Here is a 55,345-nt window from a genome sequence, read left to right on the forward strand (position 1 = left end):
GTTTCCTCCTACGTGCCGAACCCTGATGCTTGAAATTGTCCAAACATCTTAATGCAGCACGGAGCTAATAATGAGTCTCGAGACTCAATGTGGCTCTCCTGGGTACATAAAGGATATTTCTAGATTTGATTATATTTATTCATATGATTCAGCCTAGCAGCTGCACTGCGATGTGCCAGCCTTGCCACTGTGTCATGATGGTAGTGGTGGTAAAACCGATTCGGAATAATATGTTCAGTACGCGTCGTGATTTTTGTATTTTAAAAGTGTTAATCAAACGAGTTGCAGTGACGTCATGGCCGAGTAAGCAGCAATGACCGCTCCAACCCCTACATTAGAACATTACCTTTTTCGACCCAACATAACCACTCGCTTTCCTGTTTGATAGTTTTCTTATTTTTCTACCTGGCCTCAGGCACTTTATAGGGGGCCTTGGAAAGCTGGTTTTCTACTTTGGAGCTTCCTAGGGCGATCCACAGCCTCCTTAGGTGTAGGGTCCTCAGTAAGCAACTCGAGCCTGACCTCATGGCTAGGCCAAGGGGACCTTCCGTCTGTATCTTTGTGCTCCATGGAAGACAGATCCCCTGGGAAAAAAGCCATAGCTTTGTCTCCCCCCCCCTCACCCCCGTTCAAGTTGACACCAGAGATCCCGGTGGGAGGAACGAGAGCTCTTACAAGCCCTTTTGTAAAAAAACAAGGAGAATACTGCCCTTCTTCGGGTCCTCAACGAGATGTCGAGTAAGGTTTGCAGGAGGGTGAAGATTCAGGAGGCAGCCACATATGACCCTTCAGACTATGCTAGACGAGCAGAGCGGTGCAATGAAGACCTACGAAGCCAGGCTGCTGGAACCTGAGGAGGCTTACATCAGACTGGACTCTAAGGGACGGGAGTGCCAAGTAAACCATACGGCCTCCCGGAGGGGGTCGAGGGCAACGCTCCTCAAGATGCTCTATCCTACATTCGGCTACATCTGCTCGAAGCTCCGGCATTCCTCTCTACAACTGGGCCATCACCACCTACACGAGTCGGCGCTGCGCTGTGACCACGGCGTGCCTCCACGCGTGCCTGTCGACGGTCGTCCTCAAGACTGCCCGCATCGAACGCGAGCTCATCTCATTCGTATGGCAATGCTTGCTTCCCACAGAGCAGACTCCTGTCCACAACCTCTCTCGCATAGATGTAGCGTAATAAATGCGCATCCTTTACCGTCAGTTTACTTACCTGCAGTTGCGGGCACAAGCCCATAGGGGGTGCCACCCTGAGCTGGGGAAGGACAGAGAGAGCCAGGCCCCAGGTGAGGGGTTGGGGGGTCCTTCCAGAGCCCCCTGGAAGGTTCTAGAGAGGGGGCGGTACCGGGGGCGGAGAGCCCCCGAGAGGTGTATTAAAGGGGCACCTCTGGGACAGCTCGGGGCAGTGCACCGAAGACGAAGAACAAAAGACCAGCCTAGCTAGGACCCTGGGACCCGACATCCTTATAAGGGTCGGGGCCAAGCGCGGACCAGTGGTCAGGACCCGCACCTTGGCTGGGTCGGGTCAGAGTAGCCTCCCTAGCTAGGACCCTGAGACCTCGAGCCCGACGTCCTTGTAAGGGCCGGGCCGAGCTCGGACCAGTGGTCAGGACCCGCACCTTGGCTGGTTCGGGTCAGCTAGCCTCCCCTAGGGCACAGATAGCCAGAGGGCTGAGAGCCAGGTTTGATCAGTGCGAGGGCACGCTAGCCCAGAGGCTGTACCTCCCTAGATAGTGGGATTTAAGGGGAGTTCTGTTCATAGTTACAAATAAACCGTGTTGTGTCTAAAGACGTCTCCAGTCTCCGTGGAACCCACTACATATATATGTATTTTTATATTTTGACCACTGTGTGATAAACACGTTGCCTGCGTGCGGCGACGCTGGATGCTTTTCCCTCTTCCTTTTCCTCATCCCTTCACCACAGAATGAACACGGTAACGCGGTCATGCATCTCGGGGGGGGGGGGGTCAGACATTTGTGACGATGTGTGACGAGGGGGGGGTTTGAGAAATGTGACGTCACATCAAAATGCGCAACTTCAAGTATAGAATTGTTATAACACTCCTACAACATCAGTGCAGCGCCACGCACTACAATGACAATAGTTGAAGCATGTTTTATTTTCAAAATGGAAATATGGTTTTGGGGGGTTGCAGAGCTTTGTGACGTCTTAATTTGAGGGGGGGGGGGTCTGACTTTTTGTGACGCCGAGTGACGAGAGGTCAAAAATTGCGTGACGTCATTCATGGACGGCCCCTCAAGTGAATGGCAAAATTGGTTTCGATTTACGTTGTTTCACTTACCGTCGTGTTTTTCAATGTACTAAATCGAGAACTTCAGTGCTTGGGGATTTTGAAGCTGGCTCACCGCCTGGGCTGCTGCTGCCTTCCCACTCGGCTGTGGTTGCTCGAACCTCCGAGTCGTTCATAGCTCGTGGCTTCTAATATCGGAAGGAAGCGGTGATCGTCTTTGTTCGATGGCCAAGAGCTGCTGCTGCGAGGATGACCGGAGTTTGCGTGATGATCGTTTATGCTCCTGGACACGAGATCAGCAAGGTGTGATGTTTCATTTGTGGGAGTTGCACCGCCTGTACGCGATCAACCGTCGACGCGCCCACCCGGGCCCCACGTTTGCCGTGAGGCACCATGAGGGCCTCCCCGACGGCCAGGGCCTCCGCACGGTCGGAGTGGGCAGAGGCCGGCGTTCGACTGGTGGTTTGAAAAGAACACGGACAAACATTCCAGCTCACGCTTTTGCTTTGGCAACAATTTTCGTTAATTGGGCTCCGAGCGGCTCAACAAGCCTGGAAGCCGGCGTATTTAATCACCTCCGAGATCGAAATGTGGCAAATCGCATGCTAATCAGGAGCAAGTTGGCCCAGGGATTGAGAATCAAATTTGCATGTGAAACGGCGGTGCAGGACTCGATTCGAAGGCGAGTGAATACTGCGCGGTGGTGCATTGCAAGTGGACATTATTATCATCCAACAGTGACCAGCATGGTGAAGTATGGTCAAACTAAACCTGACATCCAACATCACGTAGCGAGATCTTCATCCAGCAGTGGAAAACGTAACTTAAAGTAACCAAAATGACAGAAGATGCATGGAAAATAAATCGGTTTAATTTTGTATATAAACGTGAATAACTCATGTGTACATGCTTGTAAATATACGATTCAGCTAAAAAATGTAAAAAAACATTTACACAAAGTCGCAAAGACATCAACTCGCTTAAATCTTTACCACTACTCCAGGAGCTCAGAATTATTGCCCAAGTACTGTATATACGTGAGCAAAGTTATAACCATTTACGAAACAATTTGAAAACGTGTCAATATTTTGTCAGAAATTATCTTTGCACGTCTAAAGGACAAGAGAAGCTGTAACGAAATGCGCATTTATAAACGATTAAACCTTAAAATTTTCTGACACCGACATATTTTCCAAAAAAATTCCTTGTGTGATTGCACAGAGTTCGATGAGGGGTGGGGCAGCTGTGTAAAAAAAACCTGAGGTGAAATTCTCCGTTAAACCGACGATTTAAACAGCAACAGCTCGGGGAATTTTATACTCTGTTCTATGCAGCTGACCGCTGCCCCTTCATACAGTAAATGGCATCCTCACAAGAATAAGTAACCTAACATCCCTTGCAGGGAATCCTCTCGCGATAAAAAAATCTTCCATTTGCCATCCATCACGAGACCCCTGCGGGTATCACCGTGCACAATCATACTTCGAAGCTCTTGCTCGGATTCCCCAGAGCTTTGCCCTCCGAGTGGCCACCCTAATGGCCCACTCCGACAGGCCAAACCTGGCACAATTGTAGGTTTTCAACTATAATACACGTTTTATGGGTTAGATCGGGTTTACCGACACATTTAAATATTTATTACGCGATCTAACCCAAAAAACCTGTGTTATGGATATTGGTCACGAAAGCCTACGTGTTAAACTGGTTTTCAACTGTTAGATCAGTGGTAGCCGATATGTGAATCGCGATCCATGGGTGGATTATCGCAAAAGATTTTTTATTGTGGATCTCGGGACAAATAGGATTAAACACCTCTAATATAAAGCAATTCAAGTTATAGCAGATGGCAAAACAAAATCCTCGACTAAGAATTAATGGATTAATAATATATATTTTAAACCAATAGATCGCACTAGCACTTGGCATGTCTACAGTGTTCTATTAGTCGGTTAAATCCATCCGGGTAACTGTTGGTCATATATTGCTGGTAGATCACGGAACATGTTGAGATATACCAGAATGGATCACAGTGCTTTGTGGGTTGGACACTGCTGCGTTAGTCAATAAACACCACCGATTCAGTAACCAATATTTTTGTGAAATCACCTTCATCATAAGGGGGTCAGTGTCTTGGCTGGCAAAGAACTGGGGCATAAGATATCCTAAACCTTTCATACATCTTGACGCGTATACACCTTAATTGGCTGATTGTATTGGTTGGCAAGGTAAAAATTCTATAAAAAAATTGCGCTACCATTTGAACCGCTGCGACAGGAGAACGAAGAACCGGTGACCTCTGGATTGCAAGTTCAGAGTGCAAACCGTCTGTTACTTCAGGGTAGCATTTCTCATAACCGCCACTGATTTTTTTCCAATTGTTCACCTCTGCTTGTGAGCACAATGTACACTTAATTAACTCTGCAGATGTAAAACCCAGAGTGTGTGCCCACTCATGCACCTCCTCCGACATCTTGTTGACACCGCATCCACGATACACTAGTGCTGTCTGGGTTTCTTAGGCCGGGGAGAAGGCAAGCCCCATGGGGTGGACTCTGCAGGGTTGTAGCCTGGAATCTGTGACAGCGGACACACAAATGGCACAAACGTACAACAAAGATAGTCACCCAAATAAGCCTTTAACAGACTGTGCTGCTGTTAGGCGGCATGGCCCACGAGGGGGTAAGTGGCCAACACCTCTCCCCAGTGCTGATGTTTACACACTGCACCAGGTACTCATTTAAGAAAGAGTTGACCTTGGGTAGGCAAAACAGCAGTTCAGATAATCCTCATTGGTGTTGGCGGTGAGTGGGAATTGGGTTGCCGGGTTCATAGCGCAGCGTGCTAACCACTACACCAATGCTCTCACACACACACATGCGAGTATTTCCAACACAAGTGATACGTTATTATTACACTTATTAACGCTGAATAACTTCGCCAAGTCTGAAGACTTTTGAGGGAGAGAAGATGACAACTCCACACAGTAACACACTCTAGTTGGGAATCAAACCCAGTTTTCTTGCTGCAAGACGCAAGGGTTTATCAATGTGCCACCCTGCCGCCCATGGCGATATGTAAACTACCTTAATACCAGTTTCAACGCATGCTTATTTTTAGATATGGGAGGAAACCAGAGAACCCGGAGGAAACCCATGCAGAACAGACTCATGGAGTTTTGTTAAGAAATCTGATATCTACCAAGGGTCCCACACCCTGACTTAGCTTGGTATCTTGAGAACTCGCATTCATCAACAACAACCCCAAACGATCATTTAAATAGGTCACGTTTCAGATAATGGCCCTTCTTGTGCAATGAACTAGGGCCATAATAAAAATATATTTTATATAGCACCTTGCATATCGAAATATCTCAAAAAAGCACTGGACAATAAAAACTACTCAAGTATAGATACAAGCCAATAGAAATGAAGTAAAAGCCGATAATAACAATGATGACAGTGATACTGACACTTTACACAGCATGCAAAATGCAATAAAAGCTAATCATGATGATTCCTCTCACAGTAATAACCAATCAGAATCCAGGAAAAGCCAATTAATAACGATGTTTGCAAGCTGGATTTAAACACACGGACAGTCACAACTGAAATAGGTAGGGATAGTATCCCATAGTCTTTGGATATACAGTCTGTTCTATAATACGGTAGTTGCGTACCTCAAGAACACCGCGTTTTGGAAAAATCGTGTTATAATAAATAATATATATTATATGGGGTAAAGCGCAGTCCGCAATAACGCGTGAGATGCGTAACACAGGCTGAACAAAGACTAAGGAACGTGGGTAGCATCTAGAAGCATCCAGCAGCATCCCGCCTTGTGTGATGCTACGCCGAGGCAGCCGTTACAACCGCTTATTCCTACTCGCACGACGTAGTTCCATTCATTCAACAGAGTTATATCCAGTTCGGATCCGCGTTACACAAAAAATGCGTTCCTTCATACATTCATCATCGCGTTATATCCAATTTGTCAGTTATAGGAGGTATAGGACAACAGACTGCAGCTCAAAATGCTAGCTATAGATATATTTTTTCCATCCAAGACCAGAGTTTATATTTTATTCCTGTGTTATAAGGGTATTACGTTCAGGGGCTAAATGCCAATGGATGGGTCTGATAGCCACGGGAGAGCCTCAGGAGAGAGTTTGTGTCATCTTGCCACCCCCTCCATTGAAGGAGCGCAGACTACAGTGGTGTAAAATGTGGTCCATAGTATGGGTTGCATGGCCACAATCGTACAGTAGCTTGTTTTTAATGCACTGCTATGTATCTGTATGTGTCTCTATGAATCTCCAGGAATCATAATGGGTCTCTCTGTATCTCCTATGTATCTCTGTGTCTCTATGGGTTTACTATACGGTCCCACAGTTTGAGTTGCATGGCAACAAGCGCTATGCTGTGGCTTGTGTCATTAATTTTCGGCCCGCTGACGTTCCGATGTGGCGAGCGTTTGTTTTTTGTGCACTACTGCTGGCGCAGCAAGCAGCAACAGCAGCATGGTCACAATACAAATCGGTGGTATTCCGAGGTTGCGCGTCGCGCCGCACGGTGAGTACCTCCGGGCGGACGAGGTGCATGCGGATCCGCTGGTGCTGCAGGTTGGACGAATCCAGCGACACGCGCACGCACACGCGGTCGAACATGTTCAGCGCGATGCCTCCACGCACAGCGTGGGGCCCTACACAAAACACAAAGACATATCTCCAATGTAGCCTTAACAGACTGTTGGGGCAAGTGCTGTTGGCGAGGAGCACAGATGAAGGCCGGCACGGCACACAAGGGGGTGCGTCGCCGGCGCCATGCCCGGCCGCCTTTGTGTCCCCAGTGGCGATGTTTACACACCGCACCAGGCATTCAATTGAGTTCCGAGTCAACATAGGGGAGGCCCAGGACCGGTTCAGATAATCATCACTGGTGTTGACCGTGCGAAGGAATCGAACCCAAGTCGCCGGGATCGTAGCGCAGAGCGCTAACCGCTACACTACCGCTGACTGCTCTCTGCCAAGTGCCCTGCACACAAGTGTAGTGGGTTCGAATTAGGTGCACACATGACTCCTTGGGAGGCAACGCTGATTTATTAGAACGGTAAGTAATATAACACTGCACATAAGGTGGTGACCACCAACCTACTCTAGCTAACACATACTTATCAAATACTCTAGCGTGACCCAGCCAGGTGGCTACTGCCAGGTCCGCTGACTGGAGGCTTGACTCTTGTTGGCGTCTTCACGAAGCATCGTCGTTCTTGATACGGGCAGCCTCGAACCTCGTGAGGAGGCTGCTTATATGGGCCTCGGCGTGCCCGGGCCCCACCCCGGCCACGCCTCCCTTCGAGAACCCTCTCGAAGCCCCCCTGCTGTCCACGTGCCCTCCGAGGTGCCCCCTAGGCCCCCAGTCACGTGTCCAGCCGGGGTCACAGAGAGTGCCACGGCCTCACACCACCCTCGTGGCCTCCCGGAGCCCAGAACCGGCCCTGACGTCATTCCCGCCTCCAGCCGGGATGACGTCATGCGTGTGTGTAGACCCGCGTGGTCATGACGCTCCCCCGCATAGTGACGTCACGCTTGTGCGTGTGTACACAGTAGTGATTCTACAATCACTACATCACCCTCCCCCATGTAAAAAAAAACAGCCGTCTCGGCTGTGACAATACAGAAAAAAACAGTGTGCCTCCAACAACAACGTCAACAAACAACCGGCGACCGACAATAATCACCCCGAGAAACATATGTACACACACCGAGAGGAGGGGAAGGGAAGAATGTATGGAATGAGGGGAACCAACAACAACATGTACACCAAAAGAACTGGTCAACCCACTTATCCCTTAGCACAGCCCATCCGTGTGAATTTGTACGCATGCACCGACATATGAATGTGGCTGCTTGACAACGGTGTAGGCAATCAACAAGGTGTGAGAGTCATGGACAGCGGCCAGTCTTCAAACGAATTCGCGTGGCCGAGCCTCCAGGGGAGGCGAGCACGCTCTCCCTGGAGGTCCTGGGGGAACTTGAAAAAGGCCCAAAAAGGGCACGGCCCCTCCCCAGGAGTTGGGCAACAGGATGAGCAGGAGTGACGTACGGGCGCTCCACTCTCCCCTTCAAGTCCACATCCGGTCAGCATAACCGGCGACTCCAAGGGCGGCAGGTGCAGGAATCCTGTGACAAGAAGAAACCACCTCCTGAGGCACAGCACCACAAGCCCACGCCTCAGCTCGTCGGACACGACAGCCACCCGGCCCAGGGAAGTGGAGATGATCGTATTCCGCCCGGCGGAAGAAATAAAAACAAAAATACATAGATTCCGACGCGTTGGATGCACAACCAACACCGGTAAATCAAACCAAAACCACACAACCACCCCATAGATGGCAGGGTCTCACACCGCCCTGTTACCGTTCCACCCCACAGGTGGCAATAGGGCGAAGACTGAAAGTCTAACACCCACCTACAAACACCACTTAACATTCCGGACGTCTCCCTACGTCCCAGGTCACGAAGTCGCACTTCAGGGTCGACCCATGTACTGGCTCAAGGAAGTCACTCTTCAAGGTCGAGCCAGTATGCTGCAACCAAAGGTACAACCGTTGGATGTTGTACAACATCCCGGGTCAAGGAAGTCATGCTTCCAGGTTGACCCATGTACTGGGCAAAGAAGTCGCACTTCAGCGTTGCCTCAGTATCTACATTTTTTGTAAAAAAAATGTTAAATCGACGTGACAAAAAAAATGCCTGCTCTTGCCCAGAAATGGTTCACACAAATACCCATGCACGTACAAAATGGCGGCCGCATCCCCTGCGGTTTACCGCGCTTGCACAAAATGGCGGCCCCACGCGCGTTTTCCGCGCTCGCACAACTCGAAAGCCCTCCCTTGAAGGCCAACCCAGACATCTCATGCCACTCGGTAGCACCCCCCGCCTTTCCGACGCGCACGTGTCGGCCGTATCGGGGGAATTATAACCCAGTCTCTCTCCAAGACTCGCATCGCAGCATGTAGCTGTTCCGACCGAGCTGAGAAGACACAAGAACACCTCTCTCCAGGACTCGCATTGCAGCAATCAGCTGTCCCAACCGGGTTGAGAGGACACACCAACCCCTCTCTCCAAGCCTCGCATTGCAGCATTTAGCTGTACCAACCGAGCTGAGCGAGCAACTCACCACAAGCTCCCTGAGCCTCTGGCTCACTGTCTCAGACGCGCCTCAGAGTGTCTCGATCTCCGGGCCGCCAGGTCAAGCCATCAGCCACAGCATGACGGGACCACACTCTCCGAGCCATGTGAGCGAACTGCCCACTAGGATAGACACGCCACGGAGTGTCTCAATCTCCGGGCTGTCAGGTCAAGCCGTCAGCCACACCATGACGGGACCACACTCATGTCAACACACAACAATGACAGGGGGGCATTCTGGTCAGGATCTTTGGCCCAGATTAGCCACAGCCAGCAGCACAATCCAAATCACTGGCACCATGTCACCATCACAATTTAACGATCCGCAACAAGGATCACAACAATGTACGTCACAACCCGTATCAGTGCAGAGAGACAGTCTATGCAGTACACACAGTCCACACCTCGCGATCTCGAGAAAAATTCCATACAATCAACACTTCGTTAACAAATGTGGCACAAGCTATATATTAACAATCACGAACAAAGCTCCATACAAAGCATACATTTTTAACACTCACAAGCAAAGTTTCGCAGTCACACATTGACAACATTCACGAGCGAAGCGCCATACTGTATACGCAAAAACAATCGCGACTCCGCAACGGCAATCAAACAAAGTGTCAACAAATCATTAACCCGGCAATTCACTGGATCGTAACGGAGCCCGAGACCCCCCACATAGCCGAATTAATAATTAACTGGCTCCTTAAGATAACAATCCCGACGCCGTACTTAACACTGTTACAAAGCAGACACACGCACGGGCGCCGCGTCAATCTACCACGCACCCAACCCAACTAACACGCTTCGCAACCCAGCGAGTAAAAGAAAACACCTAATCGCAACCCGGCGCACGCAAGATGGGTGAAGTGTGTTTTTAGGGCCGGGTGCATTGTGTCACGACTCGCCTGAGAGGCCGTGAGGAACGGAGGCTGCACTGTGGAACTTGAAGACTCTTGGATGGTGAGCACAGGATGCCACCAAGACGGCCCAAGATCTCCCTCCACAGGCGTTGAGAATGGCGGGAGCGGCGTTTTGGCGGGAACCGCGTCCCGACCGCCCGCCAAGATGGCGGCCGCGCGTGCACCATGCGAGCGCGAATTTCCCGCCCAGGCACCCGCAGCAGCAGCAGCGGCGGCGGCGTCGGCGGCGTCCTCTCTCCTCCAGCTCCGTCGCTCTCTCTCTCGATGGCGGCGAAGCAGCGACGTGATGTGCGTGCTGCTGCCCCGCCTGCAGCGCCATCTCCCTCCTTCACCGAGGCTGCAGAACCCCGGGGCTGCCCCGAAGATGATCGTCTCGCCTCCTCGTCGTGTGAAAGTGAGCAGGTAAGTTGTAGTAATCGTGCACATATTATACTGACTAGGATAACACCTAACGTTATTTATTTTTCCGCATCTTCTGACACCAAATGTAGTGGGTTCGAATTAGGTGCACACACGACTCCTTGGGAGGCAACGCTGATTTATTAGAACGGTAAGTAATATAACACTGCACATAAGGTGGTGACCACCAACCTACTCTAGCTAACACATACTTATCAAATACTCTAGCGTGACCCAGCCAGGTGGCTACTGCCAGGTCCGCTGACTGGAGGCTTGACTCTTGTTGGCGTCTTCACGATGCATCGTCGTTCTTGATACGGGCAGCCTCGAACCTCGTGAGGAGGCTGCTTATATGGGCCTCGGCGTGCCCGGGCCCCACCCCGGCCACGCCTCCCTTCGAGAACCCTCTCGAAGCCCCCCTGCTGTCCACGTGCCCTCCGAGGTGCCCCCTAGGCCCCCAGTCACGTGTCCAGCCGGGGTCACAGAGAGTGCCACGGCCTCACACCACCCTCGTGGCCTCCCGGAGCCCAGAACCGGCCCTGACGTCATTCCCGCCTCCAGCCGGGATGACGTCATGCGTGTGTGTAGACCCGCGTGGTCATGACGCTCCCCCGCATAGTGACGTCACGCTTGTGCGTGTGTACACAGTAGTGATTCTACAATCACTACACAAGCATGGATTGACGTAAACCCAACGTTCTTATTCATACTATTACATGGGTCACTCAGAAAAGCCTCACTGATTCTCAAAACGTTTGCATTCAAGGTCACTGCTACGTCTTTGTAAAAGGAGGCGAATGATTGATATGTGCTTCCCAAATAAGTAATTTGCATGTAATTTGCTAACCTTGGACCATGATGCTGGCACACGAATAACGTAACACGATCTTTTAACGTCCACTGTTAAAGCGGATAGCCTGTAAATATTTTACGCTTAAAACACGCCACAGTATTAACCGGAGTGGCCACCGAGTTTGAAACGCAAACCTCCACAACACACAGCGAATGCAATACCGCTTGGGCCACCTCACCGCAAGCTGAAAACCAGGCATGAGAAGCCGATGGCTGCAATGACCAAACCAACCGAGGGATCGTGATGTGCGGGCCAGCCAAGGAATTTTAAAGTCTTATTTGGCCATCATTAAGGAGTAGATGCAACCCCCCTTAGGTTATATGGAGTGTACAATTGCAGTTAAGAACATACCTAAAATATGGCTGCAAATGTTGACCCTTTTGAGCTTCTGGTCCAAATTAGGCTGTGTGCATTATCCACGCAGAATGACAATGTAATGCGGCATGCAAGGCATGCTGAAAAGGACCGGATGCACTGGTCACAAATGTGCTTTTTGCCATCTAGAGATCACTTTTTGCATCAACTACTATTTCCCTCATTTGTTTTTATTCTACAAGTACTTTTCTGCCCTTTGAGTTTCTCATTGTTTACAGAAAGCATGAGATTTTCTCTATAATTCTTCCGGATCTGAGGGATTTTACTGTATTTTTAATGTGATGTCCTCTCCGTGACAATACGGGCTCCGACATGGCAGTTATTTCCAAAGCATATTTAATTGTGACCGTTTTATATTTGAAACGCATTTACATCATTTAATTAAGTTTCCGTTTATTTTGGTATAGCCCTGTGAGCCATCCGGCTCTAATGTATCCACCGGTGTAACTTCCTCTGTAATAGTCCACACTGCCAAATGGCAAAAAAACCGGAGCTTCGTATCTCACTGCGTTCTTCCACCTTAAACCAAGTGTCTGTGTGTCTGATAGAAACCTAATCGTAGAGAGATGGTCAGGGGGCTTGGGTCCCAGTGCATTAAGCCAGTCCTGGGTTTAAATGCAGAATTCAGCAGTTCAGGAAATGCCAATGCCTCCCGGTTAAGTGAACACATGCCCTACCTCCTCGTCGAAGGTAACGTTGAGCTTGAGATCTTTGGAGTCAAAGAAAACCGTCCCCTCCAAGCCGTACTTGGGAATGAGCACCACCACGGCGTTCTTGCGCACAAACAGCACGAAGCCCTCTTCGCTCACCACTCCCTTGCTCTTGAAGAACAACTGAGACCACAACAACAACAGCCGTTAATCACCGCTACGTGGCCAAGAGCAGACACACGCGCATCACTTACCAAGCCCATAATTAATTAACAAAACTTAAGGTATTTTTCTGCATCCCCCCGCTAATTTATTCCAGTTGTGCTATTGGCATCATGTCATGGGGATTATTTTGAGTTCAATCGTGAAGGTACAATGTAAATTGTATTGACTATAATCCTCCATCACCTGACAGAGCCAATCAAATAAAGTTGTCACATCATGGGCAAATGTGACTAGGTTTTTCAGCAAACACAGAAGAATGCTGAAAAGCAATGTCAAGTGTAGCCAACCAGTACAGCCACGGCACCACCACACGTAAGCGTGTGAATAGAAAACAATTTATTCTTACTACACGCACAATACGATGCCTGCTTTCGTGACCTTAAAAATGGTTTTCAAGAGACGAATGGACGCATTATCAGGTGCCTAAGCACACGCCGTGCAAGCTCCACGTGGCCCACACTTCCGCCTCCCACCTGCGTGTGGAAAGCTACAGACGAGCGTTGGGCGTACTGCGCCATCTTGTGGCGGTAGTTGAGGTTGTTGCAGAGCTGCAGCTGCTTCTGCTTGTCGGTGAGCGCCGGGTACGTGGGGTCGGCGCCCACGCACACGGCCAGCAGCCGCTGCACAATCACATCCGAGTATCTGTAACGGTACAGGGAGACAACAACAACAATATTCACATTTGTTGTAGCCTCTATTTAATATGAAGATTAAATTTACAGTAGATACAGGCTGCGGTATGGCCACGAGATGCCAACGGAGCAGCGGTATTAATCAACCAAACACCGCGATTCATTCTGGTGGATCTCAGCGGGTTTCACGATCCACCAGAAAGCTACTCAAACAATGACTCAGATGGATTTAACGCTGTGAAAGAATACTGTACTCTGGACATACCACGTTCTAGCACCATCTGCTGGTGGAAATTATCTTTGTTAATATATGAATTTAATTCTTTGTTGAGGATTTTTTATTTGTCATCAGATGTAACGCAAATTGCTGCCTGCTCATATCTGTGTTCTTATTTAAGATCCACAACAAAATCGTTAGCGATCCATGGCAGAATTGTAATTCACTTTTGGCCGCCGCTGCAACACGGCAATGGATTCTTGATTCTGCACGTGGAACACTGTCACCCTCCTTGTAGGCGTTGGTGTTCTCCAGATCCTCTAGTTTTTCTCCAACACAAGCCAAACAACCATTTAAGGAATTGGCCAAACTTCCCGTTTATAGGACCTTTTAGAAAAATAAGTCAAAATCTGAATCTTTATCCTGGAGAAATCCGATTCGCGATGAAAGCTCTTTTTGACAGACGTCCAGTAGGTAGATGATAGGAGTGCTAAGAATAGGAAAGGTAAACAAATCACTAAAAGTAAATAATAGAATAAAGATATACAAATTATATGTTGAACTTCATTCGTACCGTACGTAGCCAATCGTGCTAATCAGAGGTGTGCCATAATGACAACTTAACATTGCATAAGTACATCAATTAATAAATAAATTCTTAAACTTGGGAAAGGCAGCACAATCCCAGACCACACCAAGACAACAACATAGTCTCCTCAATAATCGCGAAGGTCGATTTCACGCGTGTGCCTGACGCCAGAGCACGTCACCGTCGAATGGGCGACGTGAAGTGGGTGTAGATGGCGGTGGCGAGCCCGTAGTGGTGGGTGTCGGGCTCCATGCCGGAGCAGAAGTAGATGGCCTGCATCATGCAGCGCGTGGCCAGGATGCGCAGCAGAGTGTTGAGGTATGGTGGCGCTCCCGGCACCGCCGCCCGGTCCAGGGACTCGGCCAACGCCTTAGCCGAGTCCACCTGGATCTCGATGTTCTGCGCAAAAAAATCAGGCACACCGGCGTTTGTGAGGTGACTATCCCGCACGTGGCTTGTAGTTCAGTGCTGGGGAAGCAGCAAGGGTTGTGGTGTATTGGAAAGAAAACGTTATTCAGCACACTTCCTGTAGGCATTCAGGTTTCCATAACCTGGCTTGCCAGGAGAAGGCAGTACAGCAAGTGGATTAATCTACATCTGGCACAGTGCCTGGCTGCCTTCCAGCGTTGTCTGTGGTTCGTCACAGCTTTTGAGTTGTTCTGCCTCTAAGGGCGAGTGGACACTATACGGCTACATCTCAAGATAAAGGTAAAAGGTGCAGCCCTGCAACTGCTCGCTCAGGCCAATACTGACATCGTTTCAAGACACCTCTGCTTCACAGTAGGGGGTAGCACATTCCCACCCATTTTGAGCATAATGTTCATCACAATAAGTCGACCTGATATTTCAACATTTCAGTGCTGGAATTTATCTAAAATAAATACAGTACTACATTTATCGTGATGGTTTTTTGTTGCTTATTTCTGTGGAGTAGCTGGGAAACAAGCCAAGTCCTTCAACTCCCTACACTTGATAACACAGTATGTTCAATGCGGCTGCTGGATTTTGAAGCCAGGGTCCCAGCTGTAATCTCTGCGTCATAGGGTGACCCAGGTGACCCTTGCAAATGAGACTATTATGGTCTCTTGACTTCTCACCCGGTTAAACCAAAAGACCTCAAACAAAAATTTGAGCCACCCGGCGACCTCTGAATTCCTTGCGAGGAGGATGATATTGAAGTTAGGTTAACAGCAATCTAGAGACAGTAGAACCCCTCTTAAAGACGGTAATTGGTTACACGAACCCGAGCATTAAAGGATTTGGTCATTAAGCAAGTATAGGAAATACGTGTTAAAAGCTTAATTCGGTCCGATAGCATCGAAAGTTTCCCTTGTTCACCCAAAAAACGTACTTTATAATATTTAAACAATGGATATTAATACATAAAGATACTAACATTATAAACACATCATATTAAAATAAACACTGTGAATAAATGCATTAATTCATTTTGATTTAAAGCTTTCGTGACTGCAGGGATTCATATTCTTGGTTCTTTCGATAAATTCACGTAGAAGGGAAACAATAAAATAATAAAATATAAAACAATAAAATTCTCACGACGTTTCGACTGCAACACAAGCAATCATCATCAGGTGTGAAAACCACAACAAGAAAATGTGAAAAAAGTGGCGGTTATTTTAACGTTAGCACCACGGAGAGAGATTTGATAAACCATTTCGGGTCTTAATTGATTGATCATGCTTAAGGTGGCTGTCAGAACGCATCCATTATTTTTTGTCTCCCCCCTCCTCTTTTCCGAACATAGTTGGACTCGTCCATCTGAAAAAACTGTCAAATCGCTCTCCGTGGTGCTAACGTTAAAAATAACTGCCACTTTTTTAAAATTTTCTTGTTGTGGTTTTCACACCTGATGATGATTGCTTGTGTTGCAGTCGAAACGTGGTGAGAATTTTATTGTTTTATATATTTTTTATTTTATTGTTTTCCTTCTACGTGGCATTAATTCATATTTATTGTACCTACAACAGCCCGTCGTTAACAGGGAAATGGTCGGTTAAGCCTACACATTGAGCTCTATGGAGGCCCGTTGTTAAGCGATTAGTTAACACGGGTGGTCGTTAAAAGGGGTTCTAACTCTACCTTTGATTTCGCCGCCTTCACCAAGATGGCGTAGTTGGAAGGCGGAGGCGCCGGATGGCGTCGGAGCAGCGCACACTCGGGGAATTCGCCTACGATGCGCTCCGCCACGGAGATGTTGGCGAGCAACATGAACTCCTCCACCATCGAGTTGGTCTCCCTGTGTACACGCACCAGTTTCCGCCACCACAACACATCAACCACAAGGGTCAAGAATCTTTATCTTAGATTATTTTGGCGATAATACATTTCCTACGTGATAAGCCACTTTGTTCAGCTATCGTTTGTGGTCAGGGTTTTACTTGGTAAGATAAAAATAGTTTAGTTGTATTTGTATATTTGTTTAAGTTATTTGTTTACCTTTCCAATACTTTGCAATCCTAATGTGTGCTTGTATTGTTTGTTGTTGTAACGTTGTGACCTGCCCCAACTGGACATCTGTGAAAAAAGAGCTTTATAGCTCATCGGATTCTTCCAGTAGAAATATATATTTTGATTCTGATAGAGAGATCTGCACAACAGTCGGATTGCAGTCATGGGAGGTGTCTTGTTGACGAGACTCACTTGAGTTCCTTGGTCTGCAGGTCGATCGGGTCGTGGGTTTCGCTGTCCATGTGGAATCGGACCTCAGGGGATGCCAGAGTCAATGCCCTACGGGTGGAGAAGGGACATGAGCGATTATCATGTCCAGCCAAAACAACACAGAATCTTAATATAAGACACTTCACAAACTCAGATATTTGAGTTGAACATGCACAGCTTGTTAAGTCAATCCACTGCTGGATGAGGGCCGCCCCAATTCATGCGGGTCGTGGGGTGGTTTTACCGTACTTAACCGTGGTGGTCAGTACGCGTTGGCAAAGGTGGGGGAGCACAGACATGGGAGCATTAAGTAGAGTAAAACAATTTATGTCACTGCATTGTCCTCTATTGCCCACAATGTAGCCCCGCAGCAGCCTGTAACACTCCAATCTAGAAGGATGTTATTAACCAGGTAAAACCTTAACTTCTTTATTGTTGCCTTCATTTCCACATCTCCAGCTTCTTCAGCCTCCCACTCCCAGACCCGCTCACTTCCCCCCCCCCCCCCGGCATTTTGCCGTGCTCGCCCCTTTACTCCCTCTAGCAGCACCCCACTTCCCCTACCCCACACCCCCCCTCTCTATCTCTCCCCCCTTGCTCCCCCCCACTCTCTTACCTATATAGCCTCTTGTTACAACAGCCCTTTTTTGCCCACTTCAGCAATTGTTTCCGGCTGTGGTTGTCCCACCTGAAGAAGGACGCTTGTGTTGCGCCCGAAACGTCGTGATTTAATTTAGTTGTTATTTTATTTTATAGTTTTACCTACGTGACTTTACTGAAAAAAAAACAAAGAGTATGAATCCTGTAACACTTGTTTGTGCATGGTATTCACCCAAGCCTCATGCATCATGGGGTCAAAAAAAGCTACAGGTGCAGCCTTGCAATTGCTTGCTCAAGCCACTGCTGGAAGAAGGGGGCTCCCATAAGAGGGGGCCCCTCTAGAGATACACCCTTTTACAGTCCCTCTCAATGTATTTTAGCCTACTCTTCCACGCTGGCCGGATGTCTTAGAAGACACGGGAGTAACCACACTTTACCGCGCCACAGGCGACCTGCCGATCGACTAAATGTGGTGCACCCATTAATACTGCTCAGCGCTCCAGAGGCGGTGGAGGGGATGAGGATCTTGACAATGAGTTACCCGTTTTGAATGCGCCTCTGCTTGAGGATCTTGGCCAGGGAGTTGAGGCCACGCAAGCTGCTGGTGACCGGGTCCTTCCGCCCGGCGTCGTCAATCATTAGCTGAGCCTCTGCGTACGTCAGAGACGCCTGCGGGGATACGATGAACACACCACGGGTGAACCATGGGGTCCTCGCAATTACACAATCCCCACGCCTGATCCAAGCCCAAGCCAGAACTCAACAGATGTCTACGTGGCTCCCGATGACCACTGAGGGTTACGCTCACCCAAAGACAGCAAAATTGATATTTTTTTAATTCTCAAAGCTGGAATTTAACCAAATTTTGTGCAATGTAATTTGGTGGTATTTTGTGCAGTGAGTTTAACACGTAGGCTTTCGTGACCAATATCATCCATAATACAGGTTTTTTGGGTTAGATTGTGTAAATACGTAAATGTGTCGTTAAACCCGCCACCACCCGACACAGCCAACTAGTAAGGGTTGTCACATAAACAGAACGTGGCCAATTCGTCACTGGTACAACACACCGGTGTGCTGTACTCGTGACGAATTGGCATGTTCTGTGTTTTGTGCAGTGATTGTTGACTGGACAGAGACCATCAACTCACTACTTTCATGTCCTACCTCGCACCTCCGATTAGCACAGTTGGCTACGTACGGTGCAAAAGAAGTTCAACATACATACTACCACTTGTGAACCCGGTTCATTTCGCTCCACTTGTGAACCCAGAGGTGCAAGCTCAATGCTCTGACCTCTCAGCCATCCGGAAACCTCAACTGCACTAACACAGCAAGGCACCGATACAATACACGTGAAAGCAAACGAGAGTTTTACAAAAACTGAACGTCTGTGGGGGGGGGGGGGGGAAATCACCTTGGAATTGATGATGCTCTTGGTAAAACGTGTGCTCACGATCTCAGCCTTTGGAGTCATCTCCCATATGCACGAGAACGCCAGCCTGCACGTGCACAGCACATGCACCATCGCCATTCACCGTCGAGTGGCGGAGTCGTCGCCATTGGAGTGGTGCAGGGTGTTCACTCAGAAAAGCCTCGCAAAGACTCGAGACTCTTTTTCAGGAGGATCTTGCCAAGTTTTTGGCAGTCGAGTCATTCTTTCAGCAGCTGGATGTTTGCCCAAATACCGGTTTGGGTTGTTACAAATTACTTAACTGGAATATATATGTAGCAACCATTGTTCGACTACAAAAGCTTTGCAGTACCCTCCCGAAGTTATGAGATTCAGTGAGGCTTTTCTTGGTTAAGGATCATAGTAGTAATAACACGTTTATGTTAGCGATGAGAGGAAACCTGATAACCTGGAGTCAACCCATGCTAAATAGGGGGAGAACATACAAAATCTTAATGGAAATGCAACCAAGACGGGCATCAATCCTAGGCCATTCTTGCTGTGAGACACGTGTTACCATTGTGTCATCCTGGTTTGGCTGCTTATGTATGTACACATGCTTGTGTGGATCTGTACAATGACACTTTAACAGTGCCACGCATCATGGGATTACATGTGCACCTGGCAACAATGCACGTTAGCTGCTGAGTATGGGTTGCAATGTGCGCACTGGCGAGTTCACAGTTGTTGGTGCATCTCACCGGTCGACGTTGGATCTCAAGGAACACAGGCTTGAGCTCAATAACTCTGGCACCATATCAATCCTCTGCAGGTGCACAAACACATAAACGCAACAACTTCTCTGTCAATAAACACAATCTGGCAAATACATATGCACCAACTCAACGAGTGTTTTGCAAGCAAACCCACACATGATTAAGTCACCTGCAGGTAACTGTTCAGCAAGGAGATGTTTTCGCGAATGCCAGTTAAGATTGTATGGGTTTTATTTAGAGGAAATCTGATGAATCCAGAGGAAACCCATTCACTAACAGGGGGGAGAACAAACAAAACTGCAAGCAAAAAGGCACAAGAGTTGAGTAATCAAACCCAGCGTCTCCTTGCTGCAAGGCACGAGTGTTACCACTGCGCCGATAGCCTGCCGCTCATGATGTCACGGTACATCATATGATAAGAAATCCACAAAAATCACCTCGTTTAAAACATCATGAGAGATATTTAGCATTGTTGTTGCACATTTTTTTAATTCTAATTCATTTTTAAGTTATCGTTATTCATACGGGAAGTACTGAAAAGCACGCAAAAAATGTGGTGAAAATGTCAAGTACAATTACAGTTGTGGGGAAACTGGTACTGCGATGATCGTTACATCATAATATTTTACATCATGTCGTAAAGTTAAGAATGAAAAGATGAAATCGGCGGGTCGTAAAACACTTGATATTGTGGCAAGAAGAAATCCACATCTCACCTTCTCACACAGGTAAACTGTGGTACCACGCAGAGATGCCTCCTCATCCAAGGCATTCCCCGGCCGGATAAAGTAGCTCACATCGGCGATGTGTACCCCAACCTAGAACACACATTAATACACCGTCACCACCCTCACATGCATGGATGTGTAATGACAGGGTGATACCTGCCGGCCTGTAAGGGTAATTAAGGTTATAGCTGCATTACATAATGCCTCCACCATAGCCACTCCAACCAAAGCACAATAATGTGAAATGAAATGCACACCCATTACTACCTGCTGCATTCATTGTGAACCAGGCATTCGGCCAGTGACGTGGACACTTAGGCCAGTGGGGTCTTAGCCATTGCTTGGCTCAGGCTTGGCTCTCGCGCAACATGCATTGAGATTATTTCTATTATTTTGGCTGCTATAAATGTCCAAATGATGGGCCACTTTGTTGAGCTATTCATTTGTGGCCAGGTCACTAATCAAAAATAAATCAATACCTCAGTGGGCTTTGCCTGGTAGTATGGGGATGGTTTCGTTGTATTTGTTTGGGTTATTTGTTGATCTTTCTTGTACTTTGCACTACTATTGTGTTTTTGTACTGTTTGTTGTTGTAACGTTCTTACCCGCCGCTACTGGACATGTGAAAAATATCTTTATAGCTCATCGGATTCCTCCAGTATAAATATTCTGATTCTAATTCTCAATAAGCCACATCAAAGCAACGCTTACAACCCGAGCTGCCTCTAAGCATGGTTCCAGCCCTGAGCCTCTGTGTCCCTTGTGCCTCCTCGTATATCTCTGCATGCTCCCATCCACGCTCAGAATTTCCGTGAGCTGAGCCTGAGCCAAGGAACAGCTAAGCCACTCATACGTCTTTGGAGGCAACGGAGCAGATCAAGCCAGAACCGAGCCGTGTTGAAGTCAGTCCTGAGCCGAGCAGAGACCAAGAATACGGGCACTAAGGCAACAATGTTTGGAAACTTAATAACAGGAATATTGTCCACCCCTTTGTCAATCCACTGCAGGATGAGGGCTTCTCCATGCCGTAATGGGTCGCGATTGTCATTTGACCTTGCTTTATTACGATGGTCAATGCAGGTGAAGGGGAGAACTTGGGCAGTTTTTTTAGATATCACTCTGTACCGGTGTTAGCCATGACTGGGAATCTAAGCCAGCTTGACAGGATGACTGTGCAGTGCACTTATCATTGTGCCACAAAACTCCCCTTGTCACCTCCGCTAGCATTGACAAAACCATGAAAGGAATAGGCACGAATTACCGCGACCGTGACCACGATTACCACCACCAAATGAATACCTCGGTGTTCCCATTGTCGAGCGGTTTGCAGTGTAGGGCATCGTCGATGTCTGTGCAGCCTGGAGGATCCACACTGCAGATGGACAACGCACGGAGGTCCTCCCTGCCAGCCTGGTCCTTGTACGGGACACACACAGCACCAGGTTCAACAAAACGCTGCCTTACAACAAACAAAACACAGGGTGTGCCATACATGGGTAAACCAACTTCATTCTAATGGCGTTCTATCTTCTCAATAGGCGACTGAATATTTTGAAAGTACAGTCCGTTCTCCTATAACTCGGCGTGTTTTCATATCGTGAATTAGATATAATGCGATGAATGCATTAGGGAACACATTTTTTTCATAACATGGATGTGAATTGGATAAAAGGCGATCGAGTGAACAGAACTGCGTTGTGCGAGGCAGAATAAGCGGTTGTACGGTTGCCTCGGTGTAGCATCACACAAGGCGGGATGATGCTGGATGCTTCTAGATGCTACTCACGTACCCGAAGTCTTTGTTAAGCCTGCGTACGCATCTCACATGTCCTTGCGGACTGTGCTTTACCCTATATTATTAATTATGCGATTTTTCCACAATTCGGTGTTCTTCAGGAACGCAAGTACAGCGTTACAGCAGAAAAGTCTGTAGTCCCCTTGCTCCATTCATTTCTGTACTGGACCATCTCCACGGCCACTGCAGAGTCCTCCACATCCTGGCTCACCACTTTGATCAGCATCTCTCGAGGCCTGCCTCTTGGGTCTCCACCCTGGTGCTTCCATAAGTCCATCGCCTTCCTTCCTCCGATGTGAATTTCCTCTCTTCTTACGATGATGTGTCCGAGCCATCGACTTTCTTTCAGGTCGATGGCTTTTCTATATACGGTCTGCGGTAAAGGTGTAGAGCCCCGTGGCTTCTCGTTCATGCCAGTGCAGCGGAAGGACCTCGACTGGAGGGAGAGCTCCAGAGAGGCCCTCTAGAAGGTATTCTACGCAGGCCAAACATCTTGAAACTATTGAGGTTTGACAGCACGATGATGATGGGGGGTGTTTTCACATTTGTCTATTGTCGGGGCCCTATACGTTTGGGGCCACACGTCATGGGCCACATCAAAGGCCACCAGGGGCCACCAGTGGCCCCTGGGCCTTGTAATAAAGAACATTGAAGTAAAGGATTCTCACATACACGACCAAACACACCAACACACCGCAGGCGTAAGAATTTAACTCAATCGATGAATTGACATATCGTCACACGTCTCATGCGTACCTCTGTTGTGATGCTGAACGTAGGAGGGGGCAGGCATGCAAGTACGGCCTGGCTGAAGGGCTGGTGTGGCACGTCGTGCTCCAGCAGCAGCACCTCTGTATCCGTCTCCTTATCCCCACATTCGCCCAGAGAGCGCACAAAATGGCCCTGCACAAGCACACCGACGATTAGCACGGTTGTCTACGTATGGTACGGAAGAAGTTCAACATGCATATGCACATACGTGGCCAATCGTCACCGGTATCCCTTTTCCACTGGTACATTGGAACCCAGACAGCGCAGATCTCTCGAGGTGTCTGTGGTCACCCACTGGCTTTTTGCCGTGTCGAACCAGAACCAAACCGTAGTATGCTGGCCCCACAAGGCATCCAAATCTCTCCGGGGGCCGAGCAGGGCCAGGGGCGGGGCTAGCGACACGTTGTGTGACGGCAGTCGGTACACCACGGGGACGTGGCACCACAGCGTCATCTGCACGTTCCTAGACTTGTTCAAAGCATTGACCGTCCATGGCATGGATCCGCTTTTGCAGTGGATAAACAACCTGCAGCCTACTAAACCGTGCCAGCCATGGTGCCGCTCGGTTGTGCAGTGGCAAATAGATATGAAAAGGACAACCACAATGCCAACCTTGTACCTAACGTTCATGATGTAGAATATTAACCGGCATCTGTTTAAACAAAGATACAACCCAAATAATACATCTTAACAATATATTTAGCTTTTCACCAATTTTTTTTTTCTCATTGTGTTAATGGTATCACACAAGACAAGCAATCTATACCACCCTTCGTGGTCAAGGACGACCCACAGGAGCAGACATAACAGAGCTACTTCTAAGATCCAATGAAGTGAAATGCGTTCCGAATTGTAGGGGGGCAGTGCTTTCCAACCACTCTGCCAATCAAAGTAATGTTCATCACATGGCAGTCAAAAGCAGTAGTTTTCTCAAAGATGGAAATTAAACAATCGAAGTGCACGACCAAATTTAATATCGTTTTTGGTGCAGTTATTGGTGACTGGGCTGAGACTATCAACTTACAACACCTTAATAACCTAGGTTGAATCACAGGTGAGTTTGCCGTGCTTTCAAACAAAAAAATCACAGTGGTGCCAGCTCATCCACCCTGACTTCCAATTCACCGTGTCACCGTTCGTGTTTTGGGTTCGACGGCTGTATTGCATACAGAGCCGCGTGGCCGTGCGTAAAGTGACAGAAGGATGAGCCCGACGATGCCGACCACGGGACGGACGGGTGAGGTGTCACGGCGTGCGGGGCGTCACGGTGCAGTCGTACGTTCGGGTAGCGGGAGTCTCGCAGCCAGCCATCGATGGCCACCACGATGCGGTGGGCCTGCAGGGACGCTGCTTGTCTTGTCTCCACCCGCACTCGTGGCATGTGGCGGTCCGCGGGCGTGAACAGGTGGCGGGTGACCTGCAACACGCACAAAGAGCCCCCAGTAAGGCATTCAACAAACTGTTTGGGCGAGTGCCGTCAGCACACACCTATTCAAGCTGGTACGGCAAACGACAAGGTGGGTACGGCCAGCACCATGCCCGACCGCCTTTGTCTCCACAGCGCTGATGTTTACATGCCACATCAGAGACTCATTTATGGCCGAGTCGACCTAGGGAAGGGCCCAAGACAGGTTCAGACATTTGCCGCTGTTTATTGGTTGAGCAATAAATATAATCCAACTCGGGTCCCAGGATTCGTAGCGCAGCGCGCTAACCGCTACATCACCGCTCCCCACACGTACACACACACATGCAGATCAGCCCACCTCCTTGATTGGGCTGGACATGAGCATGCCGCACAGCGGCCTCGAGTTCCGCTTGATGATGCCGAGCACTTTGCCAGTGGGCCGACGCATCTTCCCACTTTCGGCTTTCAGCTGGAGACCAAAACAAAGGACAAACATCGTGTTGCGTAATCTAAGCAAGAGCGACGACAGCAGCAGCAGCAGCTGGGATAGCACCAGGAGATGACAACGCAAACTCAAATGAGCACTCACCACAGTAGCGTCTCTCTCACACACTGAAATAATGAAATAACTATTTTTTTTACCGGCTCACTGCGTAACACAATACAATTTGGCCTGAAGGGGAAGGAGCAATCCAAAACAATAGCGCTTAACCTGCGGATGTGGTTTCATGCTGTGTCTCATCAATGTCAATAATGAGACTGACGCTTTGTTAAAATGACGAAAGATCACAGTGAGGAGTCCTCCGTAAATATTGATAAGTTAAAACAGTTCTGGCGATTGATAGAATCAACCGGAACACGCCCATCAGATACCACACGTTTAAAAAAAACGCGTAGGCTTTTGCGACCAATATTATCTACAACAAAGGTTACCCTCCCATCTAATTCACAATTTGATGTTTAATCTCTCGATTCTTTATGATTTCACTTGCAATTGTGATTGACATTTTCTCTTAACTGCTTAGCACATCAGTCACCCTATATGTGTTTAATGTTTACGTAACGTTTTTATAAGTATAACTGTGCAATGATCAGTCTATAAATAATCTGCCCAAGCCAACTTGCACTACATGCGATTTAATATCTAACACTTGTTTATGTTTGTGAAATATTGTCGACTTTTCATAAACCACGGTTGTTTTCGTGCCAATTTCAATTAACTTCATTGCATTTTGTCACTGTGGTATGTATGCATGTAGAACTTATTTCGCACCGTACACAGCCAACCATGCTAATCGGAGGTGCGCGGAAAGGACAACAATCTAAATACAAAAAGCAGTTCTAAAGAAATTAGTTTTCAATATAGAGGCCACCCTGTGACCCAGCTCAGACCGTGGAAGCGACGCCATGATGAGCCTGGATATGCATAACAGGTGGTATAGGCTCTGCGCCAAAATGGCTGGCAGCAGAGCGCAGTACAGCAAAATGAACTGTTGTCCTGTCCTTCTATGCTCCTGATCTATGCCCCCCCCCTTCACCAACCCGCACCGAAGTATGGTCAAATAACCCCTACGTACATACAAAAATAGTACGAAATGATTAGCACTCCTGACTTGATTTTGAAGTAATGTAATGTAAAGTCATTTAATAAACGCAAAATCAAGCTAACAGCATCTCTAATGTGGATTGTTGTCTGGTCACACGGAGTTCATTATGTTTAAGGTCTCTCTTGAAGTGGTTGAGTCTTTGTTGTTATTCTTTGTTTAAACTAAATTAAAACTATTTAAAAACTATAAACTATTTTAACTTTACCAGATAAGGACCCTGAGAGCTATATAGCTCTTTTTAAGTGACCTGGCCACAAATGATCGTTCACTGAAGTATCTTATCACATTTGAAATTGATAGCAGCCAAATACTCTAAGTGCATGTCAGATTGTAACTGTGGAGGGAAAAGCCGGAGGACCTGGAGAAAAATCCATGCGACCACGGGGAGAGAGACACGCACACTGCAGGTGTCTGGGTTTGATTTTGGTTCGGCAGTGTTGACGCTCCACTCACCACATCCTCCTCATTCTCTTCTGCAACGTCCCCTGCGACGCCCTCATCATGCAGGACCAGCGAGGAGGGGGCAACCCAGCGCTCCTCGGGGAACATCTCCACGCACACGATGTCGTCGTGCATCGCGCGGTTTAAATGCTGCAGCCCCTGGATCAACACCTGCACGGAGACAAAAAAAGATCCCCCGTATAGTCTTAACAGACCGCTGGGCCAAGTGTTGTTAGAGAGCAGCATATACAGTAAAACCTTGGATTGCGAGTAACTTGGTCTGCGAGTGTTTTACAAGACGAGCAAAATTTTTAATAAATATTAATTTGATAAACGAGCGAGGGTCTTGCAATACGAGCAGCTTTGTACTACCGAGCGTCACGTGATCACAACTGATATACGAGTGCGTTGATATACGAGTGCTTTGGATTACAAACACGTTTCCGGAACGAATTATGCTCGCAATCCAAGGTTTTACTGTACAAGAGTTTTAATATCACGAATAAACAATTTAAAATGTAGGACTATTAGCCCATGAATCTTCTGAAACCGATGTTTTTCAGTAACATGTTCAAGCAGGGCAATTTCTGGACTGGGTTTTTTTCCAACAAAGGGCCAATGTACCTAATTGTTATTTAACGTTACATTTTGGAGGTGGAAATAGACCATTCATTTTGTTAACAAAGTAGTCACAACCATTATGAGACCCCCTTTGCCAGAAACAAGATATAGGAATAGGTTTTACCCTTTTAACTGGCACAAAAACTGACACCTTTATTCAAGGCATCATGTTTGCAATGACCACAACACAAGCAGTTAAAATGGAAACAAAAAAGGCAACTCTGATAATAATATGCACTGTCCTTGAATTTGATTGGTCCACACCCGAGACAGCTTTTCTTAGAGCCTAGTCTCCATTGGTGTTGGACCAGAAGACGCCAAAAGGCGTACAACTCAAAAACAGCGCACTATCAGAGTATTGAGGGCTCGGGGTGAGCATTAACATTATGAGACCTCCTTTGCCAGAAACAAGATATAGGAATAGGTTTTACCCTTTTAACTGGCACAAAAACTGACACCTTTATTCAAGGCATCATGTTTGCAATGACCACAACACAAGCAGTCAAAATGCAAACAAAAAAGACAACTCTGATAATAATATGCACTGTCCTTGAATTTGATTGGTCCACACCCGAGACAGCTTTTCTTAGAGCCTAGTCTCCATTGGTGTTGGACCAGAAGACTGCTTGTGTTGTGGTCATTGCAAACATGATGCCTTGAATAAAGGTGTCAGTTTTTGTGCCAGTTAAAAGGGTAAAACCTATTCCTATATCTTGTTTCTGGCAAAGGAGGTCTCATAATGTAAATGCTCACCCCGAGCCCTCAATACTCTGATAGTGCGCTGTTTTTGAGTTGTACGCCTTTTGGCGTCCACACCAAGGGACGGCTTTCTTTTGAGCCTCGACCCAATTGGTCGAGCACCAATAAGTTTCAAGGACAATGCATATATTATCATATTATGTTTTTTGTTTGCATTTTGACTGCAGGTATTGTGGTTAATGCAGACGTGAATCCTCCTAAAAAGGTTCCAGTTTTGTTGCCAGAAAAAAGGGGAAAAACCCTAATATTAATAAGTCTTTTTTATTGCTGAGAGTGAGGGCCAGAAATGAAATAGGCTTAATTTAAACAAGATAAGCAGCAGCAGTCAAGCAACAACATCTATTTTTTATCTGGATATATATTTTTAAATATATATTGGTAAATAAAGTCATGGTTTGTCAGTAGAGCAGAAAACAATAAGATCTATTTATATCTGCCAACCGTACACTCGTTGAGCACACGTTTGGCTGATTTATACACCAGTTCTCTTCATTGCAATTTAACTAAATCACCGAGGCAATACAAAATTTAGATAACAGCGTATGAGGATCTGTGCACTTGATGTTGCCCATTAAAGTGAATTGTTCTCGTCGTCAAATGATCAATGAGTGTCAGCCTCCGATCAGTAGAACTACAGGTAGGCATCACCTCAACTGAGCACATCAACAAGATTATGGAGGAGTGTGATATCACCTGGCTATGGGGTCAGCCTACAGCTGCGTGCCAGCTCATCTGGTTGGACATCCACGTTTATATGGGGCATTGTTCCCGAGCATGTCCAGTCACATTATAATGGAGCTGAATTCGTTTCACCACAATGCCAAATGACACGTGTGTACAACACCATCTGGCCAGCCACAAATCTCTTACATGCTCTTCGTTGTGGTCGTGAGGTCATGGGTGTTTGCAAAGAGATAGCCCTCACCCTAATAGAGAGCGGGGATCACAACACCTTCACGTGGCCTTATCAAATGCACAGTCCTTCATTCTAGGACTATATATCATTTCCCTGGCGATTACAACCAGCGATTTTGCTAAACCCTGTTTGTTTGGTACGTTTCTCTCTGTGTCCCCTGTTGTATCTGTGTTAGTTCCCCCCTACTTGGGTGTCTGTATATACTTCTGGGGTTATATGTGTTTCTTCTCTCTCTCGTAAATTTAGCTCTTCTGTACCTGATGATGGCTGCTTGTGTTGCAACCGAAACGTCGTACGCTATTATGTTATTTTATTATTTCTTATTTATACATGACTTTACCGAAAAAAAACAAAGAGACTTTACCGAAAGAACCAAGAAAATAAAAAAAGTTTAGTATTTTTTTTATCATTGGTGTGGTCCCCTTATGCACCACAGGTCACACCTGATTGGGCTCTCACCTAGTTCAGGAGCAATGATTTTCCTACCTTACCAGTTGAGGTGAGGAAGGTGAAGTGAGAAGTAAAATTGCCCGACCTTACCTGGTAGAGGAGGACAAATCTGTCTCTCACCTGATTCAGGAACCCCTCATCCAAATGATGAAGTGGTGCTGGACACCTGTGAAAAAGAGCTTTATAGCTCATCGGATTGATCCAGGAAATATATTCAGATTATGATGCTGCCATAATGTGACGGTTATCACACTGGGCTTGGCAACCCAAATGCCGCCGGTTCGTCCTCCAAGCGCGGCAGGTGATTGAACCGTTTCTTAAATCCCCCCTCACTGGCCCTGCCGTTGTCCACTCAGCACTGTCAATGGGTAGTCCATCGGCAGTTCGTGTGTGGTGGGGTAACATGTGGGTTACTCCCACCTCTTCCAAACGTCTGGCTCAACAACATATCCTCCAGAAGGGAGCTTGCAGTGGTGCGAGCCAATATATTTTCAGGGCTGCCTGCACCTTAATCTTCAACCTTTTAGAGTGAGATGGTGGTTTGAGTGAGATGGTGGTTTGAGTGAGATGGTGGTTTGAGTGAGTTTGGTGGTTTGAGTGAGATGGTGGTTTGAGTGAGTTTGGTGGTTTGAGTGAGTTGGTGGTTTGAGTGAGATGGTGGTGGTTTGAGTGAGATGGTGGTGGTTTGAGTGAGATGGTGGTGGTTTGAGTGAGTTGGTGGTTTGAGTGAGTTGGTGGTTTGAGTGAGATGGTGGTTTAGTGAGATGGTGGTTTGAGTGAGATGGTGGTGGTTTGAGTGAGATGGTGGTTTTAGTGAGATGGTGGTTTGAGTGAGATGGTGGTTTGAGTGAGTTGGTGGTTTGAATGAGATGGTGGTGGTTTGAGTGAGTTGGTGGTTTGAGTGAGATGGTGGTTTGAGTGAGTTGGTGGTTTGAGTGAGATGGTGGTTTGAGTGAGATGGTGGTTTGAGTTAGTTGGTGGTTTGAGTGAGATGGTGGTTTGAGTGAGTTGGTGGTTTGAGTGAGTTGGTGGTTTGAGTGAGATGGTGGTGGTTTGAGTGAGTTGTTGGTTTGAATGAGTTGGTGGTTTGAGTGAGATGGTGGTGGTTTGAGTGAGATGGTGGTTTGAGTGAGTTGGTAGTTTGAGTGAGTTGGTGGTTTGAGTGAGATGGTGGTTTGAGTGAGATGGTGGTTTGAGTGAGTTGGTGGTTTGAGTGAGATGGTGGTTTTAGTGAGTTGATGGTTTGAGTGAGATGGTGGTTTGAGTGAGTTGGTGGTTTGAGTGAGATGGTGGTTGAGTGAGATGGTGGTTTGAGTGAGTTGGTGGTTTGAGTGAGATGGTGGTTCGAGTGAGTTGATGGTTCAAGTGAGATGGTGGTTTGAGTGAGATGGTGGTTTGAGTGAGATGGTGGTTGAGTGAGTTGGTGGTTTAAGTGAGTTGGTGGTTTGAGTGAGATGCTGGTTTGAGTGAGTTGGTGGTTGAGTGAGTTGGTGGTTTGAGTGAGATAGTGGTTTGAGTGAGTTGGTGGTTTGAGTGAGTTGGTGGTTTGAGTGAGATGGTGGTTTGAGTGAGTTGGTGGTTTGAGTGAGTTGATGGTTTGAGTGAGTTGGTGGTTTGAGTGAGTTGGTGGTTTGAGTGAGATGGTGGTTTGAGTGAGTTGGTGGTTTGAGTGAGATGGTGGTTTGAGTGAGTTGATGGTTTGAGTGAGTTGGTGGTTTGAGTGAGTTGGTGGTTTGAGTGAGTTGGTGGTTTGAGTGAGTTGGTGGTTTGAGTGAGATGGTGGTTTGAGTGAGTTGGTGGTTGAGTGAGTTGGTGGTTTGAGTGAGATGGTGGTTTGAGTGAGATGGTGGTTTGAGTGAGTTGATGGTTTGAGTGAGTTGGTGGTTTGAGTGAGATGGTGGTTTGAGTGAGTTGGTGGTTGAGTGAGTTGGTGGTTTGAGTGAGATGGTGGTTTGAGTGAGATGGTGGTTTGAGTGAGTTGGTGGTTTGAGTGAGATGGTGGTTTGAGTGAGTTGGTGGTTTGAGTGAGATGGTGGTTTGAGTGAGATGGTGGTTTGAGTGAGTTGATGGTTTGAGTGAGTTGGTGGTTTGAGTGAGTTGGTGGTTTGAGTGAGTTGATGGTTGAGTGAGTTGGTTTCAGTGAGTTGATGGTTGAGTGAGATGGTGGTTTGAGTGAGTTGGTGGTTTGAGTTGGTGGTTTGAGTGAGATGGTGGGTTGAGTGAGTTGATGGTTGAGTGAGTTGGTGGTTTGAGTGAGTTGGTGGTTGAGTGCATGAACGGGTGAGTTTGTGAGCATAAGATGTCCTAAACTATTCATACATACTTACGCTTATACACCTCACCTGGCTGTTTGTACTGGTTGGCAAGGTAAAAATTGTAAATTTAAGAAAATTGCGCCACTGTTTCAAATGCTGCGATGGGAAAACGAACCAGTAACTTCTGGATTGCAAGTTCAGAGTGCAAACCGCCCGTTACTTCAGGGTAGCGTTTCTCATAACCGCCACTGATTTTTTTTATTGTTCACCTCTGCTTGCGAGCACACTGTACACTTAACTACCTCTGCAGATGTAAAACCCAGAGTGTGTGCCCACTCATGCACCTCTTACCTCTTGTTGACACCGCATGCATGATGCACGAGTACTGTCTGGGTTTTTTAGGCCGGGGAGAAGGGGAGCCCCATGGGGTGGACTCCGGAGGGTTGTAGCCTGGAATCTGTGACAGCGGACACACAAGATGGCACAAGCGTACAACAAAGATGAAGATCACCCAAATAAGCCTTAACAGACTGTGCTGCTGTTAGGCGGCATGGCCCACGAGGAGGTGGGTGGCCAGCACCACGCACATGCAGCCACCTCTGTCTCCCCAGTGCTCATGTCTACACACTGCACCAGGTACTCATTTAAGACAGAGTTTACCTAGGATAGGCACAACACCGGTTCAGATAAGGCAGACTGTCTGCCTCAGCAGCTGTCTCCCTCTCTTTTTTTCTTCCTGATGACGATGGCTTGTGTTGCGATCGAAACGTCGTAGTTTTTTGCTATTTTTGGTTATTTCATTTGAACCTATCTACGTGATGTTACCGAAAGACCCAAAGAATATGTCTTCCTGCAGTCACAAAAGCTTTAAGTCAAGATTTATTATTACATTTGTTTACTGTGCAAAAACTCTAGACTTCTTCATGAGGGTCCTGCAAAGTTTTTGCCGTCACTGTGTAGTCCCAATTGAGTAATTTGCAGGTGATTTTTCAGTATTGGGGTGTTTTGCCCAATGCCAGACTCGTTGTATTGGGTATTTTTTTTTACTATGGGAGGAAACTCGAGAACGCGGAGGAGACCCAGAAGAGGGGGAGAACATACAATCTTCACACACTCACACATTCACGCTAACTCACTCGCTCACACACTCACTCAAACACTCCATTGCACTTACACACTCTGACGAACAGGGGGAGAGAAGATGACAACTCCACGCCGAAACGCGCCCGAGTCGGGAATCAAACCCAGCTTTCTTGCTGCAAGGCGCAAAGGTTACTTACCAATGTGCCACCATGCCGCCCATGGCGATTCGTAAACTACATCAATACCAGTTTCCATGGACTGGGGGCAGCTGCCCCTGTGCAGCCACAGCCTTGCAAGCGGGCTTTACCCTGCTAAGTGGGTTTGTAATGTTATTAGGCAGCTTCCCCGATGGAATAATTTGCGAGTAAATTTCTCAAATTTGGATAATTACACCACACAACACTTGGCCGACTCTCTTTTTCGAATCATGTACGTGTTCGCTCTAACAGTGTCTACTGCGAAGTAGACCGCGGTATTAACCAGAGCGGCCACCGACTTGATTTCAGTGTTAAATATTATAGACGATACATTATACACCTCATATAACTTAAAAAATGACAATACTGCACGTATATACATCACTCCATTCAGAGTCTTTGAGATTGGATTGGTAAGCACGGTACAGTAAATACCGTTACATTTTACAGTAGGATATTTTTTCGTGTATTTGTATGTTTATTCATACCAATTTCACATATTAAACTAATTTAAAACACAAAAAAAGCATTCACAACTTTAAAAAACATAATGCTATGCAAGAATGTGCAAAAAATTAGCTATTTAAAATTATGTAGTGAATATCCGGCGTTGTTAAAAAATTCGGCGTCCCCTTCCCCCCCCCCCCTCCCGAAGCCGCCGAATAATCAATGATCTACTATAGATACTCTATAGTTAGGGCATTTCTGAGTCGTCCGGGCTTCCTTGTGCGCCACAGGCTGGGATGCGTCGTCGTCGGAGAGAGAAGCGATCGTGAGCGACTCTACTCCATCCGGGACCGGTACTACATCCGCACCATAGTGGTATCCGCGATGTCAATACACCGCACGCCGTGCCTCTCTAGGCCCGGCACTACACAGTGACATCCCGTGATGTCATTACACATTTAACCCTTCAGGGTAGTGGAGGGCTAGATGACGCCAATTTGGCCAGATGAATATGTGGCCTCACGCAAAAAACGTATGACGAATCCCGAAGCATCGCCCTGAACTGAATTTATTGAACGTATTGTTGTTGTGCTTGTGGCCATGCGGGCATGTCCGTTAGGTGCCTCTGTCTGTAAAGTGGATGTCTCCAGAAAGCATGTTCCATGGGCTCTACAAGGTGCAGAGCGACGTGTGGTCATACGGCGTGCTACTGTGAGAAATCTTATATTTTGCTGAGACAAACTTTCACTTGCCACAAACATTTGGGGCCCTGAGTACAGAACATACTCACAGCAGACAACAATTATAGTATTAGCTTACACTATAATTTTTAATTGCATAAAGCTGTTGCGTGCTTGGGCTCCAGATGCCGAAATTAGCTTTTAAAAAACGGCTACCAGTCTCATCAGATCTCAGAAGCTAAGCTTGCAGCGCCCAGCCCTGATGGTAACCCGGGGATACAAATTCATGTGGAGAAACAAATGTTCGCTTGTGACGACCAAGAATACGCCTGTCCTCCCAAGGACAGGCCTCACTGATTCCGAAGACTTTATTTTCAGGAGGGTCCTGCCGAGTTTTTTGCAGTAGGGAGGCGATGTTGTGCTGTGCAGTGCCGGAGAGTAAGCTCATGTAGCCGGTCCACTCTGTCCTCTCTCCTCCCGTCGGGACAGGACGGTCGCAATAGCGATCAGAAACACCCTGTACGTCACAACACAATTCAATTTCTCAATCCGGAGGTCAACTCAAATCTGTATTGTGGGCGTTCCCTTGTACTCTACTGTGTATGTGGGGCTCTGGGTCCAATCCCCTGATCACCATTGCATTCACTTAAATAAACAATTATCCTGGCTACCCATAGAAAATAAGAGTGCACAATTATACGTGTGATTCATCACAGGCGAGCTCACACTAGCTACACTTACAGCTTAGGGCCTCGCATTAAGAGAGGGGGGGGGGGGGCTCTAAATACGAAAGAAGAAATGGACACGAGGTTTCAAGTTTTAACATAATTGTTTAAAAAATAAAGATCGGTTAGAAAAAAGACTCTCCAAAGCAGTTATTTTCATTCTGCTGACAAAAATATACAGCCATTCATAGAAGGGGCCTCTTAAGCTTAACAATGGCATAGGGCCGCAGCAATGGCATCATCTGGCTCTGCTGCCGAGTGTCATCCCAATGAAGTAATTTGCAGGTAACTTTAGCATTGGGATGCTTGGCCAATACCCAGTTACATTGTGATTGTGTGTTTTCAAGCTATGTCAGCAAACTGGATAACCCATACAGAACAAAGGGGAGAACGTAGAAAACTCCACAAAGTGCCAGTCGGATAATTAACCAAGGCCCTTCTTGTTGCGAGGGTCAAAGATCACCGCTGCACCATCCTGCCACCTGAAACGATAATAGTTCGCTTATAATTATAATTTTATTTTTATTTTAGTGTGCACATTTACACGCGATAATCACTTCTCATCTCAAGCATTTGAAAAGGGCACCCTCAGTGGCAACTGTTCTCTGTGTGACACACGGTTATTCAGCACCTAACCTGCAAGCAGGTCAAGTGCTGTTTGCTGCGAGCAATCCCAATTGAGTGTTTCGCAGTGAAGTTTTTTTTTACATGCCAATTTTCGCTTGTGATGCTGACACACGATGGCCATACATTATTTTAAATAATGTCTTGGGATCGTTTTACTTTTTTACGTTGAATTGTATTGAGTAAATCACGAGCCTGTTACAGTGCGCCACGGGACTGCACGTCATTCGAGTGGTGCATTCACAATGCAACCGGACCATTTATTAGTAGGGGCTGACGCGAAGGGGGGAGTGAGGCCCGTGCCACCCCATAGACTGGGGGGGGGAGAGGGGGGCATTGTGACAGGCGTAGAGTTGTAGTTGTAATCTGCTCCACGTTTGTCTTGATAAAGGAGACCTGTGCAACCTGCTCGGTGTGTGATGTGCGTGCTCCTCGGTGTGACGTGTGTGTCGCTCGGTGTGTGATGTGTGTGGGTGTAGGAAAGGCCCCTTATCCTGGCGCATGGCAGTCGATGACAAGTTCTACCGCTTGATCTGCGATGACTACAGCATGCAGCCACCACCCGGCTGTCCACCGCAAGTGTAAGCCGCCCCGCCATACCTCCCACACCAGGTTTTATCCACTGCTGGACTGATGTTTTCTATTGTCGATGCAGGTGGCTGACGGAGGAGAGTGCGAAGTGTTTGTTCTGGGAGATTCTTTGGTTTTAATTGTAGTGATTCAATTAATTGATTGAACAATTGCTTAAGGGTGAATTATGTGATATGTGTTATTGGCAGTGAGTTGTGCAGGCTGGTTAAGTGTCGTTGACACGGCCATTATGAACCCTCTTAGTCTGGAATGTCCTCCTTGCAGCTGTACGTGCTGTTGCGACCCACAGACTCCTCACATAGAGACCCACAGACTGCTACTCTCTCTACGAGAAAAAACATGACCAGGGTTTCTGTGCTACGTATGGAGATGCAGTGGCATTTAGACGCCGCTGTGTGAATCCATACTGTAGGAATTTTATGCCTTCATGACCCTCTCCCTACTCACCCCCCCTCACCCCCCTCGCCACCTGACCCCCTTCATCCCCCTCCGTGACGTCATTAACATCATCGGCACTCATTCAACCATTCTGAGAACAAACGCGCACTGGAAGAGGTGAAAGCGCAGTCCGAGCTTGTGCGCGATTCGCCTTCCTCGCACCCTCACCGCACCCTCCCCTCGCCCCACAGCCGCAAGGTGATGCACCGCTGCTGGAGCTACGCGCCGTTAGAGCGCCCCACGTTTGAGGCGATCCTCGCAGAGCTGAGACCGGCCTCCAACGATGACAAGATCGACAAAGGCGAAGAGGTCGGCTGGGAGCCGTCGTCCGTTCCGTCCGAGTACAGCTCCCTCACTTGCTAGGATCGCCCTCGTTACCCTGTCCACTCTAGGGGTGAATAGTTTATTTTATTATTTCAAAGATTACCGTGCTACATTTGTTTATTCAGGGAAGTCTCACTCTTTTGCAGGAGGGTCCTGTCCAGCTTTCACAGAAGGGGGCGATGTTGCCACGGTGTGTAATCCCTGTTTAAGTTATTTGCAAGTAAAATCTCACTGTTAGAATTGGTTGTTCTTTTTTGAAAGCTGAGAACCCTGAGAAAACGCGTGCACAACAGGGGAAGAACATGCAAAGTCCACAAACTCTCACTTACACGCCAAGACTAAGATCCCCCCATGTAACAGACTGTTGGGTAAGTGCCGTTATGAGCACTTATGTAGGCCAGCACAGCATATGGGGTTTGTCTCTGCCAGTGCTGATGTTTTCACAATGCACCAAGTACTCATTTGAGGCCGAGGGTAGGTCCAGGAATGGTTCAGATAATTGCCACTGGTGTTGGCCGTGAGCAGGAATAATGCCAGGATTTATGGCTCCATAGTACAGCTCGCTAACCCGCTGCACTAACGCTCCCCGTAAACATCAATAACATAAACAAACAACAGCTCGTACAAATACAAGAACAAATACAAGAACCCCCCCCCCCCCCCATAAGGTACATCGTGTTGTTTTGATTTCACGACTCGGCGCGACTCGCGAATACTCAAAGCGAGATGCTCGTGGTTAGTAAACAGGTGTCCAGTAGCCAATCCGTGTTTACTAAAATCTCGTGGTTGGTAAATTCGCGGTTGGCAATGGATTCCTGTACATGTATGCCTCTATTTACGAAAGGGATGCGTTCTTCTAAAAACGCACGCAAAACAAAATATCGTAAATCGGAATGGCCTTTCCCATTAATTGAATACGAAAAACTTGCCATGTGTTTCAGACAGTCATTTCTGCTATACTCCTAAACCCAAAATATACACCAATATTTCACAATACAAAAAATAATAAAGAACAAATATTATAACAGTTGAATAATAATCAATTTAAGACAAAAATAATTAACATCTTCAAGGAACTCACCAAAAGATCTGCATGTTGGAATGACTGGAGAGGTGACGAGGCATTACTTTTGCACTATGGGGATACCGTGACACTGTCGTGGATGGATGACAGCTTCTTGCTTGATGATCTCATGGCGCGTGCCATGTGATATATTGTTTCCGCTGAAATTCTATTTCGTAAGTCGAAAAGTATCCTTAATTTGTCAATTTCGTTTTCACTAAACTTCGTGAATGGAACATTCGTAAATCAAAACACAAAGATATCCTGTACAACCAATATAGACTGTTGGGCCAAGTGCTGTCGTCAAGCACCTAATACAGAAAATAAAAAACACGTGCATTCATGCACAACCACGTACAAATACACGTGACGATTATAAGCACATGCTTTCAACAGAAATTACAAATGTTATATATTGTGCTTCAATGATTACATTTTATATTAGTGTGTCTTAATATTACACAGTAAATATCTTCAAGGACCACTCATACAGTCCCATCATCACCACCATCATCACTAAATGTATCATTATCATCATCCCAACCATCTGTATAATCAATCACCATCTGTATCATCACCACCAAAGCAAAGACTCCCCGTATAGCCCGGATAGACTGTTGGGGCAAGTGCTGTTAGCGAGTACCTGTGAAGGCCAGCATGGCACACGAGGGGTGGGTGGCCAACACCACGCCCGGCCGCCTTTGTCTCCCCAGTAGTGATGTTCACACCACACCAGGTACTCATTTGAGGCTGAGTCGACCTAGGGGAGGCCCATGACCGGTTCAGAGAGTCGTTACCTGCGTTGGGCATGAGCGATAATTTAACTCAGGTTGCCGGGTTCGTAGCGCAGCGTGCTAAACGATACACTACCGCTACCCACCACCTGTATCACCATCATCTTCCAGAGTTAATACATTTCATGTCAATAGCTGGAAATGCTTGTATTTGTAATAACAAAAAATGCATAAGTAGTTATCACTCACTCACCCACACTCAAACGGTCAGAAAGGACTGAAAAATGAAATATCTTCAGAACCCTACATCCTGAAACTAAATTAATTATTTCAATTTTACCAAGTAAGGCCCACTGAGCTATATCGCACACTCAGGAGTCCTGATTCCACTTCTGGGAGTCTCAAGTCCAACCCCATGGAATTGTATATGTTTAAACGTGCGTGCACGTGTGTTTGTGTGCACGTACGTGTGCATGCGTGCCTTCATATGCGCATGCGTGTATGCACGTGCGTGTGTATGCACGTGCGTGTGTAAAATAACATTAGCCATTACATTTGGGATATGTTAGGTTTAGGGTTAAGAGCTTTGCGCACGTAAACAGGTGGGTGTGTTAACTCACCAGTGTGTAGCTCACCTCACCGGTGAGCTGGTGTGTACGCTATCTAATCTGTAAGCTTACGGACTGTGTGTGTGCACACTAGTGTGTAAGCTCACTGATGTGTAAACCTGCTGGTGTCTGCTCTTTGGTGTGTGGCCTCACTAATGTGCAGCACATTTTGTGGAAGCTCACTAGTGTGCTTGCACACGAGTGTGCCGGTGAGTGTGAGTGTGTGCGGTGTGTGTAAGTGAGTGTGTGTGAGTGTGCGGTTGGTGTGTGGAAATGTGTGTGAGTGTGTGTGAGTGAATGAGTGCGGTGTGAGTGTGTGTGAGTGTGTGAATGCGGTGTGAGTGCGGTGTGTGTGAATGTGCAGTCAGAGTGCCGGTAAGTGAGTGCGTGGTGAGTGTGAGGTGTGAGTGTGCAGTGAGTGCCAGTGTGCGAGTGTGCCGGTAAGTGAGTGCGCGGTGAATGTGGTAAGTGTGTGAGTGTGCCGGTGAGTGTGTGGCGAGTGTGTGGCTTGACGTGTATCCGTATAAGTTTTACTCAGCCACCCCCTTACTTGCCCACACGTAGATCCGTCCTGCCCACCAGACAGCTACATGCGATTCAAATGTCCACGTACACATGACATCACATTGCGATGCGCATGTGTGACACACATGTGCCACGTGTTGCACACACTACGCACGTCCCATGCACAAAGGGCATGCCTTACAAGTGATGACCACGCGATGCAGGTGCTTGCCTTGTAGATGTCACGTACCCGTGACGCATGTGGCCCGTGCGCGTGACGCGCGTGCTCCGCGCTGCCGTGTGCTTTGACCAGGGCCGTCCATAGGGGGTGCGTGGGGCCCCCCCGATGCCTTCAAACTAAACCGGAAGCATTACATGTGACACTAATGTCTACACGTGGGGCCTCCCCCAAAGCGCGGGACCCGGGATGGTCGGCCCAATTTTCCGGACACTCGGGGACGGCTCTTGATTTGGCATACGCGACGCGCACGTTGTGTGCGCTGTGCGTGGGGTGACTGGCCCGATGTGCGTGCCAGACAGGGCAAGGGGGACTGCCATTGATTGTGTCGAGACCTTTTGCATGGGTGACGAGATGAACGCCCAAATTCAACGCAGGCCGCCACACAAGGGCTGCACATTTCAATGTTGAGCAGGTCCCTGTGTGTCCGTGCGTGTGGGTCCCTGTGTGTTGTTGCTGTGTGCGTTATGTGAGGGTAGCAGTGGCGCAGTGGATAGTAAGCTACGCTTCGAACCCCGCAAACATCCGAGTTGGAGTCCCGCTCATGGCCAACACCAATAACGATTATTTATCTGAACTGGTCCTGGGTCGACTCAACCTCAAATGAATACCTGGAGCGGTGTGTGTATACGTCACCACTTGGGAGACAAAGGCGGCCGGGTGTGGTGTTGGCCACCTACCCCCTGGTATACCATGCCGACCTTCATTGGTGCTTGCGAACAGCACTTGCCACAACAGTCTGTTAAGGCTATATGGGGGATCTTCGTCTCTGTAGTGGGAAACTCGTAGGTGTGTGCATGTGTGGAGGGAAACCTGTACTGCTGTCGTACGTTGTGACCGGGCGAGGCCAATTTCCGTCCTCACGGTCGGCCACGGCGTCCTGGTCTTCGTACTGCTGCTTGTTTTTGGCTGTAATGACACCCAACATGGACAACCCCATCACCTGCGTTCAAACAAGTGTTGCACAGTACGTACACACGCGCAATAAAGCAACCACAAAGCACATACACTTTTAAATATAAAACCACTGGGGGTCCAGTACTGTAGTCACCAATCCGTGTGTATTATTTATTTATTTGTTGGTCATTCTGATGGCAGCACAAACAGAAGCTGCATCCATAACTTCTCAATCCCCACAGTCCCAGGCCAAGGTCCATTCGTGGAATTAATACAAATATTTACTTATTAGAGGGTGTTTTTGTTTGTTTGGGTTAGATCGCGTAAATCTTAGTCAAGTTTGTCACGTAAACAAAACATGCCAATTAGTGACTATTTCAGCACATCGGTGTGTTGGAGAGTAAACCCAAAACATTTACAAATCAAGTACCGTGACGTTTCGCCTGTAACTACAACAACAACCCGCCTCGTCAGGTGACAGCCAGAGTTGTGGTGAAATCCTTCCCCTGTTTCGGTCTTTAATAGACGTAGACGGGGGATAAATGTGACGTCGTCGCTTGTAAGCAGATCCGATATGAAGACGGGGGGGGTAATGTATTGATGTAAATTACAATGGATATCTGTTATTGATTGGGTTATTCGCAGTTAATCAACATACATAATTGTTACTCCTGCTATTATGGATTGACTCAAGCAGCTAGCGAAGGATGTTAGGTTTAGTAATATATGTTATATATGTCGCTATTGTTAACTTTCAATCACATTTCTTATGATCACTGTTGCATTGTTTTTATAGCATTATTTTAATAACTTCTAGAAAGGTTTAGTTTAGCCTGATTTTTTGATGTAGTATAGAGTTAGACTTAAAATGTTAATCTAAATTGTATTGATTGTTGTTATCTAACATCAAAATGGGATTTTTTGCACACTTTAGTACGCAGCATAAACAAATGGTGCTTTTTCTGGAAGATTTTATTGTTTTTGTAGGGGATGTCTCAATTTGTGTACAGTAAATTATCAATGCATCTTGTAATTGTATTGTTTGTCGCGGTTGCACCCGAATCAAGAGCCGAATGGCTCACAGGGTTATTCCAAATAAATGAAACTGAAACTGAGCAGTCCATGCGGTCCGCACCACGCCCGGCCACCTTCGTCTTGCCAGTGTTGACGTTTACACACTCGACTCGGTTAAGGCTGAGTCGACCTTGAGGGAGGCCCGAGACAGGTTCAGATATTCGCCGCTACTGCTTTTGGCCGTGAGCGTGAATGAACTTTGCTGGCTGAGCACAACGTAGCAAGTTGCCACGAGGTTCTACAGCAAAGTGGCAGAGCCCCCCCCCCCTCCCTCTACACCGCTCCCATCCCCCGCGCGGCCCTCACGGCCCCTCCACCTCACCGCGTGCCGAACCCGCGCACGTGCAACTCACACACACACACAGGGTCTACTACTGGCCCGTACGTGTTTACAGTATGTTAGACTTCTTTCACACCGTACATAGTGGACACTGTGTGTGTGTGTGCTGCGAGCTGAGTGGTGGAGGTACCTGGCAACAGATGAACCGAGCCCGCTCGGCCTCTTCATCCATGGCGACCAGGGTACAATCGTTACTATATTCTTGGTTCTTTCAGGTAAAGTCACGTAGATAGAAAATAATAACAATAAAATACAAATAAATTAAAATAAAAGCAAAAAACCCACGACGTTTCGATCGCAACACGTGATGAAGACCGCTTGTGTTGCCATCGAAACCTCGTGGGTTTTTTGCCTTCACTTAAAATGTTATTTTCTATCTACGTGACTTTACCGAAAGAACCAAAAATTATGAATTCCTGCAAGTTACGAAAGTTTAAAGTAAAAATTTGACAGTCGTGTAACTAATCAGGCCTGGAGGATACAGTGGACCACGTGGTTTCCGGGGTTTGTTACCTTAACAACAAGTGACGTCACTTCCTTAGCAACGGTCGATCATTACAGACGGAGGTGGACGCGCGCTCTGTGTTCTTAAAGATCGCATTCGGGAGCACACTTCGACAACGTCGTCAGTGAACATCGATAACGCGGTTAAATTACTTGGTAAACCTCATTGACAAACATCCGTGAGGTTGAACACTTCATTAACACAGTTAACGAAATCTATTGACTAAACGTGACCATCCGTGACTTCTCGTTCTGCCTTCAAGGCGATATCTTCCGTGAGTACATCCACACGCGCGCTGTATCAGGATAACATTAATCTGAGAGAACATCTATATGTGAATGTGTGTTCGAAATGTTTAATATACTTGCCGACATGCAACAAACTTGAAATTTGGCATGTGGGTAGCTTCCTGACTATACAATTCAAAAAGTATAAAAATAGACTTTTCTATTTTGGGGGGGGGGGGGGGCAAAAATGGATATGATATATCGATTTAAAGCTTTCGTGACTGCAAGGATTAATCATAGGTTCTTTCGGTAAAGTCACGTAGAATGAGAATAAAATAATAAATTGATAAAATAAAATAACAATAATATTCTCACGACGTTTCGGCCACAACACAAGCGGCCTTCATCAGGTGAAGGGGACGAGACTGTCTGGAGGACAGCGCTGGAGTGAGAAAGCCACGCTGAGATCACGACCTTTAAGCTGTGTGAGAAGAAACAAAGCGCCTTGACAAAGGAATTAGCATATAATTTAGCATTGAAATGGCTGAGTGATTAGCTTGTGACTGGTCACAGAAAAGGCTGTGTTAAAGTTAAAGCATACACATCCGCAAAGGCACCCCTTGACAAAGGAATTAGCATAGAATTTAGCATTGAAATAGCTAAGTTAAAGTATACACATCCGCAGAGGCACTCCTTGACAAAGGAATTAGCATAGAATTTAGCATTGAAATAGCTGAGTGATTAGCTTGTAACTGGTCACAGAAATAGCTATGTTAAAGTCAGAGCATATACATTCACCGAGGCAACTAGTACAAATCAAACAGGAGAATTTAGCATTGAAATAACTAGGCGAATTTAGCATTGAAATAACTGAGTGATTAGCTTGTGACTGGTCACAGAAATGGCTTTGTTGAAGTTAAGGCCTACACATCTGAGCTATTCACAGTAACTGGGTATGCAATACAATATATAATGAATACTATATAGTGAACCAATAAAACATACTAAAATATAAATTACCTCAATGTTATCAATAAACTCTATATTCTCCAATCAGCTAAGCTACCAACAATAAGTCGTTATATATCACAATGCTATATGGCGAAAAATGGGTGGATTCTTACCCTCAACTTTAGCAACACGGATAGCTACGGGTCCCGTTCAGACGGACGAGTTCATCCATGGTCGGAACAGAGGAGGGGGAGAGAGACAGCTGCGAGGCGCTGTTATACTCCATGTTGTAAACCATACCATTAACCGTGGTGTGAGAGGTATTAAGAGTCAATGCCAGCGAAAGAGCTGCGGTCTGAAGGTCATCGTAAAATACAATTAATTAAGAACGGAAATGGTTTAAAACATCTTTCCAATGGTTACTAAGCCAGAATCCATCTTCTCGATTGAAATTGTCTCTGTGCTTGTATATGTGAATGGCCTCATGAACGAATCTCTCATGGTAGCCGGTTGGTTTGCAAAGAACCTCCGTCTTGGAGAAGTCAATGTCATGTGAGCCCACTGAATTATAACAGTGATCTGCCACGGCAGAGGAGTTCGTCCTACCGTGTTTCAAGTCTGCTTTATGTTCGCGGATGCGGTCCGAGATATGTCGTTTGGTTTCTCCAATGTAGCTACTACCACAGAGGCACTTTAGTTTGTAAAAGCCCGGGTACTGTATGTCTGGAACAGCATCTTTTACAGATGGAACTAGATCACGGATTTTATGTACTGTGTTGAATCAGACCTGGATCTTGTGTTTATTCAGGATTTTGGAGATATTTTTAGTGACCCCTGCAATGTAGGGTAAGGTGATGGTTTTGAGTGGCTCCACAAGAGGATCCTTCTTCATGACTGGAGTGATGGCTTTGCGGATTGTGTAGTCGGAGTAACCATTAGCCCTGAGAGCCTGGTGTACGTGCTTGAGTTCACTGGTAATGTGTTCCTGGTCGGAAATGCATTGGGCTCTATGGTATAGAGTCTTGATGAGGGAGTTCTTCTGGGACGGATGGTGGTGGGATTCCGGTTTCAAGTAAGCATCTGTATGGGTAGCTTTCCTGTAGACAGAGTGGCTAATTGAACCATCATGTCTCCTTTTAATTAAGACATCCAAAAAGGGTAGTTTGCCATCTTTTTCGACCTTCATGGTAAATCTGATGGCTGGGTGTATGGAATTGATGTGGTCGCGGAATTGGTCTAGAGCAGGCTGGCCATGTGGCCAGATGACAAAGGTGTCATCCACGTACCTCTTCCATATGGTCGGGCGTAGAGTGGCAGTCTGGATGGCGTCAGTTTCAAATTTTCTACAAACAAACTGAGGGCACCCCAATCGGCTCCCCCCTATCTCCGGTTGTAGCCAACGTATTCATGGAAAAATTTGAAACTGACGCCATCCAGACTGCCACTTTACGCCCGACCTTATGGAAGAGGTACGTGGATGACATCTTTGTCATCTGGCCACATGGCCAGCCTGCTCTAGACCAATTCCGCAACCACATCAATTCCATACACCCAGCCATCAGATTTACCATGGAGGTCAAAAAAGATGGCAAACTACCCTTTTTGGATGTCTTAATTAAAAGGAGACATGATGGTTCAATGAGCCACTCTTGTCTACAGGAAAGCTACCCATACAGATGCTTACTTGAAACCGGATTCCCACCACCATCCATTCCAGAAGAACTCCCTCATCAAGACTCTATACCATAGAGCCCAATGCATTTCCGACCAGGAACACATTACCAGTGAACTCAAGCACGTACACCAGGCTCTCAGGGCTAATGGTTGCTCCGACTACACAATCCGCAAAGCCATCACTCCAGTCATGAAGAAGGATCCTCTTGTGGAGCCACTCAAAACCATCACCTTACCCTACATTGCAGGGGTCACTAAAAAGATCTCCAAAATCCTGAATAAACACAAGATCCAGGTCCGATTCAACACAGTACATAAAATCTGTGATCTAGTTCCATCTGTAAAAGATGCTGTTCCAGACATACAGTACCCGGGCGTTTACAAACTAAAGTGCCTCTGTGGTAGTAGCTACATTGGAGAAACCAAAAGACATATCTCGGACCGCATCCGCGAACATAAAGCAGACTTGAAACACGGTAGGACGAACTCCTCTGCCGTGGCAGATCACTGTTATAATTCAGTGGGCTCACATGACATTGACTTCTCCAAGACGGAGGTTCTTTGCAAACCAACCGGCTACCATGAGAGATTCGTTCATGAGGCCATTCACATATACAAGCACAGAGACAATTTCAATCGAGAAGATGGATTCTGGCTTAGTAACCATTGGAAAGATGTTTTAAACCATTTCCGTTCTTAATTAATTGTATTTTACGATGACCTTCAGACCGCAGCTCTTTCGCTGGCATTGACTCTTAATACCTCTCACACCACGGTTAATGGTATGGTTTACAACATGGAGTATAACAGCGCCTCGCAGCTGTCTCTCTCCCCCTCCTCTGTTCCGACCATGGATGAACTCGTCCGTCTGAACGGGACCCGTAGCTATCCTTGTTGCTAAAGTTGAGGGTAAGAATCCACCCATTTTTTGCCATATAGCATTGTGATATATAACGACTTATTGTTGGTAGCTTAGCTGATTGGAGAATATAGAGTTTATTGATAACATTGAGGTAATTTATATTTTAGTATTTTTTATTGGTTCACTATATGTATTCATTATATATTGTATTGTATACCCAGTTACTGTGAATAGCTCAGATGTGTAGGCCTTAACTTCAACAAAGCCATTTCTGTGACCAGTCACAAGCTAATCACTCAGTTATTTCAATGCTAAATTCGCCTAGTTATTTCAATGCTAAATTCTCCTGTTTGATTTGTACTAGTTGCCTCGGTGAATGTATATGCTCTGACTTTAACATAGCTATTTCTGTGACCAGTTACAAGCTAATCACTCAGCTATTTCAATGCTAAATTCTATGCTAATTCCTTTGTCAAGGAGTGCCTCTGCGGATGTGTATACTTTAACTTAGCTATTTCAATGCTAAATTCTATGCTAATTCCTTTGTCAAGGGGTGCCTTTGCGGATGTGTATGCTTTAACTTTAACACAGCCTTTTCTGTGACCAGTCACAAGCTAATCACTCAGCCATTTCAATGCTAAATTATATGCTAATTCCATTGTCAAGGCGCTTTGTTTCTTCTCACACAGCTTAAAGGTCGTGATCTCAGCGTGGCTTTCTCACTCCAGCGCTGTCCTCCAGACAGTCTCGTCCCCTTCACCTGATGAAGGCCGCTTGTGTTGTGGCCGAAACGTCGTGAGACTATTATTGTTATTTTATTTTATCAATTTATTATTTTATTCTCATTCTACGTGACTTTACCGAAAGAACCAAAGAAGATGGATATAATATATTGCACGGCAAGTGCCCCGCATCCAGTAGCGTCACGCAGTGTGCCTACTGACGTTACACATCCCCCGCCCCAAACCCTCCCTGTATGCCGTGTATCCCGCACAAATGCGCAGCTGGGGCGGCGGGAAATAATGGATATAATATACTAGGCTACAAACTTTAAATTTGGCATGTGGCTAGCTTCCATACTGTACACAATGTAAAAAGTATAAAAAATATACTTTTTTTAATTTGGGGGGGGGGGAATCATGGATATAATATATTGCACAAGTGACGTCACATCTGTGATGTCACCGGCATGCGGCAGCGTTATGCAGTGTGCCTGCTGACGTCACGCATCCCCCCCCCCACCCTCCGCGTAGGCCGTGTATTAATCCAAGACAAGAATCCAAGTCCCAGGCGAAGCCGGGTAGTAAAGCTAATCTCTGATCAATTATGTTAATCCTCAGGGAAGCCAATCAGCATCAATGGGAGGGCTAACAGCCAAGGAATTTCACCAGTGTGCTTTTTTGATCCACAAATTGTGTGACAGGAATCACTGCCGATTGAAATAAAATGCCTCTGCTTGATCACTGCTTGGTCACGTAAACACAAGTATTAAGAATCATAGTTCGATCACTGCTCGATCAATGCTCGATCACATAGACACATGTAATGTGGTGCCATGGTGGCGAGATGTTAACGACCTCGTCTGGTGTACAGAAGGTTGTGGGTTTGAGCCCTGGCTAAGGTAAATTTCCACGTGATAAGCCACTTCAATGAGCTATCATTTGTGGCCAGGACACGTCTGAAAAAGAGCTATGTCGTTCAGTGGGCCTAACCTGGTAAATTAAGAATTAATAGTTTTTTATTATCTAATTTGTCAACGCTCGACCAATGCTCGATCACATAGAAACAAATATTCAAAATTTAATTGCTCGATCACTGCTCGATCATATAGACGCATGTATTCAAAATGTCACACCGTGATCACTGCTCAATCAATGCTCGATCACATAGACACGTATTCAAAATGTCTTAGGTCGATCACTGCTCGATCACATAAACAGATGTATTCAAAATGTCATAGCTCGATCACTGCTTTAACACATAGACAGATGTATTCAAAATGTCATAGCTCGTTCTCGACTGACCCATACATGGTGGACACTAAGTATACGGTAGGTGCCACAAGTTGTGAGTCATGGAGTTAGTTGGCAACATTTGACCCGAGATCACTCAGCTTCATTATCTGTGGCGTCTAGGTGCTGTGGGTACGTGATCTCCACAAGCGGCTCGACAAGTAGTGACTTGAGTTCTCCGTGGGGGTCCGACGTGCTCGCTGTGCACTTCAGCATCGCATACGGGACCCACTTTGTCAACATCGCTAAGAAACATCGTTGACACAGTTAACTGACTTGGTAAACTTCGTTGACTAACATTAACGAGGTTTTCCACGTCCGTAACATCGTTAACAAAGTCGTTGACAAGGTGAAGATCCACGACATCTCTTGTACCGTCACGGCGATATCTTCAGTGAGTACATTCTCCCCTCGCATTCATGCACACAGACGCTGTAACAGAATTAAATTAATCTACGACAAAATGAATGATACATTATGTTCATGCTTAGGGAAGCCAATCAGGTACAATGGGAGGGCTGACATCCAAAAAAATCCACCATTGGGCTTTTTTGATCTACAAATCGTCTTTTTTACTATACGTAAATCGTCTTACAGAAATCACTTTACCGATCAAAAAAATCACCTTTGCTTAATCACTGATTGATCACGTATACACAAGTATTAAATATCATAGCTCGATCACTGCTTGATCAATGCTTCATCACACAGACACAAGAAATGGGGTGCCACAGAGGCGAGATGTTCACGACTTCGGCTGGTATACAGGAGGTTGTGGTTTTGATCCTAACCCTGACCCCTGCATATTCAGACTTTGCATGTTCTCACCCTGGTCGTGTGGGTTTTTCTCAGGTCCTCCATTATTTTTTTCAAATTTTGAAACATGCATTTTGATTAATTGTCTGCTCTACAGTTCCACACGATAAAACAATTAGTTGCGCTATCATTTATGGCCAGGCTATAATTTTTGGATCAGGTTGCTTCCCAAGAAGCACAATATAGCTCAGTTGGCCTTACCTGGTAAAATAAAAAATTTTTTTTATAGTTTTTAGTTCATTGTCAAAATATCAGCTCAATTACTGCTCGAAAACATAAACATACTTATTCAAAATGTCAAAGCTCGATCACTACTCGATCAGATAGACACATGTTAAAAATGTCATGGCTTGATCACTGCTCGAACAAATAGACACATGCTCGATCACTGCTCAATCAATGCTCAACCATATAGACACGTGTATTCGAAATTTCATAGCTCGAACACATAGACACCTGTATTAAAAATGTCATATCTGTATCACTGCTGAATCAATGATCAATAATTTCGACATACATATTAAAATGTCATAGCTTGATCACTATATTCTTGGTTCTTTTGGTACTGACCCGTACATGGTGGACACTGTACGTATACATATAGGTGCCATAAGATGTGAGTCGTGGAGTTAGTTGGCAACATTGGACCCGAGCTCACTCTGCTTCATTATCTGTGGCGTCCAGGTGCTGTGGGTACGCGGTCTTGACAAGTAGTGACTTCAGTTCACCTTGATGATCCGACGTACTCGCTGTGCGCTTCAACATCGCATACGGGACCACACTTTGACAACATTGCCAAAAAACATCGTTGACAGTTAACTGACTTGGTAAATTTCGTTGACTAACATTAACGAGGTTGAACACGTCCGTAACATCGTTAACAAAGTCATTGACAAGGTGAAGATCCACGACATCTCTTGTACCGTCAAGACCATGTCTCCCGTGAGTACATTTGCCCCTCGCATTCGTCGACACACATGCACATATGTTACACACACCCCCGTGTCGCCTTCACACAAACAAACACATGAATGTCACCCTAGATTCATATGGACCGCTGGGGAAAGCATCGTTAGTGTGCTTCTATTTAGACTGAGGCAGCTAACGAGTGATCCTTTTGGTCCGCACCATGCTGCTTTTCCCTCCCCAGTGTTGATGTTTATACACCGCACTGGGTCATCAGTGAAAGCTTAGTCGACCTTTCTCTATTCCCTCACCCCCGCGTGGCCCCCTACAGCCGACCCCCCCCTGCCCGGGCGGGATAGGGGTGGAGGCACGGGAGGGGATGTGGGATCCACGTGGGGGGGCAGAGGGCAAGTAATTGGTCGAAATGGTATCCACACACGTGAAGTTAGATATGGAGAGTGACACACGTGGGGAGGGGCACGGGGAGTGAGAAATAAGATGATGGTTACCATGGTGATCGTTATGGTGGTTATGATGAGGACGGTAATGATGGTGGTGGTTGTAAGCTGTGATGTGATTAGAGTCTCACGTGCGCTGCTGTGATTTTGTTGCAGGGTGGAGAGAAGAGCAAGCCGACGGGAAGTGAGTACTGTAATTCCACACACAGACATACACACAGACACATGCACCTGTATACAAAGACAGATCCCCGTATAGCCTTAACAGACTATTGAGTCAAATTCTGTTAGCGAGTTAGCACCTATGATGGGGTGGGTGGTCAGCACGGCATCCGGATGGCTTTGTCTCCCCAGTGTTGATGTTTATATGTTGCACGAGGTACTATTTTAAGTTTGAGTAGATGTAGGGGAGGCACACGACCGGTTTTATTTATTAGTCACTGATGGTTGTGAATGGGAATCGAACTCAGGTCGATCCCCACAGACACAACTGCTCCCAACCACTCATACAGACACTGCACATAGACACAAACAAAGACAGAAATCTTGTGTATAGCCTTGAAACACTGTCGGAGCAAGTGCTGTTAGTGAGCACCTATGACGGCCGGCACCGCACACGAGGGGTGGTTTGCCAGCACCACACTTGTCCGTCTTTGTCTCCCAAGTTGCGATGTTTACACACCGCATCAGATACTTTTTTGAGGCTGAGTGGACCTAGGGGAGGCCCCTAACCGACTCAGATAATAACAACAGCCCTCATTCGCCACTAAGTGACGGAGACGTCACCATGGCGCTTGTGCCAGGCCTGGTGCACTCCGAGGTCACTTGAAGTGTCGAAGGCTTGCCGACAGGAGATCAGGGGACAGACCCCAGTGTGATGGGTTGACTGACTGAGATGACTGGCAGACGCACCACCTTTGCATCCTACTGTGCCAACTTGCTGCGTTTTAGTCATCCAGTGCACCGTCTGTTGTTGTGAGCGTCACTCCTCTCACCCTCCTTTTTTGCTTGAGGGCAACTGCCACCAACTTCCCATAAGCATCCTTCACGAGCTTCCTCCATAGAGGCAGATCTTGACACCAGTGGTACCAGTCTTTGGCAAGTCCACTTAGTTCCGTATCCTCCTGTACTGCATCAGTCCATCTCTTCTCCAGGCCGTGCCACGCCCATTTAGCCCCCTCTATCTGGAAAAACAGAGGCTGCTTGGGCATGCGCTGGCTGAGCAAGCAGGCTATATGACCCAGGCAATGCAGCCCTGCCTACCAGTGGAGCTCACTGTGAGCTCTTCACACATTCCAGCCTAGTTAAACCCAGGGTGGATCGTAGGCAGGCCAGTCTGAAAGTTTAAAGCTGGTTCAGATTTTTAATTTATTCCATCATTGGCCAAGAAGACCCAGCGCTTTGTATCGAGTGACAAACCAGGTAGATACCCCAAAGTGTTACGAAGCTGATGAAAATATGCCGATTCGGAGTGACACCTCTGCTGCCAAACTGGAATTTTTGCATAAGCACACTATCCAGGTACGTAAACTTCTTCTCTCTACAACTACCCCATCACTGAAGAGTAGTTGAGGGGGCGGAGTATTAAATTACACAACATACTCAGCCGGGTGCTTAGTTTTGGTGGTGCTGATGGTAAGGCCCCACCTCTTTGTCGCACGCTCCAGGCTTAGCAGCAGAACCTCCAACTCTTTTTCAGTGTGAGCATCAACTTCCAAATTATCAGTATACATAACATGGTTGACCAGTAGGGAGCAATCCCTTGACCTCACCCAGGCATCAATCAGCCTCCCATTGTATCTGTAGCAAATAGAAAAAAATCCACCGGTACAGCCATAAAAAGCTTCTACAACTATGTGGTCGAAGATGATGCTAAATAATGTGTCAGCCAGAGTAGATCCCTATCGCACCCCACTGTAAACAGGAAATTGCTCTGACTCCCAGGCATGCAACTTTATCCGGGCCTGCCCACCATCCTGAAGGTTCTTAATGATTGTGAGCAGAGGGTTAGGGACTCCGAAAATACGAATAACAATCCAGAGCCCTGGCCTACTGATTGTTTCATAGGCCTCACCAGGTCGGCGCTGCAACATTACACATGTAACGCATGGAATTGTTACACTTTTCAACCACACACACAGACACATTTTAATTAAAACATGTCCCTGATTTGTAAAAGTAAAAAAAAAAAGAATTAGAGTACTAGTCATCAAATAGGCAATTGACACTTGGTCCAAAGAATATGTGATACTGTAATAGAAATACATGAATAGCTAAATTCAGAATTTTGGTTAATAAGGCATAACCCAGTGCACAATATGACATTCATGAAAGGCAAACAGTGCAACAAAGGAAATCAGCTTTCAGTCTGTATCAGATGGTCTCTGACGCTAGTGTTGAGAAGGTGACATGGCAAGCGTTTAGAAACCCGCTGTGCCGGTGGATGTAAAGTCGTTACACACAGTGTCTTTCGAACAATACAACAGTCAGGTGCTTGATGCAGCTGGTGACTTTCCAGATGTGGTGGGGTATTGAGGATGTGCAGAACGATGAAATTGTACTTTTTTCTCGAATGTCAGTTGTTGTCGGGTTTTGACGATGTGTAGCACGATGGATTTCCTTCAGTATCCAACGTACAGAGGTGTCTTTACCATGATAATTATTCACAGGCTTGTTGGTTTACAGTCACGTTTTTCTAAACTCATCCGATTCATGGCATGTGACCTTGCAGCAGTTTTGAGCAATGCCTTTCCTTCTCCAAGAGGCACACATGTATCCTCTCTTTCCTCCAAGATTTCTTCTGCAAAACTCACTTTAACTCTTCTTAATTTCACTTGCCATATGTATCGGCTCAATATAAATTGACAACTGCAAATCTTAAGCTTTGCTTTTAACATTTCCACTCTTTTACCACTATACCGTCTCCACTACTTAACCACTATACCTCTGAGTGGTTACTCAGCATTTCAGCCTTTCTCGTGCAATGAATGACTTCTGTTGAGAGCAACCTCACATGCACGGGAGCACATGCTATCCAACCAACATAAACATCAGGGTTGCCCCTGGCTCTCTGGCCCCTCTGGGCACTCTCTGTGCTCCGGGCACCCCGGCCCTCCTCTTCTCCTCTCCTCCCTTTATCTTCTCTAACATAGCCCACTAATATACTAATTGTATGAATGGACCAGTGTATAAGAATTAAAAGTGGATTTCTTATCCGATTCATGCTCTCTCTTGTGAAACAATGGACATCTTATAAATTTAGCCAGACCTCCACAGCTTGGTCATCAATCCATATTACTTTTTCGGAGATAACGGTAGTTTATCTATGTTTGGCCTGGAGTTTCCAGACCTCGCAAACTTATTATGGCCTCCCCAGCCAGCCCATTAATCTAATACAGTTCTTTGGAGGAGGAGGTGTCTCCGGCATATGAGTCAACCTCCAGACCTCCCTACAGTGTTATCATTGTTACATCGGTCTCAAGTTAAGTTAGATTCCTGTCAATGGTGCCAAGTTTCTTTACCAAAATAACATACAGGAAATACGCCTTTTGGCGTCCTCTGGTCTAACACCGTTTGAGACGAGGCTCAAAAGAAAGCTGTCCCTGGTGTGGAACAATCAGTTTCAAGGACAATGCATATATTATCAGAGTATGTTTTTTGTTTGCATTCTGACCACAAGCATCGTGGTTAATGCAGACATGATTCCTTGTAAAAGGTTTCAGTTTGGTGTTTTAACATCTTAATACCTGTTTTGTTGGCAGAAAAAATGGGAAAAACCTATTATCATACTGGAAATACTCAAACACCCATTAACGAATCAATTGTGGTGCTGCTCTCTCCTCCCCATGTGACTCCCCAGACCGTCGCTCGAAGAGGCAGCACAAGAGGATGCTCTGTGCTACAAAACTAGAAGCTGAGCGCCAGATTCGGGAGCTTGAGATGATCCTGATGGATCATTGTGCACAGCAGCAGGCCAAGTATCAGCGGGAGCTGCTGGAATTCCAGAACAGCACCGAGCTGAAGAACTTCATCATCCACCACCAGCAGCAGCAGCAGCAAAAGGCAGAAGTGCAGCAGGAGGCAAACGTCAACACTAATAATGAGGATGTGCAGCAGACATGTCAGAATAGCAACAAGGTTGAGAACGAGATGGAAGAGATGGAGAAAGTGGCGGAGAGAAATGGTATGAAGAGAAAACGTGGGAGTAGGAAGAAACATAAGAACAAGAAGAAATTTCTGGAGGAGACAGTGAAAGAAGAGGTGGCTGAGAGAAAGGGGAGTGAGGGAGAGCCCATGCAGGAAGTGGTGGAGGTTGGGACGATTGAGGTAGAGATGATTGAGGCAGTGGCTTTGGAGGATGTGATGAATGAGGTAGAGTTGAATAAGGTAGAGGTGTTAGAAGGAGATGGCAAGCGGGAATTAGCAAATGATGCAGAGGTAGCGGTGATTAAGGTAGAAGCAGTGGCCAAGCAGGAAGTGGTGAAAGATATAGCGGCCAATGTCATAGAGGGGATTGAGAGAGATGCAAAACAGGTATTAGCAGAAGAGATAGAGCCAAATGAGGTCGATTGGAATGAGGGAATGGCCAAACAGGAAGTGGTGGAGAAAGTTGAGAATGTTGTGGAGACAAAGAAAGAGGGAGAGGATTGTATTCAGAGGAAACATAGGAATAGGAAGCTACGAAGGATTGAGATGAAAGTTTGGGAAGTAGAAGAGATGAAAGTAAACGAGATTGAGAGAGAGGGGAATGATGGAGAGCCCAAGAAGGAAGTGGCGAGTGAGGTAGAGGCGAATGAGGTAGAGGTAGCGGTGATTGAGGTAGATGCAGTAGCCACACAGGAATTTGT

At 46.6% G+C, this 55,345-nt stretch overlaps 1 protein-coding gene and 2 long non-coding RNA genes across 3 annotated transcripts; all 3 read right to left on the reverse strand.

Annotated features, from left to right (window-relative positions):
* Positions 1–3,114: 3,114 nt before the first annotated feature.
* On the reverse strand, positions 3,115–11,839 carry LOC142924756 (uncharacterized). Its single transcript, XR_012941841.1, has 2 exons — positions 6,840–11,839; positions 3,115–4,837 (listed from the first exon to the last, which is right to left on the reverse strand). It is a non-coding gene; the product is annotated as an uncharacterized LOC142924756 (long non-coding RNA).
* Positions 11,840–11,842: 3 nt separating this feature from the next.
* Positions 11,843–26,711, reverse strand: LOC142924755 (exosome complex exonuclease RRP44-like). Its single transcript, XM_076067566.1, has 14 exons — positions 26,532–26,711; positions 24,830–24,940; positions 24,343–24,480; positions 23,049–23,195; positions 21,797–21,913; positions 20,486–20,587; positions 19,755–19,819; positions 19,018–19,102; positions 18,142–18,269; positions 16,983–17,069; positions 16,422–16,578; positions 14,500–14,717; positions 13,354–13,522; positions 11,843–12,838 (listed from the first exon to the last, which is right to left on the reverse strand). The coding sequence occupies exons 1-14, from the start codon at positions 26,652–26,654 to the stop codon at positions 12,662–12,664; spliced, it is 1,824 nt and encodes a 607-aa protein (XP_075923681.1). The 5' UTR covers positions 26,655–26,711; the 3' UTR covers positions 11,843–12,661.
* A 5,164-nt stretch (positions 26,712–31,875) lies between these two features.
* On the reverse strand, positions 31,876–42,736 carry LOC142924757 (uncharacterized). The gene is made up of 3 exons (XR_012941842.1): positions 42,218–42,736; positions 40,607–40,685; positions 31,876–31,977 (listed from the first exon to the last, which is right to left on the reverse strand). It is a non-coding gene; the product is annotated as an uncharacterized LOC142924757 (long non-coding RNA).
* Between the last annotated feature and the right edge of the window lie 12,609 nt (positions 42,737–55,345).

Source organism: Petromyzon marinus, chromosome 16 (genome assembly GCF_048934315.1).
Source record: "Petromyzon marinus isolate PM22_M1 ecotype Great Lakes invasive population chromosome 16, UKy_Petmar_22M1.pri1.0, whole genome shotgun sequence".
In the NCBI taxonomy this organism is placed as follows: domain Eukaryota; kingdom Metazoa; phylum Chordata; class Hyperoartia; order Petromyzontiformes; family Petromyzontidae; genus Petromyzon; species Petromyzon marinus.

Excerpts from the sequence above, each read along its gene's own strand:
- LOC142924755 (XM_076067566.1), bottom strand. The coding sequence starts at position 26,654 with ATGCACGACGACATCGTGTGCGTGGAGATGTTCCCCGAGGAGCGCTGG. Across the intron at positions 20,588-21,796 it reads TCGACAATGGGAACACCGAG|GTTGGGGTACACATCGCCGA; the intron begins GTATTCATTTGG and ends TGTGTGTTCTAG. Across the intron at positions 19,103-19,754 it reads TTGAGATCCAACGTCGACCG|GCTGGCGTTCTCGTGCATAT; the intron begins GTGAGATGCACC and ends GTGCACGTGCAG.